The sequence below is a fragment of the Dama dama genome, chromosome 5 (assembly GCF_033118175.1).
Source record: "Dama dama isolate Ldn47 chromosome 5, ASM3311817v1, whole genome shotgun sequence".
Classification (NCBI taxonomy): domain Eukaryota; kingdom Metazoa; phylum Chordata; class Mammalia; order Artiodactyla; family Cervidae; genus Dama; species Dama dama.
In genome coordinates, this window is record NC_083685.1 from 111,273,949 (window position 1) to 111,343,227 (window position 69,279).

A 69,279-nucleotide genomic window follows, 5' to 3' on the forward strand; every position below is an offset into this window, starting at 1 on the left:
AGATACTCCTACCCTCCTCTGAACTCTGTTCCTTCCCCAAGACCTTCACTCCTGGGATGCTAGGATTACATTGATCAGAGGAACATTTGTTTAAAACAAGAACTGCTGAGAGAACGGGAGGAGGGAAATAAAACTCACTTGAGCCTGAAGTCGTCAGCAGCCAGCCGGGCGTTGTCAATCTCCAGGATGATCCGGTTGTTGTCAATGGTGGCTGCCAAGATCTGCAAAATACAGAAGGTGACCAATGGAGGGTCCACGAACTCGGGGAGGAGGACTGAGAAAACATGAGCTGGACGGGTGGCCGTCCAGCTCTGCCTGCTCCCTGCCCCTGCGAGCTGGGACAAGGCACTTCTCGCTGGGCCTCGGGTCCTCTCTGTAAAGTGAGGGATGAGATAGGTCCCCCTAGCATGTTCTATCACTCCAGCGTTCTGCGTCTGGTCACGGTGATCTATATGTGCACTGCAGGGGAGCGACCCCACCAAGGATGTCTGTGGTTAGTCATGTCTCCACAGCCTCAGACCATCAATCTCATAAGGTCACTGTCTTGAGCACCTTCCTTCTCCTTAAGATCAGGAGAGGGGACTTCCCTGGTGGCCCAGTGGTTAGGACTCCGAGCTCCCAGGGGGAGTTGGGTTCAATCCCTGGTCGGGGAATTGAATCCCATAAGTCACAATTTAAAAATCCCCTGTGCTGCAACTGGGACCTGCATAGCCTAATTAATTAACTAATTTTAAAAGATCAGGAAAGAATCAGCCTCGCTTCCTACAGTTCATAACTTCACTGGAGCTGGCCTCCCCACTGAGAAGAGTGGAATGTCAATAAATATCCCCATCCATTTGAATTTCCTGTCTCAACTTTTGTGTTCCAAAGCACTTAAAATCCACCCTACATAGCTGGGACCCAGCCCAGGCAGGTGGATTTCTGTTCCAACAAGCTGGCCTCACAAAGGGAGAGAATCTCAGCTTAGCACTGCCTGCATCTCTCCCATCTGGTTGAGGCCAGTTGAGAACACCAATTTAAAGGGAGCCCCTACAAAACAAACCAGTGTTCCCAGACCAATGAATGAACATGTATTTCTTTCTCTGTTGATTTTATCCAATCTTAGTGGCTTTTAAAGCTGTCACGGTTTCCAAATAACCCAGTGAGTTAGGATTATAGAGATCAAGTCGTTAACAACATAACTGTTTGGAAAGCAGTTAAAAAAAAAATGTTGCCATGAGTAAGAACAATAAAAATGAATAATGAGAGAAAATACGTAGCATGAGAAAGATCATCCAGAGTAGACACGCTTGATAGGCAGTTAAAAGCCTAGATTTTCACCGGAAGGAAGGATAAGAACTCCATCCATGCTGCATCTGCTGGTCCCTGGGGACCCTTCATGGATATGAAGGCCATCGAGTCTCTGCCCTCCTCACAGGAAAACCCTGCTCAACCTGCAAGGGCTCACCTTGTCCCGGAGTTCATTGATGGTCTTGAAGTAGGGACTGTAGTCACGCTCCGGGCTGGTCGGGGCCTGTTTTAGGTGCCAGTCTCGGATCTTCACCTCCAGGTCGGCATTGGCCTCCTCCAGGGCACGCACCTTCTCCAGGTAGGAGGCCAGGCGGTCGTTGAGATTCTGCATGGTGATCTTCTCGTTGCCGGAGAGGAGGCCGCCATCTCCACCGCCGAAGTCACCGAAGCCTCCACCAAAACCCCCACCAAAGCCACCTCCGAAGCCACCTCCGAAGCTGCCTCCAAAGCCAGCCCCATAGCCACTACCGGCCCCTCCACCGAAGCCGCAGCTCACACCACCCCCAAAGCCCCCAGCAGATCCCCCGGAGACAAACCGGGTTGAGCAGGTAGAGATACTGCGACCTCCTCCGAGCTGGCAGGAGCCACCCCCGAAGCCACCTCCATAGCTGGCGGAGGAACTCTGCAGGCGACAGCTCATGGTGAGACTGAGATGGGCAGAGAGCAGGAGAGGCAGGAGCTTGGCTTGGTTTGGCCAAGGACTGTGGCTCTCCTCCGGAGAGGATGCCTTTTATACACCTTCCAAGGGGTTGGACAGTGGCCCTATCTTCTCTCCTCCCTTCCCCACCCTCTGACTGGTGCCAACTGCACGTATGTTTCCCACAAGCTCAGTTACCTCCGTTCTCCAGGGTGGGTTGTGCCTCTGGGGGAAGGGGCCTTTTTTTTTTTTTAATCCTCAACAAAAGGGATGATTCAGAGGGAACAGTGTTCTCCTTGAGACTACCCTTTGACAGCTGAATTCTGTCTCACCTCTCCACTTGGGGAACTCACTCCCATCGGCCCCACCCAATGTTAGAATGGGGACTGAGCTGCACCTGCCTGCCAGGGAGCCTCAGCAGAGGGAAGGAGGCTGCAAAGTGGCCCTCTGCCTCCCTTCTTCCTATCTCTAAAAAGTCTTACTGAGATGCTCTGTGTGCGTCTCGGCACTTCATCTACTCCATTGCTCCCAGCAGCAGTGATCAACTTTGCTTGGTCCTGTAGAACCAATGGTCTTGAAGGCGTTTAGGCTGAGAAAAAAAGTGGCTCCAAGACCATCAGATAAAGTCATGGTGGCAAGGGACCTTAGGGACCATCTGACACAGCTGGGGAAAGGGAGTCATAGAAAGAGCAGGCGGACCCACACGTGCTAATAGCTAACACTCTCAGATCCTTCACCATATGCAGGCACCAGGCTAAGAATTTTATAGTGACTGCCTTGTTTAAGGGGCTTCCCTGGTGGCTCAGTGGTAAAGGATCCATTCTCCTGCCAATGCAGGAGATGCAGATTCCATCCCTGGGTGGGGAAGATCCCCTGGAGAAGGAGATGGCAACCCACTCCAGGATTCTTGCCTGGAAAATCCCATGGACAGAGGAACCTCCTTGGCTACAGCCCATGGGTTCTCAAAGAATCAGACATGACTTAGCAACTAAGCATGCACACCTTATTTAATCTTTGCAGTGGCCCAGGAAGGTTGACCCTACTATTATCCCCATTTTACAGAGAAGAAAACTAAGCCTTAAGGGCAAAGTCAGGACTGAAACCTAAGTCTGGATTTGTCTGACACTGGGCTCGTTCTTTTTTTTTCCCCCATTTTTTTAATTTAATTAATTTATTTATTTTAATTGGAGGCTAATTATTTTACAATACTGTAGTGGTTTTTGCCATACATTGACCTGAATCAGACTAGGCTCATTCTTTAGGCATATTTTTTTCCTACAGCAAAATAGACAAATTATAAGCATCTGGCTTAAAGTAGGATCTAGTTGTGGGGATCTTAATGTGGGATCCCCAGCTATGAAAATTTAAGCCACCACTCAGAACATTTCCAACTCCCTATAAATCTCAGTGTACCTTTTCCTGGTCAATTGCCCTACATATCCCCCATCCCCCTAACATAACAATAATTCCAACTCTGTCACCACAGATCAATTTAGAGGTCCTCAGCCAGGAGCTATTTTGCTTCCCAAGGGACATTTCATAGTGTCTGGAGACATTTTGTTCTTCACACCAAAGGGATACTACTGGTATCTGGAGGACAGAGACCAGAGATACCACTGAATACCCTACAGTGCCCAGGACAGCCCCTGCCACCAAGAATCCTCCAGCCCAGAAGGTCCGTTGTGTCCAGGTTGAGAAGCCCTAGGTCAGCCTGACCCATGGATTTAATGGTTTCATTACAGCAGCAGCCTCAGAGGCATAGCCAGTTCCAAAAAGGAAGTCTTGTAATACTGAGCTCTTTCTAGTCCCACAACCACGTGATGCCTGACTCAGCTTGTGCATGTTTAACCAAGAGGCCACGTAGAGGATATGACCTAGGGCCTGGGGCCAGGGTCCCTGTTGAGGAGCCTGGGATGTGCCTGAGACTCAGGGTCCACTTAGGAAGCCCACCAGGGGAGGCCTCACCTTCATGCCTAGTCACTCAGTCGTGTCCGACTCTTTGCCACCCCATGGACTGCAGCCCGACAGGCTCCTCTGTCCACGGGATTCTCCGGGCAAGAATACGGGAGTGGGTTGCCATTTCCTTCTTGAGCCAAAGGTAATGGGCCTCGAGCTGGTCTCTCAGAAGCCCAGAATAGAGAGAGAGTTTCCAGGGTTGAGAATGGCAGACCCAGGACTCAGTCTTCTAGGCCCCACTTACCAAGGAGGCCATGGTGGCCATGAATGGCCCCCTGGGAGCTGCCCTCTGCCCACAACAGCCTGAGGGGCTTGGTGGGATAGGCCAGGGGCTGGGGTGAGGTGACTTGAGGTTGTCCTGGAAACCCTTTTGCTGATTCTGCAATACCAGAAAGGAAGGTTCTGAGTCAGGGCTTTCTTGGCCTTTGTTTTCTTCAGGTGGGGAAGTGGGCCTGCATCTCCCTTCACAGGTGTCAGCATCAGGGAAAGAGCCAGGATGGGCCGTGGTGCTCCAAAACCTGGTGAGACCAGGGATTTAGCCTTACCCCTAACCCTGCCCAGCTCTCCTGCCCCAAACTGATGGCTCAGCTCTCTCACTGAAAAGGTGTGATTCAGCCCAAAGCAGAAGCCCTCTCTCTCTCAGTGGGGATCAAAACAGAAAAGAAGGTGATTAATGGAACCTGCCAGGCCTGGAATGACGATCCTCCCGGGGCTGAAGAGCAGGTTCAGCCAACGCCCCTCAGAGGAACAATAATCACAGATCCTCTGGAGGCCCATGGTGGCCAGGACATGCCTCTCTCACAGGGTCAGGGCACAGCCCCTCCCCACCCCTCCCGAGGAGGGTATGCGATGCCTTGACACAGGAATGCCTTCCTCTGACCACGAAGTGAACCCCAGGACCCACAGAGCCGGGGACACCTGCCAGCCCTCCTAGAGGGACCTGGGCAGAGAGCCATACGGGGGACCCTGTTTCTCCTCTCTCAGCCCTGGGTCAGATGGGACAGGACCCAGTGATGGGGCTGAGGCCCTGCTCACAGGTCTAAAGCTCCCTTCTTTGCTTTCTGGCAAAACTACAGATTTAGTCCCCTCCTCTATAACGTTTCCAGGGAGGGAGAGCGAAAGCCCCATGTATGAGTAACCCTGCAGAAGAGGCTCGTCTTGACAGGTTGTCACTGAGTCTGCACAACAACAGGTGAGGGGTTTTACATGGCCCCATTTTATAGATGAAGCAGCTGAGGGAGAGTAAGTCACTAGTCCAAGGTCGCTGTGAAGTCAAAATTTAAGCTGGCATCTGGCTCTCGCTACCCCACCGGTTGGTGTCTCTGAGCCTTGCTGCAAACTCAGTGTCTGATCTCTGAGTAACCCATTCTGTATGTGTTAAAAAATAATAAAATAACACTAGCTAACATTTTGAACACTCTGTGAAACACTTTACATGCATGACTTTATTTGGTCCTTTTAACAACTTTATTTTTATCATATCCTTTTTGCAGATGAGGAAATGAAGGCCCAGAGAGGCTGACGGCATTGACCAAACCTGACTATGTTGAAGCCAAGATTCAAACCTCTGGCTCTAGGGTCTGCACACTTAACCACTGCCTGGTTAATCCCTTTCGGGCCAGTGTTAGCACCGTCCCATCCAGAGACCGGCCTCTGTTGCCTCGCCATTCCCAGGCCTCCTGTCACCCAAGACCCACCTGGTGGATGGTCCTGCAGCCCACAGAGGTTAGGCCTGTGTGCTGACGGCCGGGTGGTCAGCCTGTCTGCTGTCTGACCTGATTTTGGTACTTCAGGGGATATCTCAGGTACTCACTAAGTGCAGAATGTCAAAGCCTAAATGGTTGTAGAAAATTTCCCATTCAACCACCTCATTTCACAGGTGGGGGAAACTGAGACCCTGAATGCAGAGGCCCAGGGCAATGGGAAAGGAAGAGAAATACGTGGATTTCTAGGTCGACCGCTGATTCATTGGGGGCCATCCATTGAGATGACTTCCAAGTTTCCTTCAGCAATGCCCTCTGAGGCTCTGGTTCTCAAAGATTTATCCAGAGTCACCAGATTGTTCATCTGCAGAGCTGAGGCCTAAACCCCGCTTCCAGCTCCTAACCAGAGTTCCTTGCTTGAATCTTGGATCAGGCTCCTGCCTCCTTCTCTCTCTCCCTGGACCACAGTGGGTCTGGAGGCCAGGCTGGCTGTGCATGAGTGCTCATGCTCAGCCACTTCAGTCATGTCCGACTCTTTGCGACCCCATGGACTGTAGCCTGCCAAGCTCCTCTGTCCATAGGATTCTCAAAGCAAGAATATTGGAGTGCGTTGCCATGCCCTCCTCCAGGATATCTTCCTGACCCAGGGATCAAACCCGTATCTCCCGTGTCTCCTGCACTGCAGGCAGATTCTTTACTCACTGAGCCACCTGGAAAGCTCCCAGGTTGGCTGACCACCTCCCAAAGGGTCTTAAGGCTCCCCCACAAGAGAGAGTCACCTTGTAAAAGGCAGACCCTGCCCAGATGGTGGACCCAGGCCTTCTGGGCACCCTGCACCCTCAGAGACACCTGCTTGACACAGCAGTCCTCAGGAGCCTTCTTCAGATTAGCCTCGAGGTCTCAAGGGCTTTATATTCCTACACACTCAGCTTTCTAAAATCCCTATTGTTACCACCCGGGTTCCCCAGAAACCCACAGAGGCCAGTACAGGCTTTGAATTAAGTGGACCTGAGTTCCAACCCTACGTCTGCCATAGACTGGCTGTGTGACCTTGGGAAAGTTACTCAACCTTTCAGTGCCTCAGTGGCCATAACAGAAAAACAGACATCAGACGAGTGAGTATCTGAGAAACACCTGACACCCAGGAGCTCCCAGGCTGAAGGTTCCTCTCCCCTCCCTGTTACAAACAAGGAAACGCGAGCTTCTCCTTGTCAGGTGACTCATCAGAAAATTCTTTGGTCCTCCGTCCTGTGCCAGCTCATTGCTTCACCTCCCTCTCTGGGTCCTGCAGCTAGCATCGCACCTGCAGCAACCAGACAGGTGACAGCTGGTGGCATTCTGGTCTTATTTCCCCCACTCAGTCTTACATTCCCTGAAGACAGGGGCTTTGTCAAATATACCTCCGAATACCTTTCCTGGCAGAGGGCAGCGCTGGCTAACTGCCTGAAAGGCTGTTTCAGAGACACATTGTCTGCTGGCTTTAAGTGAGAAGGAATATCTAGCAGAAATGGTATCCAGTGAGATCGCCCCAGCTCCAAATCTCATGGGAAAAGCTGGCATCGTTTTATTTTCCTTCATGCAGCCAGTTGCCCATGGAGGGACAGGGGACCCCTAGGTGGGCACACGCCCAAGACACCAGTGAATATCCAGAGCCATGCCTAAGGCAGGAAGGAGCAAAAGAGAAAAAAGTTCATGCACTCATGCAATAAATATTTACTGAGAGGCCCCGCTGAGGACTCAGCCGTGCATGGAGCAGACACCACCCCTGCTGCCACAGGTCCCCCAGGTCAGGCTCCCCCCTGAGGTCTCAGGATGTAAAGCCGCTCATCGAGAACCTCAAAATCATCTCGTCCAATCAGAATCTTCCATGTAAAGATGGGGAGACTGAGACCCAGAGCGGGAAAGGGACTCAGAGTCCTCAGTGAGAAAGGTGGGCATGCCCCATGCCTGCTCTGGGAAGGCCAGTCTGAACCCAGGACACGCCCAGAGCCCTAATCCGTAGTCCCAAAGCTGCCCTCTCAGCAGCGGAGGGAGGCCTGCTGCCTGCTTCCCGGATTGGCTGGAAACTCAACACCACCTCCATCCACGGACGGGGCAGGAGGTGGCTGTCTATGCCCGGAGACAATTTAAGGGCTCAGCCAGGCATGCACTCTCCCTGGGAGTGGGCATCTCACTTCAGGGTCAGGCAGGGGACAGAACTTGGCAAATTGCAAGGGCCTCTCTGATAGCCCATCCCTGAATCCCAGCAGAGCAGGCCAGCAGCGCTGGCAGGGGTGCTCCAAGGAGAAGCACCCTCCTTCCCCCCAGCTCAGGGTCTGGCCTCTAGAGGAGGCTCACTGGATAATGGACGGCTGAGCCCCATGCTGCCCAGCACTTTTGCAGACGTGGTTATTTTTGCAAACAAAGTAGACTCCACTCTGCCTATTTAGGGCTAAGACCTCTCAGTAGAGGCCTGGATGTCAGTGATGCAGGAGGAGTAGCCCAGGTACCATCGTCAACAGTGGGGTGGGAGAGTGTCCCAAAGGAGCCTGGCTGAGCCCCAGGATGTCGGGGACATGGCACCTGGTGCTCTGGGCTTGAACCGCAGCGTGAGAAACCAAGGTTCCTTGTGAGGACTATCTTTCTGACCATATTGGCTGTGTGACACTTGAACAGTTTGCCCCTAGAGGTCAAGAAATGAGTTTCAGACCAGCACACTCTCTAATGAAGGTGTCACCAGCTTCTGACACCCCGCCCGCCCCCCACCCCCGCTACCCTGGCATCAAGGAAAAAGCAAGGGTCTAGAATCGGAGAGACAGTCCCAGACCCAGTTTCATTATTCCCTAGCTTATGGCTTCATGAATGTGATCTAGCTTCCCTGGGCCTCAGTTTCCTCTGAAAACTGCTCAAGTTTCAGGCTCAAGTCTAGCCTCGATTTCAAAAGGTTTTGGGAGAGGAAATGAGACACCATCCATTGAATGCCTTGTCCAGAGCCTGGCAGGGTGCAGTGATAGTTGCTCAGTTGTGTCCGACTCTGCCACCGCATGGACTGCAGCCCGTCAGGCTCCTCTGTCCATAGAATTCGCCAGGCAAGAATACTGGAGTGGGTAGCCATTCCCTTCTCCAGGGGATCTTCCCGACCCAGGGATCCAACCCAGGTTTCCTTCATTGCAAGCAGATTCTTTACTATGGGAGTGTACAGACACTAATAAAATCCCTTTCCTCCCCATCAGCCCCAGGGAAATCTGGCCTTGAAGTGTGCATTCAGGAGACACATTCTAGATTAAATCCACCTCAGAAAGAACGGATGCCACCTTCTTTCCAGCTAGGGTTGCTGGAAGAGGAGTTTCACCCAGTGAGACCCACGGGGTGCCTCTCAGAAGGCCTGGCCCTCCCCACAAATGATCTGATTCTTAGGAGAACAGCAGCACCTCCTTTGTGATCTTCCCAGCAGGACAAAGAAACCGGTTCTCCCTCTCCTTCTCCCTCTCCCCTCAATCCTCTCCTGAGCCCAGCCCAACCAGGGCCCAGAGTTCTCTACTTCCTCATCCCCTGCCCTCTATCAGGGGCTATGGGCTTCCCTGGTAGCTCAGCTGGTAAAGAATTCATCTGCAATGCAGGAGACCCCGCTTCAATTCCTGGGTCGGGAAGATCCCCTGGAGAAGGGATGGGCTACCCACTCCAGTATTCTTGGGCTTCCCTGGTGGCTCAGATGGTAAAGAATCTGCTGCAATGTGGGAGACCAGAGTTTGATTCCTGGGTTGGGAAGATCCCCTGGAGGAGGAGATGGCAACCCACTCTAGTATTCTCGCCTGGAGAGTCCCCATGGACAGAGAAGCCTGGCGGGTTGCAGTCCATGGGGTTGCAAAGAGTCAAACACAACTGAGTGACCAAGCACAGGCACATCAGGGGCTGTGGATTCCAGAGGAGCCAGCCCCAGAGCTGAGGCAGCAGATCAGGTGTGTGTGGATGCCACTGCTCTAATGAGCCCTCAGGTAGAAACTGGGGACAGGGGAGCAGGATTTGGATGAAGAAGCGCAGTAAGGGCTGGAGTTGCTTTGGACTTGGAATTAGAGAAATCAGGGAGGGCTTCCTGGAGCTGGTGTCTTTCCCTCTTGGCATTTTCAGTGCCTTGTAGGGAGATGGCATCTTTGGGGGGATGGGGGCCAGGTTTGCAGGGGTTCAGAGATGGGAAGTGGCTCAGTCACTCTAGAGGTCAGGTGTACCCGGCTGGAAAAGAGGGGAAATTAGGGAGCATGTGCGTTGAGAGCTGGAAGCAAGGGGGAAGGTCCTGGCAATTGGCTGTGAAGAACCAGGGCCCGGGATCCCAGAATAAGCCGTGAACTTGGAGTCATGCAGGTGTGGGGCCCAGCCCCAGCCCTGCTACTTACTGTCCAGCCATGAGGCCACTGGACTAATCATCAGCCTGACCACCTCATTTGTAAGTTTCCCATCTCAACTCTAAGTTCCCTCATCTCTAAGACGGCATAACAAAGCCTGACCACCAGCAGTTGTATTAAATGAGACCCGTTAGTGGGTGTACCTAGCCCAGTGCCACCCATACTGTGGTGAACCAGAGCCGTCTACGCAGTCAGTCATCCAGTGAGTGATTAGTCAACGTTTCAATGTGTTTACTCTGTGTTAAGTACACCACACCACTCTAAGGAACCCTGTTTCCTGATTCCATGATCACTAAATGGGGTCAGCCAGACAGCAAGTCATTCGATCAGCCTGGCTTGTCCGAGGTGACCCAGACACCCCAAAGAGTGACTGTGCAGGGAAGAAGTCAAAGTCAGGGAGAGATGGCAACAGGTGGGCCTTGGCCTTTCCCAGAGGCCACCAACCAGAAAAACTGGACATACTACTGAGAGACATTTGCAAAAGGAAAAGCAAGTCTTTATTGCATGGACATGGCACAGACCATGAGCTTGTTACACAATACAGCTGTTTCTTGCACCTCCCTGGTCTATCGGAGGCAGGAAAGCTGGAGGGGGCAGAGGAGAGCACAGGAAGCACCCAACTAAGAGACGAGGGACCCCTTGGACCAGACCCTCTGAAAGCAGAGCCTGGAATTTGCTTTTCCAGTCCCTCTGACCAGCCTGGGGAGGGCAGGGGTGGCAGGGGCGAGTCCCCTGCACTGGGCTGTTAGATTTCTCTCTTCCTGGAAGAAACCACCTTCCCGTCCACAGACTCCTCAACATTGATGCGGACCTTGCCGCCACCGCCACCTCCCAGGGAGGCTGTAGAAAGAAGGGGCAAGTTTGAGAGTGGGAGATGCTCCCTGTACTCCCTCCCAAGGGGGCCAGGGTCTTGGCTGAGCTCTGAGAAGACTGGACAGCACCCCTGAGAATGGCCATCGGCCAATCCTTCCAGAGCTGCCCGGACGACTGGTGCTGAATTACTCATCAAAGAGATGGGCGGGAGCAGCGGCAGGTATGCCCTGCAGTGAGCAAGAATGTGTGAACTTTTAAGCTGCACATAAACAGGAAGTAATCATGGGCATCTATCCATAAGTACGGGGCTTCCCAGGTGGCACTAGTGGTAAAGAACCCGCCTGCCAGTGCAGGAGACAGAAAAGATATGGGTTTAATTCCTGGGTCATGAAGATCCCTTGGAGGAGGGCATGGGAACCCACTCCAGTATTCTTGCCTATGGACAAGAAAAGCCTGGCAGGCTACAGTCCATAGGGTCGCAAAGAGACGTACACAACTGACATGACTTAGCATGCATGCATCCAAAAGTACATGAAGGTGGGGCCTAGGCAGGAGCTATGCCCTGGACAAAGTTTGCTATCCTGGAAGGTTCTCCATAAGTCTTCAACCCCAGCCCTACCAGGGACTGACAGAGGTCCCACTGGAGGAGGAGGTACCTATTGGAATGTGCATCTCCCCACCCTACTTGGATGCTTGGCCTCTTTCTCCTTCCTCCCCATTCCAAGGTTAATTGTTACTTCAACAGTTCCTCTCCCCCTTCAACTCAGGAAGAGTTAAGCCTCTTACCTTCTCTGGTACCAATGCCAGCCATCCTGCAAGAGAGAGGGAAGCAGATGTAAGCAAAGGACAGAAGCTCAGGTCTGCCTACAGGGAGACAGCTAAGCAGTCTTCTCCACCCCTACCCCCATATCTGACTTCTCTAAAGGCTGGGACATCCTGCAAGCCCTCCAGACCTGCCACCCCCAAGCAGATAGATTCTAATCTTTAATAACACCCATCTATTTCCTGTAGGAAATGGAACCAGCATCAAATCTAAGACCACTAGCCCAATTCTGTCATTTACAGAAGGCACACAGGACCAGAGAGGTGACGTGACCTGCCCAAAGTAATAGCCGATGACCAGAACACAGAGTCCAGAACCTCTGACTCCATGTTCCGCTCTCTTTTCACTGTACATACTGCTGTGCCCTTAAGATGACTCTCCACCCTAACCCCTCACTCCCCCTCTGCACCCCAGCCCCTGCCTGGCATCCTGGCCCTCCAGCAGGCTGCGGTAGGTGGCAATCTCCTGTTCCAGCCGCGTCTTGATGTCCAGCAGCATCTTGTACTCCTGGTTCTGGCACTCCATCTCACTGCGGAGCTCGCTCAGCTGGGCCTCGATGCTGCCGATGAGGCCCTGGATCTGCTGCAGCTGCGCGGCATAGCGGCACTCCGTCTCCGCCAGGGTACTCTCCAGCCCAGCTTTCTAGTGGGGCAGCAGACCAGAGACACCACATCAGACTAGACAGGAAGCCATCGAGGGCTTGGGGAGACAAGCCAAATGGGTTACATGGAACCTCCCCCGGAGGAGCTTGGGAACTCTAATGCTTAAAGCAGCCATAAAGGGTGGCAGAGGTGGGGAGGGGGAGGCTTGGCAGGAGGAAGAGGGGTTTAGCAGGGAGCCAGACCATGCTGAGCTGGGACTGCAGCTCAATCTCCAGCCCCTGTATCGTGCGTCTCAGGTCTGTGATCTCCGTCTTGCTGGTCTGGATCATCTCTGTGTTGGAGGCCACCTCCTTATTCAGCTCCTCCGTCTATAGGTCACACACAAGAGAAGTGAGCTCCATGGGCCTCCCAGGGGCTCAGGAAGCTGGGGAGAGGCCCACCAGTCAGACACACCTTGCTAAAGAACCAGGCCTCGGCATCCCGGCGGTTCTTCTCCGCCATGGCCTCGTACTGCTCCCTCATTTCTGACAGCACGCGGGTCAGGTCCACGCCTGGTGCTGCATCCATCTCCACATTGACTTGGCCAGCGAGCTGGTTGCTAAACTCCTTCATCTCCTTCAGGGTGGGGAGGGTGAGCATTCAGAGACAGAGGGTGGAAGCCAGAGCCAAGTCTGGGGTCCCACGTGCCAATCCTGGCTCCATCACTAATCACTAATGCACCACATGACCTCAGCTCTGCCCTGTACCCACCCTAGCCTCTGTTTCCCATGCCACATGAAGAGGTTTGATCACACAGGTCCCTCAGCTCTGAGGGTCTCTCCTCCTCTCTAGTCTCTGGTCCTGCCAAGGGAGAACCTCAGACAGAAGGGCCCTTCTATGAGCTCATGAAACAGACCAGGACAGCAGTGCCCACTGGCCACCTGGCCTGGCGATGCATCGGAGAGGAAAAGGAGCCTGGGTCACCAGTGTCCCTTCCCTCCATGAGGACCTCTGTGTTGGCGGGTGCATATCTGAACCACTCAGCCCTTCAGCCAACTAAGAAGAGTCCCCAGTGGCCCCACTCTGCCTCCCACCAGCCCCTAGCCCCTGCCTGATCCTCACCTCCTCATGGTTCTTCTTCAGGTAGGCCAGCTCCTCATTCAAGCTCTCGATCTGCATCTCCAGGTCGGTCTTAGTCAGGGTCAGCTCGTCCAGCACCCTGCGCAGGCCATTGATGTCGGCCTCCACACTCTGGCGCAGGGCCATCTCGTTCTCATACCTGGAAAGGATGAGGAAACCCAAGTGAGGAGGGGTGAGGGTCTGGACCACTTGAGCTGGGGGACAATGTGGAAGGAGCGTACTTGAGTCTGAAGTCGTCCGCAGCCAGCCTGGCATTGTCAATCTCCAGAATGACCCGGGAGTTGTCAATGGCAGCTGCCAGGATCTGCAGGATACAGGGAGTTGGTGTTAAGAGGGCCCCTCCCTCTTCCCTGCTGCTTTCCCTGCCCTGCACCTCATGTGGGACCCCTCACTGACCATCTCCCCTCTGACACCAGCAAGAGTAGGCTGTAGGGTGCCCAGGCAGAATCCAGCCACCCTCCTGGTCTCTGGGACAGGAAAGACCAAGGAGCCAAGGTAGCAGGGAATGCCCTATGGGAACTGCCTGGCCAGGAGCAGGGTGACCTCTTGGGCTGCTCTACCAGCCTCCCCTGTGGACAACTCATGGTCGCTGGCCTCCTGCACACCTTAACGCAGCCATGCGTCTATGGAACATTCCAGTCAGTGGGAACCTGGAGGGCAGCTACGGAGACAGGTGCAGGTGAGTGAAGGGTGAGTGAGGAGCTGGCAGTGTCCATATCCAGTCCCAGGTCTCCTAAGGCTTTTGCCACCCAAGACATTCAGAGGGTGAGGCAGGCGGTCCTGGCGCTCAGGACTCCTAGGATCTGAGGTTCATCTCTGCACCCTTATTCTTGCAAAAGAAGCAAAGGAGTGCTCTAGGTAGAGCCCCACAGGTGTGAGCACTGCCCCCATCTCGGCCCCTACTGGTCCAGACCAGATTCGCAGGATCCCCAGCTCTGCCAGGTTGAGCAAGGTGTGTTCCCACCGCATCTGGAACGCATTCCCCGCACTTGGCAAGGTTATATATCATTGCCTGGGCAGAAAAGGATTTCCCCCGGGGCAGCTGGTACCACCCACCTGCTCCCCTCTCCCTAACACTGGAGGCCTTACCTTGTCCCGAAGTTCATCGATGGTCTTGAAGTAGTGGCTGTAGTCACGCTCCGGGCTGGTTGGGCTCTGTCTCTGGTACCAGTCTCGGATCTTCACCTCCAGGTCGGCGTTGGCCTCCTCCAGGGCACGCACCTTCTCCAGGTAGGAGGCCAAGCGGTCGTTGAGATTCTGCATAGTGATCTTCTCGTTGCCGGAGAGGAGGCCGCCATCTCCACCGCCGAAGTCACCGAAGCCACTGCCAAAACCCCCACCAAAGCCACCTCCGAAGCCACCCCCATAACCACTACTGGCCCCTCCACCAAAGCCACCCCCGTAGCCCCCTGCTGACCCAGAGGAGACAAACCTGGCAGAAGAAGCTGAGATAGTACGGCTCCCACCGCCCCCGTAGAGACTCCCCCCACCAAAGCCTCCTCCCCCGGCCAGGAGGGAACCCCCCCGAGTAGAGCCACCCCCAAAAGTGGAGGAAGTCTGCAGAAACGTGGTGGCCATGGCCAAGCAGCAGTGCCGAGCTCTCAGCAGCACGAGAGGAGCTGGCAGGAGGCGCGGGCTGGGCTGGAACCTGAGGGCTGTGCCTGTCACCCCCAGCCCCGGGGCTCCTTATATACCCCTCCCAGGGGGGTGTGGGATTGCACCTCCTCCCCCAAAGGGAAGCCAACTCCTTCTGCGTTCCTGACAAACACAGCTGCCTGCACACCTCAGCATGGCTGGTGTGGGGTTTTTCTTTCCTTCCTTTTTTTTTTTTTAATGCAACAAAGGAGATGATTCAGAATGAATGGTGTTTTGCCCCGGGCCATGATTTTAACACTTGGATTACAGGTTCATCTCTACACTCCAAGAGAAAACCCTGAACATAGGAACCTCGCCACACGTCTGCCAGCCCTCCGCCAGCACTGTTAGTGGCTCAGGCCAACTCTGCCCTCGCCTGGATTTCTCTGCTGCTTCCAGCCCAGGACCCTCGCCTCCAGGCAGCTGGCTCTCAGTTTGGGAGTTCACTTCGCAGGGCGGCTCCACGTGATCCCTTGCACAAATCCCGTGTCTAAGCCTGCCAGGCTCTGGGAGTTGGTGGGCAAGGTGCATGGAAGAAGGCAGGGGCCGTGGGCATAAACTGAGGACAGGAGAGGGAGCCTGAGTCTGGTACCAGCTGAGGTGACCAGAGGGGCCAGCATCTGTCACTTCCCTGACCCTACAAATGAACTCTTCTCCTCCACCCTTCTCCTCCTCTCCTCCCCGATCCAAAGACCCCCTCCTACTTCTCCAGCTCCCCCCAGCCCCCTGTCCCAATGCACTGGCACTCCCACAAAAGCCAGCCGGCTCAGGGCTGACAAGGAGCTGATTGATAATCCCACCACCTGCCAACTACATGTCACTGAACCTTTACTTGCTCCTGGGACGAGTTGGGGCAAACCTCTGCAGATAAGATGGGAGCAAGTTCCAGAAAGCCCCTGCCTTCGCCAGCGAGAGGCATGTCGCTGCACAGCGGGCCCAGATTAACCCTGTTTGTCTTGTGAAGTGCGGCGGGGCTGGGGAGGGGCTCGACCCGAGGGCTATACGTGCCTGAGCACTGCAGGGAGGGCGGGGACGGGGAAGCCTGGCAGGCGGACTGGAGGCCCCTCTGAGATCTAGAAGGTCAAAGCACCACCTCAAAGAGCAGGCTGCTGAAGCCGAAGAGGGGAGTCCAGCACTCAGGAGAGCCCTCTCATCTGCCACCAGCTCGGGGGCCTGGTGTGAGCAGAGACCTATGGGCCACTGGAAGCGTGGCCTGGCCCTCTGGCCTTGGCTCTGGGGTTTAGAGAGAGACAGTGGTGGGGAAGTGGGCCAGATCAGGCTGGAGCACCAGGAGGAGAATTCCTGGCCCAGAGCTGCGGCATCATGAAGCAGACGGCGCTCTGGAACCCCTCAAACCCAGGTTCAAGCCAGGCTCTATGTGTCACTGCTTGGGAACCTTGGACTTGGAAATTTTCAAGTCTCAGTTTCCTTCTGGCAACAGGTCCTCTCAACTCCCACTAACGGAGAAGCCCTGAGGCCCAAGAGCCTCCATCCTGCTCCCCATCTCCTGAGGGGCCAGATAGGGGCGTGCACGTCCGATACATAGGACTCCCAAGTACCCCTCACCTGGGGGGACTTTTTTTTTTTTTTTTGCCCTTTGGCATTAGATCTGCCCTGTGAGTGAGCATCTCACTCTTCCATATTCTTCCATAAACATCACCTGTGGGGCAATGCAGATCATTGTCATTATTGCTCTAATAACAGTCATCGCATGCTTCCACTGCACACTCGATAATTTACAAAGCACTTCTACACCCATGCCTCCTCTAATCCTTATGACTCAGAAGGTATTCCCTGCCCCTATTTCAGAAGGAATGAAAATGGGGCTCAGAGAGGGGAAGCTATTTGATGGCACAGCTAGCAAGGGGGTATCAATAGGACTCAGGGGACCCTCTGACATGCCAATCAAACAGGGGACAGGAAAAGAAGGTGCTCCCCTCCTCTGCCAGACCCCAGAATCCTGCACCTGGGCTGGGGTGATGGAGGGGGATATCGTCCTCGTGGGGATGGGGAGGGGTTCTCCTCCCTCAGCATCATACTGAGCCAGCTGCTGAGTGCTGGGCCCGGACAGTGAGATATTGTCTCGTGGCTGAGAGGATACTGTCTTTTCCTCTGAAAGAAAAATAATCAAACTCAGATCAGCCATAGCTCATTAAAGCCTCTGCAGACATGACGGCCCCAGCAATTACCACGGGAACAATTACGTGCCATCACCCCCGAGGTGAGGGAGGGCTGGACCCCAGCCACCTTCTCTCTGCACCCTGACTCACCTCCAGCAGCCCCAGGCCGAGCGGCAGCTGCCCCGGTCACAAATCCCTGGTTTCGGTCCAAATGGTTCCTATGAGCTCAAGGTCCGGGCAGCCAGGACCCCCTCATTAGCACCAGGAGGGGATGGGTGGGAGAGGGCGGAGATCAAACTCATTTGGCTCCAGCGCAGACTGCAGCCCCGGGCCCTGGAGGCTGTGCCAGTTTCTGTCCTTGGCCCACTGCAGACAGACAGGCGGTCCCCAGAACCAGCTTTCTTCCCTCCTCGGAATGGGACAGGGCAGCCCAGTGGAAAGAGCCTGAGCTGGACTCCACCTGGGTGTGACTAAACAGCTCCGAGCCAGGTTCACAACTTAAAATTGGGTCATTTTCCCACTTACATGAGGTACAGGGAATCGTCAAAATCATGAAGACAGTGTAATGGTGGTTGCCAGGGGTGGGGAGGGAGAATGGAGCGTTACTGTTTAATAGGTATAAAGTCTCATGTTTACAAGACGGAAAGAGTTATGAGGATGGAGGGTGGTGATGGTTGTACAACAATGTGAGTGTGTTTAATGCCACAGAACTGTACACTGAGAAATGGCTGAGATGGCGAAATTTGTTATGTGTATTTTGCAACAATAAAAAAAAAGAAAGGGAAAAAAAAACACCATTGACCGCATTAACACCGGCCCCGGCTACAGGTCCACAAGGAGCATTTGAGGCACAGGGGGAGTGGGGGGGTCTCCATGGACGTTAGAATCCTCCCTCGCCTCCTGCCCGTCCCCAGGGAGATGCTTGGGACAGAGAGAGTGCATGCCCTGGGGCCTGGAGAATGCCTCATTTCTCTTTTATTAGTTATGTGGCTGTGGATAATCAAGTCTCCTCACTCCGAGCCTCAGTCTACCAGTCGGAAAAATGGAAATAGCTCCTGCCCAGCCTGACTCGTTATAGAGTGAGATGACGGACCGGAAATGCTTGCAAACTGAAGTGACTGTGATGACCAGCAGGCTGGGAAGACCCTCCCCTCCCCCAAATCCCCTCCTCCTTCCTCTCTCTCCCTCTCCTCTACCCCAACTGCTTCTGTCAACACAGTACCTGTAGTTTCAGCTCCCAGACTGAGATGGGAAAGTGCCCCCCACCCCACCCCACCCCCACACACAAAGGAAGGCTTTATTCCTGTCACCCAGACCTGAGACCCAGTCACCAGCCCCACCTGCGTGGGCCCCGACCCCACCCCACAGCCACATTCCTGGAGCCTCTGGGGCATAGGGGAGGGTTTCAGCTCTGACAACAGAGGCTTTCATGACAGGGGACAAATATCTCCAGGCAGTCCCAGCCTCGGGGTGCAGCCAGGGCTCTGGTCTCTAGCTGCGAGGCCTCCACAGCGAGGTGGGAGGAGGGGACCGTAGGTGCCCATATCCAGGATGTCCAAAGCGGGAAAGGCTGGGGAGGTGGCAGAAGGGGCTCCTGTCCACCGGCTGCTGCAGGGGAGGCGGGAAGTGCTGGTCTGGGGTCACCAATCTGTGATCTGAAGCAAGCTAATGAGCCTACCAAGTCCCATGAGAAATGGCGAGAAAAGCACCTCCTTCCGGATGAACACCCAGTGTGGCGGGGTCCGAGGTCTCCTCAGGGCAGCACTGGGCACAGGCAGCAGCAAGCGTCACTGTGTCCAGAGGAGAGTTTCTGCCTCACTTGACCCCTCCCTCACAGGGTCAGTCTGCTGTTACGGACAGACCCACGGGCCTGAAGAGACCCGCTAAGCTTAAACTTCTCGGCTGGGGAAAGTGGGACTTATTTACCTTTAATTGGCCTCTGTTCTTGGCAGCTGAGCCATAAACCACAGGGGCAGGACTATATCCACCCAAGGGCAGAGTTGTACCAGGAAGCTGGGACATGTGGGCCCAGGACCAGCCCCAGGCAAGCCAGTTTGGAGGTCTGTGTGGGAGGTCCGGGTCACAGCTGGGTCCTATTCCAGGCTCTGGGCCCAGGTATGGGCCGGTGGCCGTAAGAGGTTTATACGGGCTGCCAGGGGATGGATGGTGTCATTATATGTGCACGTACACGCCTTGACGGGGCAGCCTCTCCAGCCTGGCTCTGAGCTGAAGCCTGCCCTCTGACCCAAAGTCCCAGTTTGTTTCTCCTTGCATGTCAGGAGGAACTGCCTCAGGGGATCCCAGTCCTCGGCCTTCACACAGAGCACAACTGGAATGTATTGAGGAAATGGCACAGGGATTATCATCCTAGGAATCAGGGGCACAGGGGTGGCACCTGGGTTAAGAATCAGGAAATGTGGATTCTGGTCCTAGCTCTGCCATTAGCTGTTGTGTGGCTTTGGTCAAGTTATTTAACCTCTCTGGGCCTATTTCCTGCTCTATATAGGATATAACTTGTTAAGTCGCTTCAGTCATGTCTGACTCTTTGCAACCCTATGGACTTTGATTAAATGGCCCTTAGTAGGTGCTCAGTAAACATTAATTACAGATAAACACACACCAATCCTTGGGGGGGAGTTCAGTGGGGGAAAAAAAACACTAAATCTGGAAGCAAAAACCACAGTTTCAAATCCCACCCTTGCAACGCTTTAGAACAGTATATATACACAACAAACCACCTCAGTCCGACCCTGTGACCCCATGGACTATAGCCCTCCCAGCTCCTCTGTCCATGGAATTCTCCAGGCAAGAAAACTGCAGTAGGTAGCCATCCCCTTCTCCAGGAGATCGCCCCAACCCAGGCATCGAACCTGGATCTCCTTCATTGCAGGCGGATTCTTTACCATCTGAGTCACCAAGGAAGCCCTATCTCTCCATAAAATGGTAGCAATGCTTATTTCTCAAGTTTGTTTTAGGGAACTGGTGAGATAAGTGAAGACCTCTGGAAAGAGGAATTATGGTAATAGCTACAGTTTGTGAGAGCCCTCCCTTCCCTTTCCTGGGACAGGGTGGACTCTGGTTTAAATGAAACCCAAACAATAAAATCTAAACAGTGCCAAGGCCAGACCCACCTCCGTGGACTGAAATAAGAAACCCAACATCCATCTTCCCTTGGCCCATAAAGTTTTATTGGCAGGTCAGGGGGAGAGGCAAGGGTAAGGATCCCTCCCCTCCCATGCCTCTACCCAGGGGAATTCCTTCTGCAGCAGAGCAGGAAGGCCAGGAGGCCGCCGGACTCAGAGGGCCTTCGCGAGGGACAGGTCATTGTAGTAGGCGTCCTGGCCCTCCAGCAGGTTTCGGTAGGTGGCAATCTCCTGCTCCAGCCGGGTCTTGATGTCCATGAGGTGTTGGTACTCCTGGTTCTGCCGCTCCGTGTCAGCTCGCACGTCACTCAGCTGGGCTTCGATACCACTGATCAGCGCCTGGATCTGCGCCAGCTGAGCTCCAAAGCGAGCCTCCGTTTCCGCCAGCGTGCCTTCCAGGGCGGCTTTCTGAAGGCAGAGAGAGGGAAGAAGGCTCAGCAGAGCCTAGTGCCCAGAAAGGGTCCAGGCAGAGCCACCACCCAGGTTGCCCAAGGCTGCAAGGACATAAGTGTGAATCCCACAGGGCAGAGGGCACCTACCATGCTGAGCTGAGACTGCAGCTCAATCTCCAGACCCTGGAGGGTGCGCCGCAGGTCAGTGACCTCCGTCTTGCTGATCTGCAGCTGCTCCGTGTGGCCAGCGACCTCCCTGTTCAGCTCCTCGGTCTGCAGTGAAAGGAGGCAGCGGGAATAGCACTGAATCAGACCCTTGCCCAGGAGCATTAAGCCTGCTCTCCTTGCCACCTCTCCAGGGAGCACCTGCCTCCCCCTCCATACCTGGCTGGTGAACCAGGCCTCAGCATCCTTCCGGTTCTTCTCAGCCATGACCTCATATTGGCTTCTCATGTCACTCAGGATCTTGGCTAGGTCGATGCCTGGAGCAGAATCCACCTCCACACTGACCTGGCCACCCACCTGGCCCTTCAGCGCACTGATTTCCTGGAAAGATACAGCATAGATGGGCATGTCAGGGCCCAGAGCCTGCTGGGCCTGAACCAGGTCACTCCCCAATACCCCAGGCCATGGAGGGAGGGGCTAGTTTTCAGGTGCAGACCTAGGACCCAGCACTGGGAAACAGACGGAGTCACCACCATCTGCTGTTAGAACCCATGAGAGCCACAATCCACACTCAGGGTCAGGTCAAGGGGGCCACAAATGTGGCCACAGTCAGAGACTACAGGCTAAAAATGTCCTCATCAGGGGAACTGGGCTAGGGTGGATGGGATGCCCAGCATGAAACCCACCTCCTCGTGGTTCTTCTTCAGGTAGGCCAGCTCCTCCTTCAGGCCTTCAATCTGCATCTCCAGGTCAGTCCTGGCCAGGGTCAGCTCATCCAGCACCCGGCGCAGGCCATTGATGTCGGCCTCCACGCTCATGCGCAAAGCTTGCTCCGTCTCAAACCTTTCAGAGGAAATAGTTGTACTCCGGCCAGCATTTCCCCCGAACCTCTGAAGATTTCCCCACCTCCCCGGGCTCAAGGCCCCATGGGAGATGGAGAGTGCTTTAGACCAGCTGGGGCAGGTGAGGGGAGCATCCATTCCCCCCACGGCACTGAGTCACCTAAGGGACTGCCCCCTCCCCTGCTCTGGCTTCCGCAGCCCCCAAGCAGAGACACTCACTTGGTACGAAAGTCATCTGCAGCCAGACGGGCATTGTCGATCTGCAGGACTATCTTGGAGTTCTCAATGGTGGCACCGAGAATCTGGGAGGCAGAATGCAGGAGGTTGGCACCAGTTCGGCATACGGGCAATGCCCACCCACTTTCTTCCCAGAGGAGCAAAGGAGTACGTGTACCCCCAGGCCCCTGGAGACCAAAGCTCCAGCCACCCTAGGCTGCCTGCTCTCTGGGCGGCCTTGAAATCAGTCCAGGCCTGAGAGCTGGAACAGGAGAAAATTACTGCCAAGGAGGCTGACCCAGGAGGTAGGAGATGGGAAGGGACAGGGGAGAATGGTAAGGCTCAGAGAGAAAAGTCTCCAAGACCTGTACCCAGGGAAACTCTTAATGGTCTTAGGGAAGCAGCCTCTAGTGATCTGCAGACCAGACGCAGCAAGAATAGGGGTTACCCCATTGTCCCACCCCTACTCAAAGCACATTCTGCCTTCAGGGAAGGGAATTTCTTTTGTTGAGCATCTGTTAAGTGTCGGCACTTTGCATCTCCTCTTTCAGGTAAACTGTATTTCCTAGTGTAGGTCAGTGTTTTACAAGTGTGAAAGCACTATCCTAGATGTTTACATCTCTAGCTCTCCTCATCTGAGGGACTGGTCTAGACACCTGGCACCCATCACACAAGGCCAGGCACAAGGTGGGTCCTGGGCTATGTTGTGGGGGCTGTGTGTTTGGAGATCCAACACGTCCGCCTGCCAATGCAGGAGACATAAGAGACGGGGGTTCCATCCCTGGGTGGGGAAGATCCCCTGGAGAAGGAAATGGCAACCGGCTCCAGTAAACTCGCCTGGAAAATTCTATTGACAGAGGAGCCTGGTGGGCTACAGTCCATGAGGTCGCAAAGAGTCGGACACGACTGAGCACACTCGCAAGCATGCATGGCATGTGAGTCTGTTAAACGTCCCACTGGCTCCTGAAACATTTCTTCTGGAAGAGCTCCCAGCTCCTGCTCTTCCCCGTAGGGTGGGCGGAGACCAAGCCCCACCCTGAAGGACCCTGAGCACCGCCCAGGAAGAGGCTGGAGCTGGGACCTGTCTCCACCCACAGAGCATTGGGCCTTCGCACACTGGGAGCTTGCATCCGCCCCTCTTTCACTCGGTCCAGCGGCCACAGCGAATGGCCCTCCTTGACCAGGGCCCAGAGTCGGCCTCTCCCATTCTTCCTAGAGCTCCTCTGAGTCCTGAGTGGCCCTCAGGGAGGAGGAGGCCTTCAGCCTGAGCGTGAGGGAATCCAGACCCCCCCGCCCCCGCCCGGAATAAAGGAATGCAGAGGGCCCCAACCGCGGGCAGCAGGAGACAGGGCTGACCTGGTGTGGACCGAATTCCTCTCTGGCCAAACTCTTGCATATTCCTGTTGTCACGGCGACTCGGGCCCAGACCTCAGGGCAGCCCACATTGTGCCCCAGCTCCTTCTGCTACTTCTGACCCACTTTCCCAGGCCTAGCGGACCGGAGCGCCTTCTTCCTCCCGCCCCACAACACTAACCCGCCCCGCCCTCCAGGCCTCACTTCCTGGCCCATCGTCCTGCCCCTCCTCACCTGCCCGCTCCGCTCAGCCCCACCCTGTGGGCCTCCCACATCCTAACGGGCTCGCTCCCGCCCCGCCGGGAGGTGGCTCGGGCACCCGTCGCCCCGCCTCGGGCCTCGCCCGGCCCGCGGGGCTGGGTTTCCGCGGCAGGTGCACTTCCCCCGGCCGGGCCACCGCCCACCTGGTCCCGCAGGTCCTCGATGGTCTTGAAGTAGTGGCTGTAGTCGCGGGCGGGCCCGGGCCCCTGCTTTTGGTACCAGTCGCGGATTTTCATCTCCAGGTCGCCGTTGGCCTCCTCCAGGGCGCGCACCTTCTCCAGGTAGGAGGCCAGGCGGTCGTTGAGGTTCTGCATGGTGAGCTTCTCGTTGCCCGCCAGCAGCCCGTCGGAGGTGGCCAGGGCGCCCGCATAGCCGCCGCCGTAGCCCCCGGAGGACGAGGACACGAAGCGGGCGGAGGACACCGACACGCCGCGGCCACCTGAGCCCCCATGGATGCTGGGCGCGCGGAAGGCGCTTCCCGACCCGAAGCGCACGGAGCCGCCGCCCATACCCCCGAAGGACGAGGTGGACGACGACTGGCGATAGCTGTAGGAAGTCATGGCGAAGGAGAACGAGGCGGCACCGGTCCGAGTGGCTGCGGTCGGCAGGAGGAGTGGCGAGAGGCCCTCACCTGGCGCCTTTTATGCCCGGGGCGGGCGGGGGAGGGGGAGGGGGGACGGTGTCAGGCGGCTATCTGAGCGCCCTGGAATTTGCAGACTCCTGATTGCAAATAAGGGCGCTCTCCCCATTGGTCAGTTCCTGGCGGCTCAGCTTCCTCCTCTCCCCTCCCAGGGGCCAGAGGCTCCTGCCCTCCTGAGAGCTGCCCCACTCCGAGCCCCGGCCCCACGCCCCGCTAGCACACTCACACTTGGACATACCCGCAGTTCACATGCTGCCCCCGCCATTAAGATCACCGAGAGTTTGACACCCCCCAGGAATTACAGTCCTTCTGAGAGTACGGAGCAGTCACTCAGAGTCCCCCTCCCCATCATGCTCCAAGCCCCTTCCTTATGAGCAAAATTACGCCCCCCCCCACCCCCAGAAGTACATTCACCTGATTCCTACATCCCGCTGGGAATTACCACCTCTCTGAAGCTGTCCCTTGGGGCTTGCCCACACCTGCCCCCCGCCCCCACCCGGTCAAATACCGCAGATGGAGATACTCTGAGCTGCAACCTCCCAGGCCTCCTGAGACAAAGCCACCCCACCCTGTTATGGCTGGACCGGGCCCCAGGGTGACAGTAGGCTCCTGGGAACAGCTGTAGGGAGGGTTTCTGCAACTGGACTGTAAAAAGCACAATTACCCTGACCCCCAACCTGAGGGCTGATCCCCCAATTCAGCGCCTCTCACTTCCTACCCACCCCTCTACCAGGACAACCCTTTACCTCCAACTCCAAAGGCATACATTCTGAGCCTAAGTGAGTCAAGTAACAAACTCATGAGACTTTTAGCACCTGCTGCCCAGAGACAGGATAGAATCCCTCTGTCCTTGTGAGCATCTCCTAGGAGGGTGTCAAAGGCTGAATCCTCTTGTGTCTATTTGTCCTGTCCTAGTACCCGGATGGGTAGATGGATTGCCCGGAAGGGCACTCACGCTCACCGCGGAGAGTTTGGGTAATAGAGGAAGGTGCCCCTCCACTCCACACACAGCCCCAAGCCCGCTCTTCACCCAGTTCAGTAGTTCCACCCACCTTTTTGATCGCCTTGGAGGCCCCCGTGCCAGACTCTGCAAGGTCCTGAGGCAACCTCACCCCAATTCCTGTCCCCAGGGACCTCACTCCTCCTCACAATTGTCCCCACAGTTCCTTCCCATCCTTATGTCAGAGTAGCCACCCAGTCTCAGGACAGAGGCCCCATGCCCTTTGGACAGGGTGGTAGGGACATGGGCCAGTCACTCTCATTTTCCAGTGAAATCTTAGCCCTCCTCTCTGCATATTATCTCCTGGGTCACTTGTGAGTAAATGAAGACTTGTCCCCTGCCTCTAAAACCTGTCCCCAATAAACTATCTTCTGGCCACCAATTTATTCAAGAACAGGGGTAGCAACAACATACACACACACATACACATGCACGCACGTACATACACACCCTCGCCCACCAGGAGCAGCCCCAGGAAATCCAGTCTGAGGCTGTTTAAACCAGTGAATCAGACCTGCAAAGTGGGTCCTGGGGCTCCCAGGGGAAAAAGACTCAAGGCCGGCCCTGAAAGCAGGGTGTGGCTGGACCTTTACAAAGGTTGTAGCCGCCAGGGTTGATCTGATGTGAGTCACTATTTGGCCCTAAGGAGGAGGCCTGCTCCTGGTGGGGGAGGGGGAAATTGACCAGATAGTTGCTAGGACACCAAGCCCCAGCTGAAGTCTCTGCTTCTGAGCCTGATAGGAAGGTTTGGGAAGGGACTTTGCATTAGGAAACAAAGAATGAGACCAAGAGTTCTCCAGAGATTAAGTTCACTATACTTCAGAAGCGGAGAAGGCAGTGGCAACCCACTCCAGCGTTCTTGCCTGGAGAATCCCAGGGATGGAGGAGCCCGGTGGGCTGCCATCTATGGGGTCGCAGAGTCAGACACGACTGAAGCGACTTAGCAGCAGCAGCAGCATACTTCAGAAGAGCTTCAGGTCCCAGCCCCCTAGGCCAGAGCCATAAGAACAATTGACTGCAGGGTAGTACCTTTTATAAAGCCTTTTCAGATCTCATTGGATCCCCACAGCCACCCAGTGGAAAAGGTATTCTGATCCCCATTTTACAGATGAGGAAACAGAAGCTTCGAGAGGAACAGTAACTTGCAGGAGGTCCACAGCCAAGAGTGTCAGATTCTGGCTTCTGGCCTCTTAACCCTCCTCGGCCCCACAGCCTGAGTTCCTGGGTGCAATAGAGGCTGTGCTCTCCCTTCCAAGGAAGTCCCACCTCCAAAACAACATACTCAGATCTCTTTCCCCCAAAATCCTAGGTTAACTCCAAGGATAGTCAGGCCCAGACTGAGCTGAACGGTGGAGTCTTGGAGAATCCCCTGCTCCCACTCTCTGGCCAGTACAGTGCCCAGCACCTTCCCCTGAGCTGTGTGACTTTTAAACACTTCTCTGGCACATCCAAAACTCAAGAGAACAATCTGTTAAGGCTGCCCTCCCAAGGGATGGAACTGAGGAATCAAGCTGCGGTTCCCATTGGGTTAACAGACTGCCCACGAGCAAAGTCCATGATCTGCCTCTGGCTGTGCAAGGGCAAGAACCTGCAGAACCTGATTGGACGAACTCCCTTCCCAAGCCCTGGTCTAGGGCCCTGGTCTAAGAAAAGATGATCTAGTCCTAGGAAGCTCAGAGAAGTAAAGTGATTCACCTGAGGTCATATGGCTAACTTGTGTCCAAATACTGAGGCCAGCGATTCTCTACCTGGACCTACCCTAGATGCTTCTCGCATGCTAAGTTGCTTTCAGTTCAGTTGAGTTCAGTCACTCAGTCGTGTTCAACTCTTTGCAACCCCCCTGGACAACAGCACTCCAGGCTTCCCTGTCCATCACCAACTCCCGGAACTTGCTCAAACTCATGTCCATCGAGTCGGTGATGCCATCCAATCATCTCACCCTCTGTCGACCCCTTCTCCTCCTGTCTTCAATCTTGCCCAACATCAGGGTCTTTTCCAGTCAGTTCTTCACATCAGGTGGCCAAAGTATTGGAGTTTCAGCTTCAGTTCTTCCAAGGAATATTCAGGACTGATTTCCTTCAGGATTGACTGGTTTGATCTCCTTGCAGTCCAAGGGACTCTCAAGAGTCTTCCCCAACACCACAGTTCAAAAGCATTAATTCTTCGGCACTCAGCTTTCTTTATATAAGTTGCTTTAGTCATGTCCAACTCTATAAGTCCATGGACTGTAGCCTGCCAGGCTCCTCTGTCCATGTAATTCTCCAGGTAAGAATACTGGAGTGGGTATCCATTCCCTACTCCATGGGATCGCCTCCTGCATTCCAGGCAGATTCTTTACCATCTGAGCCACCAGGGAAGCTTCCCAGATGGTGCTAGTAGTAAAGAACCCACCTGCCAATGCAGGAGACAGAAGAGACAAAGGTTCAATCCCTGGGTCGGGAAGATCCCCTGGAGAAGGGAATGGCAACCCACTCCAGTATTCTTACCTGGAGAATTCCATTGACAGAGGAGCCTGGCGGGCTACAGTCCATGGGGTCGCAAAGAGTCAAACACAACTGAGCAACTAACACAGAAGCTTCTAACACTGGAGCAAATGCAGATTTCAGTTCCCAGAGGGGAGAAATTATATGTAGGGGAGTTTTCATCATCTCTGAGGAAATCAAATAGTGTCTGGGACCACTGGGGAGAAGTGAGAATCCTAAGTCCTTGGGTAGAAAGAAATGGTGTGACAACGATGACTGTAATGCCAACAGGGATAATGATGAAGGTGATAATGATGACAGCTAGTGTCTACTGTGCCAGCCACTAGGTTAAACACTTTGTATACATTGATTCAACTAGTCCTGTGAATTAAAGTGTTATCATCCCCATTTTACAGACCAAGAAAACTGAGGCTCAAAAAATGTTAGTACCTTGACCAGCCACACAAGTAATGGACCTAATCTCGGTGAGGCAGCAGTGCGTGGTGGCATGAAATGAGATCTTAATTCCCTGCCCAGGAATTGAACCCGTGTATCCTGGATAAAAATCAGTAATCTTAGCCACCAGACCAGCAAGGGCTAGAGGCTAGAAGTTATTTTTCCCTGGATCTTTGCCCCCAGTGAAAAATATATTTATCATGGAGGCAGAAACTGTAAATGCAGGTATTAAAATTTATTATTAGAGATGTAGCATAACAAGTTGGAGAACACTGTTGTTTAGTTTGTTTAGTTAAGACAGAAGCAAGGCAGAGATGCACACCCAGAGAGAAAGGGTGTAAGCGTCCCCCCTCTGAAGAGGTGCACAGTAAAAAGGTAGCTAAGTCATTTATATAGGGCAGTTCTTCCGGGTCTTTGTCTTCCTTCAAGCCAATTATCTGGTTTCTTCTCCACGCCTGACCTATCCTCGAACTGTCCTCTGGGTGCACCTCACCCTAGATGGATCTCGAAGTGAAGGTTTCTGGGAAGACTCATTATAGCCTGGGGTTATCCCTTGACTTTTGACTCACAAGGAGCCTTTCTCAGCATGTGTAGTTTCTCCCTTGTCCCCAAAGAGGGGAGAGTTGGAGACCCCTTAATCCTTTACTCAAAGAGGGTTTTGCCCTTCTTTATCCTTGCCATGACTATTGCCTCAAAGTGTTTACCGGCTATTTACCGTTTCTGTTGTTACTTCCATTTCAGAGGGCAAACAGGGGGCTGATTGTAAATGCCTTAACTGGAGCCCACCTATCTCTTGTCTCAAGAAATGCTAACAGTTTTAAGTATCCAGCCTGAAGCCCACTTCTTCATACCCCATGAAATGCAAACAGGAGGCCAGTTGTCAATGTCTAACCTGGAGCCCATCTAGCTCTTACATGGGACGCAGGATTTAAGCCCAAGTCTTTAACTCTGTAAAGCTACAGTCCCAAGCACAAACACTGTCCCCCGTCTCATGGGTTGGGGGTCAAGGTGCTTTCTTCCACGGGTCTGGAGAAAGGGTCATCAGGTTGGGAAAGACATAGTATCACCTGCCAAGGTCCTAACTTGTCCTCCCTGCTTGGATACACAAGTATCTATTTGGTCAGTCAATGGGTCATACAAGCAAGTTTCAAAGTTCAGCCTCAAAAGAGGAGATGGGGCATCTGTTTGTGAATAGAGCAGGAGTCGTAAGCTGAAGGAAAGAAAGGAAAAGGATGCAAGACTTCAATGAACTTGCCTATCATGAATTGTTGCCTTGCCTCTATAAATTGTTAACCCTTCCCTAAGCACCATCCCATTCCCAAGGACCATCATCACGAGATATTCAGGTACTTTCTCACTGGCTCCTCTGAAAGTGTATCAAGTATCCCCACCTACATTTTCCAGGCAAGATGCTAGGATACAAAAGTAAACACAAGCCTTTGCTGCCTCTAAGAGGCTGACAGTCTGGCAGGGGATTATAGAGACATTCGTTCTGATGAAATATGGTAGACTGAATACCCACATTAGTTTTTGCTCCTTCTTAAAACCCTGTTAAGCTGACCATAAAGAAATCGTTTTTTAAAATAGAAGAGATGGAGAAGGAAATGGCAAACCACTCTGTCCTGGGAAATTCCATGGACAGAGGAGGCTGGCGGGCTACAGTCCACGGGGTTGCAAAGAGTCAGACATGACTGAGCGACTAACACTTTCCATTAAAAAAAAAATCCACTGCAAGCCCCAGTTCCACTCTTCCATATATATTCCTAAAGAACCCCTTGTTCATATCTTCAGGAAGGTATATAGAAAAATACGCACTGAAGCATTGCTTATAATAAAGGAAAGCCAGAAAAAAACACAGGTGGGGGGACATTGAGTAAACCATGTACCATTCACATTGTGTGAGAAGAAATCACCCCACAAAAGGTTTCCAGGCTCCTGCCCCTACCCCAGGTCCTTTGCTTTGATTTTCCTTCTTTATGAGGCAAGGGGGTGAAAAGGGAAGAGAAGGCATCAGAACTTTTCCTTCTTTCTTTTTTTGGCTACAATGGGAGGCATGTGGGATCTTAGTTCCCTGAGCAGGAATCGAACCCCTGCCCCCTGCAGTGAAAGCTGGGTGTCTTATCCACTGGACCATCTGGGAAGTCCTAAGACAGAACTTTTTAAAAGGGACTTGGAAAGAGTCTGGGTGCAGGAAGGCTTCTTCAGCTGGGATGACTTAGACCTGGAGGGAGGTCCTCCTGTTTTGGGTACCAGAGGATGGGAAGCCTTAGGGACACCCTGGTGTCATCCTCTGGCAGGGATCTAGGGATTCTCACGATGAGCAGGCAGCCTCCCTGAGTGTTGCACGTGATGTGGACAGGTGGGCTGGACCTGGAGTGACCGCCCCCACCTGGGCCTGCAACCAACAGCCACCTTGAGAGCACATGGGAGGCATTTTGGGGGAACTTTCTGAAACAACTGGGGGGTTTCTAGGTGTGCTGGAGCGAGCAGCCACTATGTGCCACCATTCTAGAACTTTTGAGCCAGTAGGCATGTGGATCTCAAACAAATCAGTATAATCAAGTGTGTGGGTACTGAGAATTGTTCTGGAGAAGGGGCAGTTGGGAGCAAAGGGAGGGAGCCCTCATGTCTGCCTGGGAGTGAGATGCTTCACAGAGGGCACCCCCCTCAAGCAAGAAGCTGAAACACCTGTTGGTGTTTGTCAGGCAGGAGGTCCTGGGAAAGTGAGATCACTGGGGCCAGTGGTCATTTGGTTTGTGGGGACATGCAGAAGAGGGGAAGACCAAGGAAGAGGTCCCAGGTGCTGTAAGCTCAGCCAAGGAGTTGATTTATCCTGAAGATAGTGGAAAGTCACCTTAACCAGGGATGTGATGTGGTCAAATTCATATTTTAGAAATTGCCAAGGGTTCCACATGTTGAATGGGTTGGTGGGATGAGCAAGGCATGGCCAAGGGTAGGGAGACCAGGTTAGGGCCTGTTGAAATAGTCCCCGTTAGAGACAAAGAAGATCCATCATCCTGGAATGATGATGGAGAGTAACGCAGAGACAAGAAATGACTGGCCGTGCTACAAGGAACTCAAGGCCTTGCTCAGGCCAGGTAGCTGATGTCATGGGGACCGAGGCCAACAGTGGGGGCGGGAGCTTCCCCCCAGTCCAGGTCCAGCTCCATCTGCAGCAGCTCATCACTGTCACTTCCCCCAAGTGGGAACCCAGGGAAGGTGGGTCACGGCTGTCTGGGCCAGCATGACCCCTTGGTGTTCCTCTTGGAGTCCCCAGGGGAAGAAAAACCAGCCTGACGGGAACCAGGGCCAAGCATGGGGGAAGGCAGGGAGCACTGAGTCTTAGGGAACTGTCTGAGGTCCAGGCCAGTGGGGGAGGGAAAGGGTCAGCCTCCCCCCAGGTGCCACATTCCACACTCAGGAAGACAGGACTGGCCTCTCCCTCCCTGTCATCCCCCACAGGGCTGAGTGTACGTGACCAGGTTCAGCTCCTCTCCACACAGGGAGGGCACTGGCTGGTCACTTAGCCAGCAGTGCTGCTCTCTGCCTCCTCCCTGACCTTGGGCTGCCTGGCCCCCATTTGGAGCCCTGTACCAAACCTCAGCCCGTACCACATGGACTGGGGCCTGGGGAGGGCCAGACACAGGGCAGAGAGAAAGAAAAATGTCCCACGTCTCCTCTGATTTCCCAGAGCCCACCGTGGTCTCCTGGGTGGGTCATCTGCTAAATTCCCTGGGACCAGCATCCTCAAGGGAATCGGTGCTGCCTCCAAAGGGGCAGAGACTCTGGGAGGTGGGATTCTTTCATTTCAGAATCCCTCGGTGAACCCTACATAGCCCTAACTGAGCGTCTCACGGCAAGACTCTTGTACAAGAACTGAAACTGTCTTCCTCAAAATCAGCTGTGGTTCAGGACACCAGCTATCTCGGCATTTTCAGTGAAAAACTGCCGTGCACCAGAGGCTGACACGTGGGGGCCACATCCCTGCCCTCCAGGAGGGGAGTGGGCCCTTCCTCGGGCCTGGAGCATCCTCCCTTCTCACTGGCCTCCTCACTTTACCTGGATGCCAGTAACTCTGGTTCCTCTTTCAGCGCTCAGCCTGGGCATTATCTCCCCTGGGACGTCCACCTGATGCACTCAGGCCAGACCAGTTTTTCTCAGCCATCCCTACTCCTGGCCTCCAGACTCACCCCCGGACTCACCCCTGGACTCAACCCCATTACATGTCCCAGCTCTGTCTCCGCAGCTAGACAGAGCCTGCTGGCTGCATCTAGCCCCAGGCCGACGCCAGCACAAGTAAATGCTTAATGATTGTTTGCTGGAAAAGATGAAGAAAAGGGAGACCTCTTTTTTTAATTCAACCAATAATTACGGACTACCCTGTAGACTGTGCTTCTAGAACAAAACGGTCAAAAGCTCCCTCCTCTCCTGAACTTTCATTCTGGTTGGGGCAGACAGTGTGATTCTAGGAGCGAGGGCCTCGTGGGAAGAAGCAGAGAAGGGAAGGGGTGAAGGGTGATGGGGGGAGCCATTCGAGGTCGGGAGAGAAGGTCCCCGAGGAGATGGCATGTGGACAGAGACCTGAGGGAGGCAAAGAAGCCACCAGATCCCTGGGGACCAGGCAGAATGTACAGCAAGGCCAGGGCCCCTGAGGAAGAATGCCCAGGGTGGAGAGGTGCATGCTGTGTGCCAAGGGCTGGCATGCAGGAGGCAAGGCCTGGAAGAGGCCAGCAGACAGGCCAGCAGTCTTATCAGAGAGAGGGCTTAATTCTGAACCTAGAGAAGAAAATGGCAACCCACTCCAGTATTCTTGCCTGGAGAATCCCATGGACAGAGGAGGCTGGCGGGCTGCAGTCCATGGGGTCTCAAACATTTGCACAGGACTAGCACTTTCACTGTTTTCTTTTTTTGTTTGTTTTAATTGGAGGCTAATTACTTTATAATATTGTGGTGGGTTTTGCCATACATTCACATGAATCAGCCATGGGTGTACATGTGTTCCCCATCCTGACCCTCCCTCCCACCTCCCTCCCCATCCCACCCCTCAGGGTCATCCCAGTGCACCAGCCCTGAGCACCCTGCTTCATGCACTGTTTTCTTTTATTCTGACAGTAAAGGAGTTCTGTTGAGAGGAAACCTGGGATTCCTCTGGCTTTCCAGACCAGGAGTCAAGGAAGGGAGCTGGAGATCTGATAAGAGATTCTTACAAAGGCCAGGCAGAGAAGCTGGGGGCTGGTTCCAAGGAAATGTGCAAGGTTGCCGAGAAGTGGTCTGACCTGGGGCGTATCCTGAGGGCAGAGGCGGGAGGTGGGGCTAATGGAGTCACATGGAGAGGGAAGGGAAACCGGGAGGGCGCCTAGCTTGGGGCCTGAGCCTGGGATTTCACCGCAGTTGGGGGACTGGTCTGGAGCCTGACTTATCTGATCCCCTCTCCAGAAGGTCAGTGGTCACTCACCACCCCCAGGGTGATCCCTGGATCTGCTTTGGAAGAAGTCCTGGTAGAATGAGTTTCTGGTTAGGTTCTACTCACCAAGTACCCACTGTGCCCATGTCTACCAGTGCTGATACCCACTGTCGGAAGGGGAAAGACAGGCTGTGTCCACGCTGGTTCTGGCCCCACAAAGCCCACAGTCAGGGTTGGGAGTAGAGACATTCCGGGAAAACCAGAATATGCATTTCCCAAAATTTCAACAGAGCAATAAAGATCGTGTATCAACTCTATAATCGGGGGTGGAGGGTGTTTCTATTTTTTAATTCTGACTTGCTCCAGGCTCCACCAGTCCCAAGTTGGCAAGTGGGAAACCCAGTAGATTGAGGGAGGGTTGGCCAGGTTAGCCGAGTTCCCGGAAAAACTGCTTCTTACCCAGGGAGGAGGGGTGGTGGAAGGGTGTGTGTTGGGGGTGGGGAGGTACATTCTTGTGAGCAGCTGAATTCAGAGCCACTCTGGAGAAAGAATGCTGAGCCTTGACCCCCTCCTGGCTCCTCTGGACTCTTCCTGGCTCTTCCTGGCTCCAGCCGGCTACAGGATAAACATTCATTAAACAGAAACCACAAAGAATCCCATAACAAGGTGGGCTGCCAGACAGAAGCTGGGAACGAAGGAGTGCTGGGTTAGCTGGGGGAGAGGCCCTTTGCCCAAAGAGAACACACCTGAGGCCCCATCCACATACACAGACCAGTAACAGAGGACAAAACCTCACTGGCTCTCTTGGGCGCCTCACTACCATTCTAGGCAGCACTATGGGGTGCCAGCCTCAGCCCTTACCAGGGCGCCAGAACACCAGCCTGAGGCCTCCCAACCACCACCAGGGAAGGCTGGGGATCAGCCCTGGAGTCACAGGGCCAGGAAGCCCTCCCAGCACCCCTGCCTGATCCCCAGCCCCCTCCAGTGGAATGTGCTCGGGTTGGGAAGGCGGTGGGGGCTTCCTTGGCAGGCTTGGTCCAGGATCAGGGCAGGGGCCCATAGAGACCAGAACATCCAGGGAAGATATGAGTCCCAGCTCAGTGAACTGAGGCCCCCAGCACACTGAAATCAAGACCTTCAGGCACAGAGATCCGTATCTGGGGTTTCAGAAGGAAGGGTTTGAGTCAGGGATGGGGAGGAGTCAGGAGGCTCCGGAATCCGGAACTTACCATTCCTGCCAGGCCTGCCGTTACCTGCTTCTTCCCGTAATCTTGACCTCTGAGAAATACAGTCAATCTCTGCTACAGGCCTAGTGAAACCCCTACACCAGTGGTACGGAGGGCAGAAATCTCGTTTCCAAGTCTGACCTGAGAGGTGTCAGCTGAGCAGACCTGCCGCTGACCACACACACTCACACACTCACAATCACACACATACATGCACCATCATTCACTTACTGTCACACAGGTGTGTATACACTGGCTCACTCACACACCCATACATATGCACACATGTACACACTCGAACATGCTCTCATACACTCTCCACACTCAATCACGTGTTCACACATACACTCACACACGCACACTCACATGCTCACTATCACACTCATTCACTCACTCACCCACATATGGACACACCTTCACACATGCACACATGTACATATACTCTTTAACTCATATAGTCACATACTCACGTGCTCACACATACAGACACAGTTACACACATGCTCCTCCACCCAAAGCAGCTCTGCTCTCGCTGGTTTTGCACACCCAGCTTCCCATAAAGGTTTGCAGAGGGTTCACCCTCTTCTAAAGCTCAACAATGGGCACTTTCGCCCAACTCTGACTGTTTGCAGGTCAGGAGAGAAGACAGGAGACGGACTGGGCCTGCCTGAGTTTTCCCAAACGGAGACCAGCAAGCAGTTACCCGGGATCCAGGCTGCCTGCCCCCAGGGAAGAGCTGAGCTCCCAGAAGAGAAAGGGGTAAACACTGCAGGCTCCTGACAAGAGCAGGTGGCAGGCTGGGGACAGAGGAGGGACATGTATGAAGGGCTGATGGAGCTCGGGGAAGGAGAGCAGCCTGAGTGAGACCTGGGATGAGAAGACCCCTGGGTAAATAGAGTGAGGACACCAAAGTGGCAGATGGGTGGAAAGTCCCAGAAACGAGCCCTGTAAAAACAGCCCAAATGTACTGAGTCCTTACTGCATGCCTGGTTCTGTTCAAATATGTAGCAAACACTGACTTTTTTAAGCCATCAGAGCTCTGCTGGGCTGCAGAAACTGTTGCAAACAGCAGTATCCCCATTTTACCCACCAGGAAACTGAGAGCAACTTGCTTAAGCTTCAAGGTTGGTAAGCGGCAGAACTGTGATTTGAACCCAGGAGGTCTGGACTTGTGCCTCCTGGTCTAACTTCTGTGCCAAAAGAGAATCAGAGGCTGAAGAGCTGGCTAAATTCAGACAAGGAAAAGCCTTTGCAGCTCAGGCTACTAGATTTGATTTTTTCTTTTTTTTCCCTGCAGAAGCCAACAATGGTTTTTGAGTCCGGAGGTGACACATGCGGTGTTGGATGAGTCAGACCACTGGGAGCCAGGTCCCTGAAGCTGGGAACACAGGGCTGTCATTCCATGTGAGTGTCCCAGCCCCTCCTTTACTCCTTCAGTCTGCTGCCCCCATCACCCTAGCCTCATCCTCATCCTCAGGCCAGCTTTGATCAAGTCACACTGCTCACAAACCTTCAGCTGTTCACAAACAAAAGCTGTGACTCTCAGAGTAGCTCTCAGATCCCCTGGGACAGCATCACCTGGGAAGCTTGTTTAAAGTACTGATTCCTGGCTTCCGCCCCAGGGTTACTGAATCCAATCTCTACAGGTGAGCCTACATTTTTTTAAATTTTGTTTATTTATTCATCTATCTGGCTGCATCAGGTCTTCGTTGTGGCACACAAGATCTTTGCTGCAGGATCTTTCTTTGCAGTGCATAGACTCTCTAGTTGTGGCGTGAGAGCTCAGTCGTTGTGGCCAGCAGATTTAGTTGCTTGGGAATGTGGGATCTTAGTTCCCCAATCAGGGATTGAACCCATGTCCTCCAAATTACAAGGCAGATTCTTAACCACTGAACCACCCGGAAAGTCCATACATTTTTTTAATAAGTTTCCTTTTTCAGTATGCTCCTCCAGGTGATTCTAAGTCTTGCTGAAGTTTGAGAACCATTAGCCCAAGAGTGAGATCCCTCAAACTCCTGTTTTGAAACCACCTGGGAGATGCAGGAGAGACAAAAATAAATCAGCCCAGAAAAGCCTAGCCATAGGCAATTTACCTGCCAGCAGGGGAAGGCTCTGCTAGCATGACCACAGCTTGGGGTGTGGAGTAAGAGACCCAGTTCCAGGCCTAGTTTTGCTGCTCTCTAACTGGATGACCTTGGGAGGCTCTGATGATCAAAGCCTCATTTTGCCCAGCTGTCAAACTGTCAAGAACTATAAGAATCTGAGATTTACTCTTTTTTGCAATCTAACAAGATAGCCTGCCACAGTTTTGTGAACTCTGGCAGAAGACATGAGATTCCCAGGTCAGAGACAAAGGACCTCATAACTCACAGTACAACAAGCCACTCAAGCTTCATATTTGCATTGATTCCTCTCGCCCTGCCCCCAACCTCAAGTTCCACGGGAACAACACAAAGCTTAATCCAGCCAGCTGCTTCGTATGCAATGGGTTTGCATCACAGCTGAGAAACCCCAAGCTTTGGGAAACCAAGCCTCTCACAATGAACTACAAACAAACCTGTCTGATCTTTCCTCCAACAGAACTAGCATCATTTATACAGAGCAGTTAAATTAAAAAAAAAAAAAAAAAAACTTGCCTCTGCTCAAGAGGGAAGTGCTATCTCTATCTTCCAAGAAAGTTTACTACTTTTTTAAAAAATTGAAGTATAGTAGATTTACAATATTGAGTTAGTTTCAGAGGCACAGCAAAGTGATTCCATTATACATATTTTGTCAGTTTTTTTCCATTATAAGTTATCACAAGATGTCGAATATAGTTCCCTCTGGGGATGGGGGTGGGGGTGGGGGGGTTGTTCAGTCTATCAGTCATGTCTGACTCTTTGCAACCCCAGCCAGCCTCCTCTATCTGTGGATTTTCCCGGCAAGAACACTGGAATGGGTTGCAATTTCCTCCTCCAGGGGATCTTCCAGGCCCAGGGATTGAACCCGTATTTCCTGCATCTCCTGCATTGGCAGCCAGATTCTTTGATCACTGAGCGACCCGGGAAACCCAATAGTTCCCTGTACTAGTCAGTAAATCCTTACTATTTATCTATTTTATATATAGTGGTATGTATCTATTAATCCCATCCTCCTAATTTATCTCTCCCTACTCCTGCCCTTTGATAAACATGTTTGTTTTCTTTGAGTCTATTTCTGCTTCATATTTGACATATAAGTGATATCATATAATATTCATCTTTGTATGACTTATTTCACTCAGTATGATGTTCTCTAGGTCTATCCATGTTGCCACAAATGGCAATATTTCACTCTTTTTTTTCTACCTATATATATTCATATCTATATTATCCATTCATCTTCTTTACCCATTCATCCATTGATAGATACCTAGGTTGCTTCCATGTTTTGACCATGATAAATAATGCTGCTATGAACATTGGGGTGCATATATCTTTTCAAATTAGAGTTTTTGTCTTTCCAGATATATACCCAGGAGTGGGATTGCTGGATCATATGGCCATTTTATTTTTAGTTTTTCAGGGAACCTCCATACTGTTTTCCTCAGTGACTGCATCAATTTACATTCCCACCAAAGGTGCAGGAGGGTTCCCTTTTCTCCACACCCTCTCCAGCATTTATTGTTTATAGACTTTTTGATGATGGCCATTCTAACAGACGTGAGGTGTAGTTTTGATTTGCATTTTTCTAGTAATTAGCAATATTGAGCATCTTCTCATTAAAAGAAGTTTGGTTTCCCAGAGCTTGGGGTTTCACAGCTGTGTGCCTGTTGGCCATCTGTATGTCTTCTTTGGAGAAATGTCTATATAGATCTTCTGCCCATTTTTTGATTGGGTTGTTGGTTTGTTTGATATTGAGTTGTATGAGCTTAATTTGGAAATTAAGCCTTTGTTGGCCACACTGTTTACAAATATTTTCTCCCAGTCCATAAGCTGTCTTTCTGACTTGTTTATGGCTTCCTTTGCTGTGCAAAAGCCTTTAAGTTTGATTAGGTCCCATTTGTTTCTTTTTGTTTTTGTGTCTTTTGCCTTGGGAGCCTGACCTAAGGAAACATTACTACAATTTATGTCAGAGAACATTTTGCCCATGTCTTCTAAGGGTTTTATGTGTCTTGTCTTATATTTAGGCCTTTAAACCATTTTGAGTTTATTTTTGTTTGTGGTGTGAGGGGGTGTTCTAACTTCATTGGTTTAAGTGTGGCTATCCAGCTTTCATTGGAAGGACTGATGCTGAAGCTGAAACTCCAATACTTTGGCCACCTCATGTGAAGAGTTGACTCATTGGAAAAGACCCTGATGCTGGGAGGGATTGGGGGCAGGAGGAGAAGGGGACGACAGAGGATGAGATGGCCGGATGGCATCACCGACTCGATGGACATGTGTTTGAGTAAACTCCAGGAGTTTGTGATGGACAGGGAGGCCTGGCGTGCTGCAATTCATAGGGTCCCAAAGAGTCGGACACGACTGAGCGACTGAACTGAACTGAACTGAACTGATCCAGCTTTCCAAGCACCACTGGCTGAAGAGACTGTCTTTTCTCCACAGTATATTCTTGCTTCCTTTGTCAAAGATTAATTGACCATAGGTGTGTGGATGAAAGTTCGTGACTAAAATATCCTTGAAAAAACAGACCAGAACAAAAACTGTCAGTGCCTCCCCATTGCAGATGAGCACAAATGCAGATGAGATCCATGGAGAACTGTCTGTCAATACTAATGAAAAAATCAAACTTCATTTTGCATGGAAATTATAAACTTTAAATCTGATCATGTAAGTGAAAGTTTCTTGGAAAATGAGGGATAATTATGGAGGAGATAAAATAAGGAGGCAATAACTGGAGTCAAAGGTGTAAACTGATAAGCAGGAAGCCTTTCACTACAGAACTTGTGGGAACAACCAAGGGGAAGTATTTGCAAGCTGTAGCATGAACCCATGCCAACAGCCTGAAGACATTTAAAGAGTTCATACAAATAACCAACTAAGAGATCAGCAACCCAGGAAGAAAAATGGAGCCAAGTATGTGAGCAAACAGTTCCCAGAAAAGGATACACAAATTGCATTTAGACATATGAAAATATTCAACCTCACTCCTATAAGACAAATACAAATTTAGATTATCATGATTTCTCATTTTTACATGTCAGATTGGTAAAGATGAAAAGAATTGATAAGTTCCTATTTGTTAGGCATATGTGTCTGTGTGTGTGTGCGTGTTTTCACATGCACACACTAGTCGCTCAGGTCAACTCTTTGCAACCCCATGGACTGTAGCCCACCAGGCTGCTCTGTCTACAGGATTCTCCAGGCAAGAATACTGGAGTGGGTTGGCAGTTCCTTCTTCAGGAGATCTTCCCAAACCAGGGACTGAACCCAAGTCTCCCACACTGCAGGCAGATTCTTTACTGTCTGGGCCACCAGGGAAGCCCTGTTAGGCATATGGGGAACTGAAAAATCCACCCATTGTTAGTAGGAGAAAAATCAGTATAAACTCTATAAACGGTGATTTCCAACTTCCATCAAAATTTTAAATATAATCCTTTGACCTGTCAACTTCTCTTACAGGTACTTACCTTTTGAGTATATTTTTGCACACATGCAAAATGACATGACATCCTAGCATATTCATTAGTGTTATTTATAATAGTAAAAGGTGGAAACCACTAAATGCCCATTATGTGATACCTTGATACAATAGAAACATGTGCAACCGTCAGTAAGAATGAGGTAGCTCTATATGGTACTGATAGAAAGATTTCCCAAATACTTTGTTAGATGAAAAATTAAGATAGCAGAGCAAAGAATATTATTTGCTACCCTTGATATATGTGCTCCAGGGAAGAACTTGGACACACGTCTATTTGTATATGCACAGGACAGCTCCAGAAAAATACACGTGAAAGTGACAGCAAGAGAGGCTTCCTGGGAGGGGATCTGGGAGGCTGAAGTCAAAGAATGCAGGAGGACTAACATTTTTCTTGTCTATCTTTCATACTTTTAAGTTTTGTACTGTAAGGGGTTTCCCTGGATAAAACTCTCTGCTCCCAATGCAGGAGGCCCAGGTTCCATCCCTGGTTAGGAAACTGGATCCCACACGCTACAACTAAGACCTGACGCTGGGCCAAATAAAATAAGTAAATATTTTAAAAATTAAAAATAAATTGTGTACTATATTTTGCAGGTAGTACTATGGGGTTGCAAAGTTGGACACAACTTAGTGACTGAGCATGTACACACCTCTTCCAAAAACTGCATATAAAGTACATTTGTTTAAAAAAAAATATTAGGCTTTCAGATCTGCTAAGAAATTTGGATGACCTGAGGCCCAAGCCTGGGCCCGGTAGGGCCTCAAGACTGCAGCGCCTCTGGACCTCGGTGGCTGCAGGTGGCCACCCTGACCTGTGTCCAGAGCCATGCCCAGAAAGCATCATTCATTGCCTTATCCGTCTGCTGCATGTGTGCTCTGAGCCAGGCCCTGCACCAGCTGCAGAATACAGAGATGAAAGAGACCCAGGGCCATTCCCTGGCCAGCTCCCCATATAGTGGGCGAGGTAGAGGTGGGGGGAGGGAAGCTCTGTACAAATACTCCAGGGCAGAGGCTAAGCAGTGCCGTGCAGCAGTTAAAATTAATCAATGACTGGCAGGACAAAGACAAGCTGCCTTTGAAACGAGACACACCTTGATTTAAGCACTACTTATTAGCCCGGTCCAGTTGTTCCACCTCTCCAAGCTTCAGTTTCCTCCCCCATAAAATGTGGCCTGGGTTTGATTTACAGATCCACTATTTAAGGCCACATCATCCAAGGCCAGTTACTTGACCTCAGTTTCCTCATCTCTGAAATGGGGTTAACAGCACCCAACTCAGAGTTTGTGGGAGATAAATAAAAATCATATGTAATATAATGAACAGTGCCTGGCACATGCAGAGCCTTCTACAGTTGATGGGATGTAACACCAGTAAGAGAATGGAAAGGGATATGACCCCCAGCTCTGCGTGGGAGGCTGCTCAGCAGACACGGATTTTTGTCAATGAATGCAGGGTGTTCTGGAGCTGGGAGCAGTTAGGTGCAGCTGGGGAGTACAGCTGGAGGAGAGAAGGAGGGAATCAGTGGTGTGGAGGCTGGGAAGGCCACGTAGGGGAGACAAGCCCAGACCTGCACTTCTGCAGGGGAAAGAGTAGTGCTGATTCTAAAGCTCTCAGCCGTGGGGCTGAGAACAGCCACTGAAGGACAATTATAAAGGCCAAATTGGCCATGACTGGTCCCTCAATAAAGCATGGTGCGTGTGTGCGTGCTGTGTCACTTCAGTCGTGTCCAACTCTGTGTGACCCTATGGACCTGACTCCTGCCAGACTCCTCTGTCCATGGGATTCTCCAGGCACGAAAAATGGAGTGGGTTGCCATGCCCTCCTCCAGGGAATCTCCTGACCCAGGGACTGAACCTCCATCTCCTGCATTGCAGACAGATTCTTTACTGTCTGAGCCACTAGGGAAGCAGTGGAATGAAGGCTTAACAGTGATGCTAACCAGCCCCCAAAGGGCCCACCCCAGCCCCTCCACCCCTCAGGGGCAATCTTTGCCCCTTCAAATCAGAGGTCATCTATGTTTATTTGGAAATGGAGCAGGCACTGGCCTTTCAGCTTTTCCAGGCCTGTTCGCCCTGTTTCTGCGATCAGGCACAAGGCACTGGCAGCAGCTGCTTTTGTCCTCATGCCCCTGCCCCTGCTGGGCCGTTCTCTCCACTTGCAGTGTCCTCACCCTCTGCCATCAGAGATCTAACCCTACCCCTGCTCCAGTGTCCACTATGACCCTCCAAAGATGTGCAAGTCCTGACCCCCAGGAGCTATGACTATGCATCTCACATGGCAAAGGGGGGCCGTGCAGATGTCATTAAGTTAAAGATCTTGAGATGGACAGGGTATCCTGGATCATCTAAATGGGCTCAGTGCAATCACAAGGGTTCTTATAAGAGGGAAGCAAGATGGTCAAAATCAGAGACAGAAGAGGTAACCATGGAAACAGAGGTTGGAGAGATGCACCCTGAAGGAGATAGGGGCCATGAGCCTAGGAACACAGGCAGCCTCTAAGCTAGAAAAGATAAGGAAACAGATTCTCCCCTAAAACCTCCAGAATGAACACAGTTCTGGTAACACCTTGACTTTAGCCCATAAGACCCATTTCAGACTTCCCACCTTTAGAACTATAAGATATTGAGTTTGTATTAAGATACTAAGTTGTTTTTTTTTTTTTTTTTTTTATTAGTTGGAGGCCAATCACTTCACAACATTTCAGTGGGTTTTGTCATACATTGATACTAAGCTTGAGGTAACTTTTTCAATAGGAAACCAAAATACCACTTCTTTCAAGCATCTGGGACCCCTGGCATCCTCCCCACCCCAACTCCTTCCCTCCTCTGAGCCTGTCTGGGGCTTTATCTGACCCTCCCCTGGGCTGTCTTCTCCCCACCTGGTGAGAGGTTGTTGTTGTTCAGTCACTCAATCATGTCCAACTCTTTATGACCCTGTGGACTGCTGCATGCCAGGCTTCCCTGTCCTTCACCATCTCCAAGAGTTTGCTCAAACTCATGTCCATTAAGTCAGTGATGCCATCCAACCATCTCATCCTCTGTCATCCCCCTCTCCTCCTGCCTTCAATCTTTCCCAGCATCAGGGTCTTTTCCAGTGAGTCAGCTCTTCACATCAGCTGGCCAAAGTCTTGGAGCTTCAGCTTCAGCATTAGTCCTTCTAATGACTTTTCAGGGTTGACTTCCTTTAGGACTGACTGGTTTGATCTCCTTGCAGTCCAAGGGACTCTCAAGAGTCTTCTCTAGCACCACAACATGAAGGCATCAATTCTTCGGTGCTCAGCCTTTTTTATTGTCCAGCTCTCATATCCGTACATGACTACTGGAAAAACCATATCTTTGACTAGATGGACCTTTGTAGGCAAAGTAATGTCTCTGCTTTTTAATATGCTGTCTAGGTTAGTCATAGCTTTTCTTTCAAGGAGCAAGCGTCTTTTAATTTCATGGCTGCAGGGACTGTCCACAGTGATTTTGGAGCCCAAAAAAATAAAGTCTGTTACTGTTTCCATTGTTTCGCCATCTATTTGCCATGAAGTGATGGGACCAGATGCCATGATCTTCATTTTTTGAATGCTGAGGTTTAAGCCAGCTTTTTCAACTCTCCTCTTTCACCTTCATCAAGAGGCTCTTCAATTCTTCATTTTCTGCCATAATGGTGGTATCATCTGCATATCTGAGGTTATTGGTATTTCTCCTGGCAATCTTGATTCCAGCTCGTACGTCATCCAGCCTGGCATTTCACATAATGTACTCTGCATATAAGTTAAATAAGCAGGGTGACAATACACAGCCTTAATGTACTCCTTTCCCAATTTGGAACCAGTCCGTTGTTCCAAGGAACAATAAAAAACTGTTGCTTCTTGATCTGCGTACAGGTTTCCCAGGAGGCAGGTCAGGTGGTCTGGTATTCCCATCTCTTTGAGAATTTTCCACAGTTTGTTGTGATCCATACAGTCAAGGGCTTTAGCAGAGTCAATGAAGCAGAAGTAGATGTTTTTCTGAAATTCTCTAGCTTTTTCTGTGATCCAACGGATGTTGGCAATTTGATCTTTGGTTCCTCTGCCTTTTCAAAATCCAGCTTGTACATACTGTTGAAGTCTAGCTTGAAGGATTTTAAGCATTACTTGGCTAGCATGTGAAATGAGTGCAATTGTGTGATAGTTTGAACATTCTTTGGCATTGCCTTTCTTTGGAATTGGAATGAAAACTGACCTTTTCCAGACCTGTGGCCACTGCTGAGTTTTCCAAATTTGCTGGCATATTGAGTGCAGCACTTTCACAGCATCATCTTTTAGGATTTGAAAGAGCTCAGCTGGAATTCCATCACTTCCACTAGCTTAGTTTGTAGTGATGTTTCCTAAGGACCACTCAGCTTCACTCTCCAGGATATCTGACTCTAGGTGAGTGATCACACTATCATGGTTATCTGGGCCATTAAGATCTTTTTTATATAGTTCTTCTGGTGAGAGGTAGTTGGGTTCTTATCCCCTCTATTAGATGGTGAGCTCCTTGAGGGCGGGGCCTGGCTATTAATATTTTTGCCCCCATCATCCTGATGATTCTCCATCCTTCCTTCCATCCTTCCAGATCTGCCCCGAAGGCTGATGTCTGGCTGCTCGGTTGGATCAGCCAATGGGAGGCAGCTGCAGGAGGTGGACAGGAGGGAAGAGAGTGGCCAGGCATGCACTCTCCCCACCGGGCAACTGTGGCACTGTCTCTGCAGAGCAGCCCTCCGGGCCGCAGCCCCACCAGCTCCCGTCACACTGCCCCCTCCTCCACTTGTCCCTCCAGCTCCCATGCTGCCGTCTGGTTGCTATGCCATCCCTGCTCCTGTCCAGACCTCCCGAAATAGTTCTTTCTGGAAAATCTATTCAGCTGACCTCAAGAGCCATAATATCCTGTGGGCATCTTGACCTGTGCAGGTGAGGCTGAAGCCCAAGAGGAAAGTCAGTTGCAAGGGGCCTGGTGCTCTTGTGGACACTGACTCTGTCTGTCTGTCTTAGATGGTGACCCCACCTGGGAGGAGAGGCCCACAGAGCATCTTCCTCCACCCTCAGCCATACAGGCAGGAAGAAAAGCTTTAGCCAGGGGGGATAGCAGAAGGGGGTGGGCAGCCGGGGGAGGAAAGCAGCCTGACCCTCACCCCCGTCGGGTTTCCAGACCCCACTCCCCCCATCCTCCCACACTTCAAGAGGTCCCAGGCCACATTTCTCCTTGTGCTCCAGCCCTGCTCTGGGGAGCTGGTGGTGTGGGGCAGGCGTGGTGCCATGGCCCAGCCTCCTTCCGCAGGGTGGCCTTGTACCTGGTGCCCCCAGGCCTGGCTGGCCCCAGCACTCCTGCCCCTTCACTGCCCAGCATCTGAACTGCTAAGTGACTCACCCCACATCCCTCACACCCTGCCCGGCCCTGACCCCTCCTGCCCTGGCCTTTCTCAGCTCCATCTCTGCACTGGCTCCAGCAGTCAGAGTGACACTGGCCCACGCTCTGCACCCCCAGAGTCCAGGGAAGGTTGCTCCTGCCTCACAGAAACAATAGGGCTCTGATGTCCCAGCCTGGGCAATCCCTCAGCCCCTGTTTCCCAGTCTGTGTACCAGAGACAGTGATCCTACCTACCGCGGCAACCCCCCCCCCCCCCCCCCCCCGCCCCACCGACCCCAGGCTACGCAGAGGTTCAAATAGAAGAGGGGACTGCAAGGCGAAGCAGAGTATGGCATCTGAGCCGCCGGAAAAGGAGGAGGTGTCCACCCTGGAGCCAGCCATTGGTTTCCTACCGAGCAGGCTGCCTGCCACCGGGCTGACTTAACAAACTCCGGGGGAGAACAGCATGTATATTATCTATAGTGAAACAGATCACCAGCCCAGGTGGGATGCATAAGACAAGTGCTCGGGCCTGGTGCACTGGGAAGACCCAGAGGAACCGGGTGGAGAGGGAGGTGGGAGGGGGGATCAGGATGGGGAATACATGTAACTCCATGGCTGATTCATGTCAATGTATGACAAAACCCACTGCAATGTTGTGAAGTAATTAGCCTCCAACTAATAAAAATAAATGAAAAACAAACAAACAAACAACAACAAAAAAAAAACTCCGGGGGCCTGCCGCTCTCTTTGTCCTCAGGAGGCTGAGCTGGCTCCGCCTGCGCCGACGCCCAGGACCAGGCCAAGTCGGTGTCACAGCGCCCCCTGGAGGCCGCATGGGGACTCGCCGCCCCGTCACCAGATAAGGCCCTCCCCTTTCTGCATCCCTGCGCTTGGTTCGGAGAGGGGAGGGAAGGTCTGTCTGAGCAAGGGCAGGCCCGACTCTCCAGGCTACTCCCTGGCCTCCCTATGGAGAGCAAACGGGCACTGAGCTGAGAATAGCACAGGAAGAAGAGCCGCAGAAGGGCTGGAAATCCGAAGACCACGGTTTTAGCTGTGGGACCCTGGGCTTGTGTCTATGCCTCTCTGGACAACGAAGGAGTCGGAGAGGCCATCTAAGGAAAGGTACCTGTCCTCCCAGTTCTGAAGCTGTAATTTGTCTGACGCTCAGTTTCCTCGGCTTCCCTGGTGGCTCAGACGGTAGAGTCTTCCTGCGATGCCGGAGACCCCGGTTCGATCCCTGGGTCGGGAAGATCCCCTGGAGAAGGAAATGGCAACCCACGCCAGTATTCTTGCCCGGAAAATCCCATAGACGGAGGAGCGTGGTAGGCTACAGTCCATGGGGTCACAAAGAGTCGGACACGACTGAGTGACTTCACTTTCTTTCCTTTCCTTTCGGTTTCCTCAAGAACAAAATGGCCACAAGGGGCCGCTACAGCCTCGGCTGTAAAGGAAGGTGGCGCTGATGACGCCGCCTGCACTTTCGCAGGTGAACTACACGCCCCACCACGCCCCGGTGGGCGGTCAACCCCGCCATCCTCCTCCCAGTACCACCCCTGATGGAGTCACGTGTGTGTGCTCAGTCGTGTCTGACTCTTTGCGGCCCCATGGACTGTAGCCGGCCACGCTCCTCTATCCATGAAATTTTCCAGGCAAGAATACTGGAGATTTCCTACTGCAGGGAATCTACTCAACCCAGGGATCGAACCCGCGGTCTCTTGAGTCTGCTTCGTCTCCTGCATTGCAGGCGGATTGTTTTACAGCCGAGCCACCTAGAAAACCCAGCTGAAATCACAGTGTAACCCAAATATTTACAACCTTACCAGAATACGACCGTCCCCTCGATTCCTAGTTCTATTGGGTGTGGAGCTTAGTAGGACTCTTAGGAGATGAAACTACAGAAAGCTGGGCAAACTAGAAGCGTATCTTCAGTGGGACTGGATTCCTTGCAAGGGGCTGAGACAAATTCCCAAAAGGAAATCCTATCAGCGACGGAATCCCATGTATGTGGGCTCAAATCCAGGAGGGCAGAGAGTCCCCAAGTAGCTGTTGGTCCTTAGACAAGCCACTAAACGTCTCTGAACTTTGATCTCCTCCCACAACCACCTGATAGGAGGAAACACTGTAGGTGTGGGGGTTTAATATTTGAAGGGGGGCACCACCAAGCTCCCCTTACCCCCAGCAGTTGCCCTGCACAAATAGAAAATGTGGGTGTAGGCAAGGGGTTCAGAGCAGCCTCAGAGCAGCCCCTGAGATCACTCTAGTAATCTAACATCAGAACGTTCCTCAGCCTAAATGTCCTGCACTGTCGGTGGGAATGTAAATTGATGCAACCACTATGGAGACCATAGTATGGAAATTACTCAAAAATCTTGAAGTAGAGTTGCCATATGAGCCAGTAGTCCTACTTCTGGGCGTATATCTGGACAAGCTGTAACTGAAAAGACACACGCGCCCCAGTTTTCTCTTCAGCACTGTTTACAATAGCCGAAACATGCAAACAACCCAAATGGCCATTGACAGAGCGATGGATAAAGAAGATGTGGTACACTGGAATACCACTCAACCTTAAAAATGAACAAAATCATGCCATTTGCAACAACATGAATGGACCTAGACATTATTATACTAAGTGAAGTTGTACAAAGAGTTATATGATACCACATATACGGAATCTAAAATAGGGCACAAATGAACTACGAAATAGAAACAAACTCACAGACATTGAGAACAGACTTGTGGTTACCAAGGAGGAAGGGGCAGGGGAGAGCTGAAATGGGAGTTTTGGATTAGCCAATGCAAATGGTTATATATAGAACAGATACACAATGATGTATATATGGATATATTGTATAGCTCAGGAAACTATATTCAGTATCCCATAATAAACCATAATAGAAAAGAATTTGTTTTAATGTTTCCACAGGCTAAACCCAGGAGTCTTCATGGATCACCCTTCCCTAGCATGGCTTTCAAAATCCTCTGTGATCCAGCCCAGCCTACTTCTCCACCTTCATCCCTCATCACTCTCTCCCTCCCACCATTCCAATCTTCTTCTGGCTTCTTGAATGTGCCAGGCTGGCCCTTCTCTCCAGGCCTCTATCTGTGCCCTCCCCTCCACCCATTCCACCACCACCAGCACTTCCACTTTGCCCTCTCTCACCCGTGTCTCCCTCATCCTCTCCCTGATCATTCCCTACATCTACATCGAGAGCCCCTGCTCTGAGTTCCCCAGACTGTATTCTTCCCCATCACAGGTTTCTGTTTACCTGTGTGTCCCCAGTGGATGGTGAGGCCCATGGGATTGGGCTCAGTACTCGTAGAAATTTGCATGGGTGCATGGGTGACCTAGGGCGGAGATTGAGGGCACAGTGTGGATTTACCAGTGGGAGCAGCTTTGGACACAGCCTCTCGTGTTTTCCTTTACCCTTAGTCCCAAAAGCTTCACTCCACCTCACTGGGTCTTGGAGGCTCTGAATACTCCTTGTTCATTCCCATAAAGTCTTCCCTGGGCCTCCCAACCTCTCCTCTGAAAATTCTGAGGCATCTCAGACATAACCAAGAGGAGAAGGGAAAAGGAAGAAAGCCAAGAGAAGAGAAAAGATGTTTTTTTGTTCATGTTTGGACGTAGGAGAAAACTTAGAACAAGTTTCCCCTGCAGCTGACTGGGAAACTTGACACTGGAGAGAGAGAGATGAGAGGCCCCCACAGGGAGGCGAAAGCTTGAGGAATGCAGATTTTCTTTGAGACTGATGAGTTTCAGAATCATAAATCAGTGGAGCCAGAGGGTCCCCTGCCCTGGCCCCCATTTTTCCATCAGTCACACTTCCACATGTGTTCAGCAAGCACAGACCTCAGCCTCTCCACAGAGAGGGGGCTGGTTTAGAAGTCAGCACAGCTGGTTCTCACCTATATGAACCACTCTCATGTGAGAATTGGTGGAAAGTCTTCCCTGCCACTTTGGAGCCAGGCCAGATCTTGTTACTTATATGCTAAGTGACCGTGGGCAAGTTGGTGAACCTCTAAGACTCAGGATCTTGAGACAGCAAAACCTTCCTCAAATCGTGGTGGGAATTCATGAAATAACATACTTAACCTGCCTGGGAGACTGCTGGGACCTAGCAGAAGCTCAACCAATGAGTGTCACTTCATTTTGTTTGTCTGTTTTTATCAATAGTAGTACTATGATTCTTGTAGCACATGTTGCAAGAGAGAAGGTCCCCAGCTCGGGAGCTTACTTTGTGTGATGGTGAATACATCAGTGAAAAGAAGGAAAACAGGGTGTGATGAACTGACACAGACATCTGTTGGAACAATGACAAGGCTCTGCCTTGACAGTTGCTGGAAGGAGAGATATTCTGGGAGGTGGTGGTGGAGACAGGGAATCTTCGGACCATTCCCCAGGCTCCTCATCTGCAGACTGAAGTGGAGATACAACTGTTCTCCCTCATCCCGTCTGCCATAGGGCTGGACTTTCTCAGAAACTCTGAGATGACTTGTGTCCCTCTTCAGTGTGGGCCCCTCCTAGAAGCTCTCTGCCCAGTTGAGGAAGGTGGCTTGGAGGACCCCAACCACCCCATCAGCATTCTTTAGAGATCACCTGCTTTTCCTACCCTGGACTCAGCAAATTGATCAGGGAGTTCTGGATACTGTCACCTCCTCTTGGAAACTCACAAAGCACTCTAAGAAAGCAAAGACTTTATTTTTTATTTATTTATTTATTTTTTTAGAAAGCAAAGACTTTATTTTTTTTGTTTTTTGTTTTTTGTTTTTATTATTATTATTTTTTTTCCAGTGGGTTTTGTCATACATTGATATGAATCAGCCATGGATTTACATGTATTCCCAATCCCGATCCCCCCTCCCACCTCCCTCTCCACCCGATTCCTCTGGGTCTTCCCAGTGCACCAGGCTGGAGCACTTGTCTCATGCATCCCACCTGGGCTGGTGATCTGTTTCACCATAGATAGTATACATGCTGTTCTTTTGAAATATCCCACCCTCACATTCTCCCACAAAGTTCAAAAGTCTGTTCTGTATTTCTGTGTCTCTTTTTCTGTTTTGCATATAGGGTTATCGTTACCATCTTTCTAAATTCCATATATATGTGTTAGTATGCTGTAATGTTCTTTATCTTTCTGGCTTACTTCACTCTGTATAATGGGCTCCAGCTTCATCCATCTCATGAGGACTGGTTCAAATGAATTCTTTTTAATGGCTGAGTAATATTCCATGGTGTATATGTACCACAGCTTCCTTATCCATTCATCTGCTGATGGGCATCTAGGTTGCTTCCATGTCCTGGCTATTATAAACAGTGCTGCGATGAACATTGGGGTGCACGTGTCTCTTTCAGATCTGGTTTCCTCAGTGTGTATGCCCAGAAGTGGGATTGCTGGGTCATATGGCAGTTCTAGTTCCAGTTTTTTAAGAAATCTCCACACTGTTTTCCATAGCGGCTGTACTAGTTTGCATTCCCACCAACAGTGTAAGAGGGTTCCCTTTTCTCCAGAAAGCAAAGACTTTAAAAAGTCCTGCAAATACAGAAAACCATTTGACTTGTTTACTTACATGTTTCCCACTGGATTTGATCTCAAGAGTTTTGGTTGGGGGGGCATATTTTATATTTGTTAACACCCCGGGGGGAAAATACATTAGACAATAGAGAGGCCCAAAGAATTTAGGAAGGGACTCCTATTAGGAATCATTATGAAGCAGATGCTTTGAGCAAGCTCACCCCAACACACATACATACTTTTTGCACTTCAAACAAGGCTATCTGCAATGGATTTTGAATTGTCTTTGTTTCCTTTGTATTTATCTAAGGTATCTGCCAGGGCTGACAGAAGTTCCCTTGGAAAACCCCAGCATGTCATGTCAAAGGGAACCGAAGGAAGGGATTTGGTTTGGTTCATGTTTAGACCTAAAAGAAAGAAGATGGTATGGCCCTGAGGCTGACAGAGTGGCAGCAAAGCAGATGGATATAAGACCCCAGGAGCATAGAAAATTCAGAGAGATTATGAATCATGGGTTTCCCTGGTTCAGAAAGTCCATGGAGACCACTCACCCAGTGCCCTCATTCCTTCCTTGTCACTCTGTTACCAAAATGCAAGTCCATGTGACCAACACACACTGAGGTCAAACAATGCCAAAAACGTCAGAGTTTGGAACAGAGAAAGGTTTATTACCGGTCCTTGCAAGGAGATGGATGGCTAATGCCTTAAAAACCCCAAAATCCCCGAAAGTTTTTAGAAAAGCCCTTTTATAGGAAAGATGAGGAGGGGTGTGGTTAGTTATTGTAGACTTCTTGGTGTCAGATCCTTTGTTGTTGAAGTCAGGTCACAGTCAGGCAACAGTGTCCCCGTAAGTCTCTGCCAAGCAAATGTTTTTCTCTGTCCTCACAAGAAAGGGCAAGGTCCCATGGCACAACTCTTTCCCTCTGAGGTCAAGGTTCTGGCTAAGAGGAAGTAGATCTCTGTAGGCAACTCCCTCAGGACCAGGTCCCCAGACCCTGCCCAGCTGTCATCACCGAGGGAGCCAGGCGCCCAGCTCACCCAACACTCAGGCTCCTCAGGCTGCCCAAACAAGGGTGGAGCAGGTCCCACAGACTGTGATCCAGAGCGACAGCCACTGCTCCTGGGTCACAGAGACACGGAAGGAGAAGAGGTTCACCGCTGCCTCAAAGCCTGAGCTAAGGCCAGTGGGTGGCCTTGGTGAGGACTCTGGAGCCTGCGGGACAGAGCCCTCAGCCAATTCCCTGGGCCCCCCGGCTCACCCGCTGGCCCAGGACTCAGTGAGCTGGAGGGCCCCAGGGAGAAGGCCGGGATCTGCCTCTCACCTCACTCTCCCCCTGATGACCACTATTCCGTGGACCTTTGGCTGAATCCCCTACTAAGGTGTCCTTCATTAATCGTTGCTCACTTGGGGGCAGGACCTACTGCAGGCCCAACCAATAGCTGAGCAGGACCACTAGTGGTCCTGTGGTAACCGTTGCCTAGGAGGGGGCTTGGGGGAGTTGGGGGTGATAACCATCGCCTGGTAAGGGGAGGTGGTAATGGAACACAGCAATGGCCATGTGCAAAAGGCTACACCCAGCTACACTCTATTACACCTCCAATTGTTCCACACACTGAGGGCCTGTAGTGAGGAAACAGAGGCCCAGAGACAAGAAATAGCTGAGACAAGGACTCACTGTTCTTTTGTGGATGCTTGCTTCCTAAGACGAGGATTTCCAAAGCTTTCCTGCTCATGGGAGGTGTCCATCTCTGCACTTAGTAGGTGCCTTGAGATCATTTTAGGCAGCATGAGATTGTAATAGGGCACAGCTATGGGCAACTTTTAGCACACAACCTTTGCTGACTACTGTAACCACTCCCACCCCATTACCAACCCAGATCCTTATGTCATCTCTCTACACTTCAGCTTCCCATCTGTGATGTTGAGCGGCTGTGGGAAATAAAATAGATGATGCACATAAAGGCCTACCACAGAAGAGGTCCAGCTGCAATCAAGATGAGGATATGAGGATATGAGGATGGGGTGGAGAAAGAGGACGACAAAGACCAGGAGAATTATAGTTGTTACCAATGGTGCACAAGCTTGGAGAGAGAGGAAGGGACCCAACTCAGGCACGGCTGTAAGCTGGGGGTGGGTTCTCACCAATGATGGATGTAACAGGTGCACATATGGGGCAGTTGAAGCCATGACACAACACAGCTGGAGTGTTCACTCAGAGAAAGCAGATGCCAAGGTTTGAAGCGTGATGCTCCCCAACTCTAGTTCAGCTTTTGAGCAGATTGGAGAGCACTTATCTTCTTGTTAGATTGATTCTCTACTAGGAGGACTTTATTTGGAACAAATATGGTGGGCAGCATCAAAGATGGCAGCAGTTCTTAGCCAATAGGGCCTCAACCCCCACACAGGACTAGTGAAAGGTGAGTGCAGAGAGGGCATGGGCTTCTCTGGGGCCCTCAGGATACAGTTCAGCCTCCTCCCCTTCACCAAACAAGCCATCTTCCTCTCCCACCCCTGTGTATGTGTGCTAAGTCACTTCAGTCCTGTCTGACTCTTTGCCACACTGTGGACTATAGCTGCCAGGTTCCTCTGCCCATGGGATTCTCCAGGAAAGAACACTGGACTGAGTTGCCATGCCCTCCTCCAGGGGATCTTCCCAACCCAGGGATCAAACCGTCATCTCCTATGTATTCTGCATTGACAGACGGGTTCTTTACCCCTAGCACCACCTGAGAAGCCCACCTCTATCTTCCACCAGCCCGCCCCTCTCTCTCTCTCTCTAGCCCCAGAAAGCAGGTTCCATTTCCTCCATCAAACCACACTCAGTGTCACCTCCGGGCCTTGACACATGCAGTTGCCCCTAGCCAGAAGACTGGCCTCCCCTCAGTAAACGTACACACACACGCACATGCACACACACACACACCACCCCCATCAACTTTAACCTGGATAAATCCAACCAGTCCTGCAGGTCTTGGCCCAGCAATTGCTCCATGCAATGTTCTCTGACTGCTGAGACTGGGTTAGGACTCCTGCTGTGTGTCCCAACGCCCCCAGGCTTCCCAGAGTGGGGTTCAGCACCCCAGGTTGTGCTTCTGTTACTTGTTGATCTCCCCTGAAAGACTCTGGGGCAGAGCCTGTGTCCCTATTGCAGCCCCAGCAACTGACACATGCCTGGCACAGCCCTGGATGAGTGCATGTTGTGAATGAAGGGGTCAATGACTTGGTAAAGGTAGACAGGGGCTCCGCATGAGCAGGAGGCTTGGAGGAGCCAGCTTCCTCTCCACGTCTACCCCACTTTGATTCTCAGACTTGACTCTTTCTTACAGGTTTTGTGTTTTCTTGATTCACCTTCCTGAGGTTCCTCTCTCTCTCTTGATGCAAGTTCCTCTGGCAATACTCCATGTGTCTCTTTCATGCTTAAAGGGAACAGATGAGAGAGGTCATGGTTGACTGGGTCTGGCCTGAGTTAAGATGAGAAGGGCAGGTCCCTGGGACTGGGTGTGCTGGTGACAGCAAAGATGGACAGATGGAGAGACTCCTGGATGAGAGATTCCCCAAAGCTCAGGAAGATCAAAGCCACCTGAAGAGGTATGAGTATCAGAACCAGACAGCTTTGGGACAGAGGGGTCCTTAGGAATCTGGTCCAAAGCCTTCATCTTCCTTTAGTGCCGTTCACTCATTCATTCCTTCAACAAGCTCAGACAAAGTGCCTTCTGGGTGAAATTGAGGCCAGACATCACAGAGCTTGCTTAACTAAGTATTTGCACAATCATCTCAACATAGCTTTTTTCCACTCTTCAAAAGCCCATCTCTGGGATGTGAGGGCGATCTGGTTGCGCCATCTGTCACCCCATTGATCGCCAGGGTTGACTCGGCTCATCTGGCTGGCTAGGCGGGTGTCCCCTTCCTCCCTCATTGCTCCATGTGCGTCCCTCCCGAAGCTGCGCGCTCGGTCAAAGAGGACGACCATCCCCTAGAGAGGAGGACCGGTCTTCGGTCAAGGGTATACAAGTAGCTGCGTTCCCCTGCTAGAACCTCCAAACAAGCTCTCAAAAGCCCACCTCTGACCTTAGAAAGTGCTAGAATAAACCATAATGGAAAAGAATATCATAAAGAATATATGTATGTATAACAGAATCACTTTGCTGTACAGCAGAAATTAACCTTGTAAATCAACTGTACTTCAATAAAATTAAAAAAAAAATTTTAAGTGCTGGAAATTGTTAGAGGCCACATAGGCTAGGAGGGCAGCATTTGGAGCCAGGCCAACATTGGTGTGTGTGATTCGGGCTACTTACTTCCCTCTCTGAACCTGTTTCGAGACTTCCCTGCTGGTGCAATAGTTAAGACGCCATGCTCCCAACGCAGTGGGCACTGGTTCAACCCCTGGTTTGGGAACTAAACTCCTGTGTGCCACACAGTGCAACCAAAATAAATAAGTAAAATAGATATTATGAACCTCAGTTTCCTTATCTGTACTTGGAAGCAGCAATATCTACCTCTCACAGCTGTCGTGAGAAATAATGAGATGAGACAGACCTTCTCTGTCCACGCCTGCCAAAGGAACCCTCTCTGTCTGCCATTGTCGGATCAGGGGGCCTGCATGCTTTCTCAACCCCTGTCCCCTCCCATCACAGACTATACTCACCACATTGTTCAGCAATGACCAATCTGCTTATCTGCCCCAGCACTAGACTGCGAGCCCCAGGGGGAAACAGACCTTATCTTTTTTGTTCACAATTTTATTGACTTCCAATCCCTGACACAGAAAAGGCACCAATAAATATTTGTTGAATGAATGAACAGGTGAATGAATGATCTGAAGAAGGGATTAAAACAGATGGAGGCTCCAGCTAGAGATTTTCAGAGGTGGAACCTCCCCATTCACACACCTTTCCTCTCTGTCTTTTAACCTCACACTGTACTGTTTTTGCTGAGTTTTATTTATTGCTGATGGCTCATTGCCTTGAAAATTTTTTTGGCCATGCCATGAAGCTTGTGGGATCTTAGTTCCCCCACCAGGGATCAAATCCCGACCCTCAGCCGTGATGTGCAGAGTCCTAGCCACTGGACCACCAGGGAATTTCCTGAACTCTGCTTTTGGTTTCAAGAGAATCCCCTCAGATAGCCCCAGTGGTTCTTGATCTAGTAGGAGTTACCGAGAAGGGAACTGATTTTGCTCCTGTTGGGGCCTGAGATAGAGAGAGAGCCTCAGGGCCACAAGAGGGCCAGCGGCAGCCTCAACACGTTGGAGAGACCCAAAAGGGAGGGAAACTCAGGAAGATCAAAGCGCTCGGTGTTTATGAGTGTTGGGTAATAGATGTTGGAGCCAAAATGATTCTCAGAGACAATCCAGCTGTCACTCTCATTCCTCCACTATCAGCTCAGTTACCCACACCTCCCATTAGCTGGCACAGAGGCAGGGCCTTCCAGGGGCTAGGGGGAAAACTGAGAAACCAGGAAAGAATCCACATGAGTGAAGTGACCCATCTTCTTCCCAGCTCTTTGTAGAGTCACTGATTCCTACACAGGGCGGTTCTTTTTTATTGGTTGAACAGGATTTTTATTACTGCACTTGGGGTTTCTATAGTCAAGGTGAGCAGGAGCTATTCTTCGTTGCGATGCACAGACTCTGCACTCACGGGCTTCAGTAGTTGCAGCTCATGGTGCGGCATGTGGGATCTTCCCAGACCAGGGATCAAACTCATGTCCCCTGCATTGGCAGACAGATTCTTATCCACTGTACCACCAGGGAGGTCGATACACAGGGCACTTCTGACAAGCCTCTGCCTAGGTAGTTGTCTCTGTATTCAGTGCAAGTTCAGTCCCTCAGTCGTGTCTGACTCTTTGCAACCCCATGGACAGGCTCCTCTGTTCATAGGAGTTTCCAGACAAGAATACCAGAGTGAGTTGCATTTCCTCCTCCAGGGGATCTTCCCAACCCAGGGGTCAAGCCTGTGTCCCCTGCACTGGAAGGTGAATTCTTTATCACTGAGCCACCAGGGAAGCCCCTATATTCATTGAGGACTCAGTAATTGTTTGAGGACAGAGGAGGTAGGAAAAAGAGCACCTGTTTTGAAGCCAGGCCAAACTGAATTCCAGTCTTTACTGGGTCACTGATAAGGTGTGTTACCTCAGACATGTTACTTAACCTCTCTTCATCTGTAAAATAGACATGATCGTCTCCACTTTGTTGGATCACATCTTCTGTATTCAAACCCTGTCTCCATCATTAAGAAGCTGTGTTATCTTTCAGGCACATCATTTAATCCCTCTCAGCAAGTCTGTTCATGTATGGAATAAAATGTGAGCAGCAATGTGAGGATTGAATAAGGAAGTATATATAAACGGTTTACCATAGTGCCTAGCAATAGGAAGTTCTCAGTGAATGTTCATCCCTGCCCCTTCCTCTTGTGGACAACTGTTCTTGCTCTTGGTCACTCAGCTCCTCTGAAAGGGCATTCTCCGGCTAGTGGCTGAGCCCCCCATTGTGCGTGAGTGCTAAGTCACTTCAGTCATGTCTGACTCTTCTCAACCTCAGGGACTGTAGCCCCTCAGGCTCTTCTGTTCATGGAATTCTCCAGGCAAGAATACTGGAGTGGGTTACCATGCCCTCCTCCAAGGGATTTTCCCAACCCAGGGATTAAACTCAGGTCTCCCACATTGCAGCAGATTCTTTACCATCTGTGCCACCAGGGAAGCCCAAGAATACTGGAGTGGTTAGCCTATCCCTTCTCCAGGGGATCTTCCCAACCCGGGAATCAAACTGGGGTCTCCTGCATTGCAGACAATTTCTTTACCAGCTGAGCTACCAGGGAAGCCCATAGCCCCTGATAGAGGGCAGGGGATGAGGAAGTAGAGAGCTCTGGGCCCTGGTTGGACTGGGCTTAGGAGAGGACTGAGGGGAGAGGGAGAAGGGAGAGGGAGAACCAGTTTATTTGTCCTGCTGGGAAGATCACGAAGGAGGTGCTGCTATTCTCCTGAGAATCAGATCATTTGTGGGGAGGGCTAGGCCTTCTGAGAGGCACCCTGTGGGTCTCACTGGGTGAAACTCCTCTTCCAGCAACCCTAGCTGGAAAGAAGGTGGCATCTGTTCTTTCTGAGGGGGATTTAAGAATGTGTCTCCTGAATGCACACTTCAAGGCCAGATTTCCCTGGGGCTGGGGAGGAGCAAAGGGATTTTATCAGCGTCTGCACCTTGCCATGGCAAAGAATCCACCCAAAATGCAGGAGACCTGGGTTGGACCCCTGGGTCGGGAAGACCCCCCTGGAGAAGGGAATGGCACCCACTCCAGTATTCTTGCCTGGGAAATCCCATGGACAGAGGAGCCTGGAGGGCTACAGTCCATGGGGTATGGCAAAGAGTTGGACACGACTGAGCGACTAACACTGAGGGATCGAACCTGCATCTCTTGTGCCTCCTGCATTGGCAGGTGGGTTCTTTACCACTAGCACCACCTGGGAAACCCCGCTCCTCATTGTAGAAGAAATTAGCCTTCCATCCTGCCTCGCTGATGGAGCACAGACGTGACATGACCGGGATCTCCCAACCAAACACATCACAAAAGCCTGCAGCTGGGAGTTCATGTCCTAAGGCAGCGGTGCTCCATGGAACCTCTCTGGCAGGAGTGGCTACAGAAACATCCAGCTTCCAGAAGCAGCAACACCAGGAATGTAGCGGTAGCATCAAGTGGAATGTACTGCCAAGTCTTTGCCTGAAATTGGTGGCAGGAGTGGGATTCCTCCAGCTGTGCAGCCTTCAAGACTTGTTCTCTGGGAGTTCCTCCTGAAGATGCTATAACTTACCTAACATCCCTTAACAAACTGGCTTCAATGGGAGCATTTCAGTCTTTGCTGGTAAAAGCACTGATTGATACAGAATTTAGTAAAAGGGGTGATTGTGGGCCAAAGACACCTAAGAAATCTCTACTTGGGGGGCCTTTCTTAGCCTGCTTGGGCTGCCACAAAATACCACAGAATGGGTAGTGTAAACAACAGAAATTTATTTTCTCACAGTTCTGGAGGATAGAAGAAGTGCAGATTTGGTGTTGCACCTTGCAACAGGTGTCGCAGGTTTGGTTTCTCCTGAGTCCTCTCTCCTTGGCTTGAAGATAGCTGCCTTCTTGCTGTATCCACACACAGTCTTTCTCTGAGGAAGAATAACCCTGGTGTCTCTCTGTGTATTCAAATTTCCTCTTCTTATAAGCACACCAATCCTTCTAAGACTGACTGGATTCGGGCCACCCTAATGGTCCCACCTTAACTTACTCATGTCCTCAAAGGCCTTATCTCCAGATACACTCATGTTCTGAAGTACTAGGGTTTAAGGCTTCAACCTATGAACGTGTTGTTGTTTGGTTGCTCAATCGTATCCGACTCCTTGTGACTCCATGGACTCTTTGTGACTCCATGGACTATAGCCCTCCTCTGTCCATGGGATTTCCCAAACAAGAATACTGGAGGGGGTTGCCAGTTCCTACTCCAGGGGATCTTCCCGACCCAGGGATAGAACCTGTGTCTCCCACACTGTAGGCGAATTCTTTACTGCTGAGCCACCTGAGAAGCTCATGTATGAACTTGGGGGGACACAATTCAGCTGATAATATTGTCTAAGAGACCTTGTAAATCCAGCATGTCCAAAACTGACTCATCTTTCACATCCACAGTCTCCACTCACAGCCTTCCCATCTCAGTGGGTGACAATCCCTCTCCTACAGTTCTTTGGACAACAGACTCAGAAACTTCCTTGATGCCCCTCTTTCTACAAGAATCCTGATGGTATTACTTCAATGACCCCCAGAGCCAACTGCCTCTGACCATCTCTACTCCAAGTACTTTGGTCTCTCACTAGGATTACCTCCCTCCAAACCAGTCTCTCTGTTTCTACACCTGGTGCCTCAGCCTCTTACTAAACAATAACCAAAGGGATCCTTTTAAAATTTAACTTAGATGGGGCTGTTTCTCTGGTGAAAGTCCTGTGTGCTAGACATCCATGTCAATGCTAGCTGCTGTAACAACCTTAAAAATCTCTCTAGATTGGGACTTCCCTGGTGGTCCAGTGGTGAAGACTCCGAGTTTCCACTGCAGGTGGCACAGTTTCAATCCCTGATTGGGGAACAAAGATCCCACCAATAAAATCTTTCTAATAAAAAATTAAATTAAAAAAATCTCCCCGGCTTAACATAATGAAATTTTTTAATGTGCTCATATAAGGACTGGTGTGATGGTTCCTGGTTGGGGATGGGAAGGATCCCCCTCCAGGCAGTGAACTCGGGCATGCAGGCTCCCTCCATCCTCTGTCACCTGCCATCTGGGAGTCCTTCACTCCCAGCTGTGCCTTCAGTGGCTCCCTAACGTCACTGGGCATAAAAGCCAGGTTCCTTAGAGGGCCCCACAGAGCTCTAAGTGATGCAGCCACTTCTTACTTACCTCTCTATCCTCATCTTCTACCACTTATTTCCTCGCTCACCCTGCTCTAACTGCATTGGCCTCCTTCGTCATCTTTGAACATATGAAACACCTTCCCAACCTTAGGGTCTTTACACACCCAAGCCCTGTGCCTAGATTGATCTCCCACCACGTACTTATCTGACTGCCTCCCTCACTTCGCCAAGTCATTGCTTACATTCCACCTGCTCGATGGGCCTGACTTTGGCCACCCTATTTAAGGTTGCAACCCTCCTCACTCCACCACAACCCTCCAATCCCGAAACCATTCCTAACTTCTATTTGCATTTATCATCTTAAAATATATTATGACAATTTATTTATGACAGTATTTTCCCTCCCTCATCTGTATTGTAAGTTCCATGTTGGAAGAAATTTTTGTCTCTTTTTTCATTGAACAGTGTCTCACATGTAAGGAATTTAATATCTATTTACCCAATAAATGTGGTTGCGTGAATGATATGAGAATCAGATGGTTATATGGCTTAGACATGCCTGAGAGCAGCAAAAATCCAACTATTGTTAAAACATGGGACTCTAGAAGCCCATGTGTTCAATGATAAAGTGGGGGTTGTCAAGCTTCTTCTAACTGTACTGGAGAACTTATAGAAAGAGTAATATACTCAGATTCCTAACATCCAAACTATATGGATGGTCAGGAACTGGAGATTTCCATGAATATACTGAATAGATCTCTTATTTCTTGTACTTACAAGACTGAAGTAGCTAATAGTTCACCTTAAGGTTGGTTTCTCCAAGTTGCCAAACCACAGCATCAACTGAAAATCACAGTCTTATCAAGACTCTTATGTAAACTTTAGGCCATTAATCAGTAAAGAAGGGCACCCACAGACTTGGAAATCTGGAGATTCAAAATCATTAGAAGCCTGGAGGCACAGACTCTAGACTGAGCCTCTAGGAATGGCTCCCACATTAACACCACGTAATCAGCCCCCAAAGGAACTCTTGGTCTGCTACAATAAGTGCCCTAGAACCATAATGTAATGGGTAGATCTATGCCAACAAAAAAATACTTCCTCCAGATCTCTCTCCACTCAACTCATGTCCTACAGAATAGCATCTGATCATAAAAACTCAAATTACACCTAGATTCATACCTTTAAGGGATTCTGGGAAAGGTAGGTTAAAGATTGTTGTGATGCTCGGGCTTCTCATTGTGGTGTCTTGTTTTGGAGCATGGGCTGTAGGTGTGTGGGCTTCAGTAGTTTCAGCACATGGGCTACAGAGTGCAGGCTCAGTAGTTGTGGCGCATGGACTTAGTTGCTCAGCGGCTTGTAGAATCTTCCCAGACCAGGAATCAAATCTGTCCCCTGCATCAGCAGGCAGATTCTCATCTATTATGCCACCAGCAGATAAGAATTCCAAACTCTCTGCTTTTTAAGAGCTTATATGATTACGTCTGGGGCTTCCCCGCTTGCTCAGCAGGTAAAGAATCTACCTGCAGTGCAGGAGATGTGGATTTGATCCCTGGGTTGGGAAGATTCCCTGGAGGAGAGCATGGCAACCCACTCCAGTATTCTTACCTGGAGAATCCATGGACAGAGGAACCTGGTGGGCTACAGCCCACAGGGTCACTAAGAGTTAGACACAACTGAATCAACTTAGCTCACATGCATGCACGTGACTATGTCCAGCTGTGTCTAATCTCTCTATCTTAAGACCAAAATAGTAGAGACTTCTCCAAAATCCCTTCACAGCAGCCCTTAGGTTTGAATTGTTGGTTGAATAGCTGGGATCATCTTTGAATTCAGCCAACTGTAAGGTCGATGCTTCCTCCCCTTGAATCTAGGCAAGACTGTGAGTACAGCGGACGTGACACTACGTGACTTTCTATGCTGTGCTCCGTCACTCAGTCCTGTCTGACTCTTTGCGACCCCATGGACTATAGCCCACCAGGCTCCTCTGCCCATGGGATTTTCCAGGCAAGATACTGGAGATGGTAGCCATTTCCTACTCCAGAGGATCTTCCCAAGCCAGTTTCTAACCCTCATCTCTTGCATCTCCTGCATTGGCAGGCAGATTCTTTACAACTACCACCACCTGGGAAGCCCAGTCTAAGCGATGAAGCAAAACAGCTTCTTCCTGGTTCTTTCTTGCTTAGGACATATATCTTGGGAGCTCCAAGCCAGCGTGCAAGAAGTCTGTCTCCTCTGAGGCTGCTCTGCTCCAGGGATCACACTAGGAGTCTCCATACAGAGATGTCGAGGAGCCTCTGCAGGGGCAGCCCCCAGGTTTGAGTCTTTCCAGCTCAGGGGCCAAACATGAGTGAGCAGGACTTCAGATGCTTCTAGCCCAAACCTATGAGCCAGGATAACACCCAGCGAAGCAGAAGTGTGCTGTTCGCACCAAGCCCCAAATCAACATTGTTCTTTTAAGGCTCTAAGCTTCAGGGAGGTTTGATACACAGCTGTGGCATCTGGAACACAGGCTGAGGGCTCTGTCTGTCCCTAGTTGGAATCCCTGGAGAACATTGCCAGTTGCTGTCTTATGGAATAGTCCTCACTTTGCCTTGGAGCACTTGGTCTGTGCCTTTATGTTTCACCATCTGTGAAATCTTCCAAAGCAAAATCCATCTCATTTTTGTCTTGTTTCCCTCTGTAGCTAATTTATGATCTGCTGAGAGACTGTGGCAGATGGTTTGCAAAAACTTGCCCCAAGGACTTCCTTGGTAGTCCAGTGGGTAAGACTCCACATTCCCAAAAGAGGTTCGATCCCTGGTCAGAGAGCTAGACCCCACATGCTGCAACTAAAGATCCTGCATGCTGCAACAAAAATCGAAAATCCTGCATGCCACCATTAAGACCCGGTGAGGCCAAAAAAATTAATTAATAAACATTTTTAAAAACTGGCCCACTATTGCCCTCCTCTACCCATACTCTTGCCATGTGATTTTCCAGCTTCTCTCATCAAGAGGAGTCTATTTCCCCTGCTTTTGAATCTGTGACTTGCTTTGGCCAATAGGATGAAGCCTAAGTGACCACTCAGAGCCTAAGCCTCAAGAGGCCTTGCACATCTCTGTGCATTCCCTTGGAACACTTGCTTGAGCCAGCTGGCTGGAAGAAGAGAATCATGTGACCCTTTCACTCCCAACCAGCATGCAGCCAAGCCCCAGAGGCAGAGCTACCTAGCTGACTTGGGGCTGACCACAGATGCTTAAAGGAAAACAGAATTCCCAGTCCAAACTGTCAACTGGAAAAGCACGGGCTGAGTAAATGATTGTGATTTTAAGCCACCAGATTATGGGTTGCTTTGTTGCAAGTAGAAGTTAGCTGATAGAAAAGCTAACCAATACTCTACAGACAGATTCCATTGATTCTCCCTTCATCTCCTTTCTGCCCCTTATCAATCCCAAGGAACAAATGAGTCAAAGTCCAGGTTTGATTTGCAACAGGAAAGCTTTATTAGGAAATTGAGATAAGGCAGGGAGTGGGGTCATCCCCAAACCAGACAGAGGGAGAGAGGTCTCCCCAACCCTCCCAGAGGAGGGAGCCAATGGACAGCCAGAGGCACACATGCCCAGTGAGCCCCGTCCCAAATGGGTCTCAGGGCTTGTTGCCAGCTATTCCCAGTGTTGCAATGCAATGAGCAGGCTTTATCCAGAGTCTGCCCATCTGGGGGATGCTCAGCTGGGGTGGGGCTGGGAAGGTTTGCAGGGGCTCTAGTATCGTGTCTGGTGGCCTGTGGAGAGACAGAAGAGCAGTGAGAGTGAGAAGAAAGGACTTAGAACAAGAGACAGAGAGACTTGGACTTGGAGGAAAATGGGCAAATGGGGAGCAAGGAGACTGGAGCTCAAAGAGCTGGAGAACCCTGAGATGGAAGGACCCTCCAGTCCTAGTGGCCCCCATCCACTTCCCAAAGCTCTGCTGTAACAACTGGCAGGTGCTCCCCCATTTCTGAGGATGGGGGCCCAGGAGGCAGTCCCGCCCTCCATGCAGCAGCTTTTGTTAGCAAACCCCTTGCATGACGAGGGGAAGATGGCCCCAGCCTCTGCCCGTAGATGCACATCCATGGCCCTGCAGTGCCACCCAACACACAAAACCACCCTCCAGAGAAGGGCAGATCCCAGGTACCTCTGAGCTGAGCATTGCCAGTCATGTTACCCAGCCTTTTGCCGTAGTTTCATACTAGATTTTTGTTTTACAAGATTCAACATGTACAAGGGGAATCTCTCTGACCTAGAGACCACTTCATCTGCTTGACTCTTTCTTGCCCTTAGACTATTATCTTTGATAATATGCTCCTTTGGACAGTTTTGTCGTATAACTGGATTGTACAACCCAACCACTGACTACAACCCTTGAGGCTCTTTTCTGCCTGAACTGTTGCTGACCCAGGTGTCTGCATCCTCGTGATGATGAAAAGTACTGGCCATGGAGCCCCACAGAGCTGATCCCTCATTTATGGGTTGTTTGACCTTGAGCAAGAGATAAGGAACCTCATTTTCCTTATCTCTAAAATGGGGATAATAACAATACCCACCTCATAGGGTATGGAGAGAAATAGACAAAATAATACTCTACTTCCAGCTCATCTCCTAGGCTATTGAGACTTAAGTCACATGTAGATGTGATCCCAACCTCACTTAAGACTCTGTCCAAAATAGTGATCAGATCAGAAACAAGGGCAAGTCTATGGCACTCACTGGAGATCTCCCTAAAGTCTCGCTCTGTTTAGAATATGTGTTCCCCAGAGAGGCTCAAAGATATTTTAAAAGGGTGGTACCTTGGCAGCTGACACCTGTGCCTCCCCCACCCCACAACCTTAGAATTATCCTTCACCTTGTGGGTCACAGCCGCCAGATTTTGAGGAATAGGACTGGGACTGGGATGTCCTTCCACTTCCTCCTCCAGATCCACTTCCTTCTTCACAGCTGCCCCCACTTCCTCCTCCAGAGCTACTTCCTCCACCAGAGCTGCCCCCACTTCCTCCTCCACAACTGCCTCCACTTCCTCCCCTGGATCCTCTTCCATAACTGCTTCCACTTCCACCTTGACATCCACTTCTTTTGCCATCTCCAAAGCCAGTCTGTCCACCTCCGTGAGATTCACTGAGAAGCAAAGAAAGCACAGAGATAAAACAGGTGACCCCACATATTTATATACACAAGGATGAACCTGGAGAGAAGACCTAAATGTGAGTCCTCCTAAGTCTCCCTCCAGCAAGGCAGAGGACAGAGGCTGGGCTGGCATCACACCTAGGAGGGGAGGGACTTCCTCTCCCTGGAGCAGGGAGCGGTCCCTTCTCTCATTGTTAACCATCCTCCTTTCTCAAAGCCCAAAGGCCCTGAGCTTCCCCCCTTGGGATGAAGAAATCCTCAGCCCATCAGACCTTTGTGTACAAGAACTTTCCCAGCTGCTCTATCCAGAAGAACAGAAATAGCATCAGGGATTTAGAACTTCCTAGGAGTGCCACAAAACCCCGGGACACATACAAATCCGCCTGGCCACCCTCAAGGAGGCTGCAGTAGGTCTTGATTTCCTGCTCCAGCCGCATCTTGGTGCTGAGTAGAAGGCTGTATTCCTGATTCTGGCACTCAATCTCTGCCCGAATGTCAGTGAGCTGGCCCTCCAGGATACTGATCTGCCCCTGGATCTGCTGCAATTGGCCAGAGTAGCGGTTCTCCGTTTCTTCCAAGGACTTCTCCAGGGCTGATTTCTAGGGGCAGAGGAGGCACTGAGAAGGCTGCTACCTCATAGCTGGGCTCCCCTTCCTGTCCCTGAGGATCATGTGCAGCTCCCTGTGGACCCCCTCCCCCCAAGGCAGAGGATCCAGAGGCTGGCTACCAACCATGCTGAGCTGAGACTGCAGCTCGATCTCCAACTCTTGCACGGTGTGCCGAAGCTTGGTCACCTCCTTGTTGCTGGACTCCACCTCCTGGCTACAGGTCGTCACTTCTTGCTCAATCTGTCTCATCTGAAACACAAACGCTCATTGAGCAGCTGCCTGAATGGGGAAGGTTCTTCCCCACCGGTCAGCACCTTCACCTTCAGGACCAAGACTGAGCCAAAGCCAAAAACAAGTCATCTTGAGTTCCGGGCCCCTCCAGCCAGCCACATTGTCAGTTTCTCTCAATGTTCTGTTTCTGTTTCTCTGTCAGTATGTCTCAGCAGGCTTTAAGACTCTTCACACTTTGTCCTTAAACCACCTTTTAACTTCATTTCAAAGTGCCACCCAAACACATGCATACATATGTACACACTACAAATCATGTCCTCGTGTGTCCACCTCTACACTAGGGGCTGGAGACCCAGGAGGAAGGGAGTCATCAAGGAGCTCAGTGGAGCGCTGGGAGCACACTGGATACCTCCACTAGAGCCTGGAAGCACACGGCCTTATGTAAGCTCCTCATGCTCTGCCTTTGTTCACACACGTCACAAACTCTGAGCTTCTCCAGGGCAGTGATCCTGCATGGCTCATCTCTGTGACATCAGCACTTCCCATGAAACCTGGCCCTGGGAAACTACTCGATAATTACACTTGTGGGCAGTGAATGCATGGGAAGGAGGATGACTGAGAAGCCCAAGTAGACTCAGAGATGGAGGGGTGGGTGGAAAGGACCTGTAGATGGAGGGAGAGAAGGTTGAATCAGTGTCCCGCACTGCTCACCTGAGTCTCGTATTGCTGCTCAATGTCGCTTCGGTTCTTGGCACTGAGCTTCTCATAGTCCTCTCGCATTTCATTGAGGATCTTAGTGAGATCCACACCAGGAGTAGCATTCATCTCCACACTGACATCCCCAGTGCTCTGCCCACACAACTGGCTCATCTCCTACCGGGAAGAAGGGGATATGAGGTCAGGGTGGGATGGGATCCTCTCCATCACCTTTCAGCCCTCTCCCTCTGCTCCTCCTGGGGTGCAAAAATGGGATGGGACACAGTTGAGAAGTCAAACCCAACCACCACCATAGGTTGGGCATGCATGTCCTCTTCGAGAGTAACGGAGGGGGTGTCTTCCATGCAATGGCCCAAAGCTCCCATGCATCCCCAATTATCCCTGAACTTCTATTTCCCCATCTCCACAACAAGCCACAAGTAGCCAAGACCCTACTTCCTCATGATTCTTCTTGAGGGCCACCAGCTCCTCCTGCAGAGATTCATACTGCATCTCCAGGTCAGACTTCTGCATGGTTAGATCATCCAGCACCTTTCGCAGGCCATTGATATCAGCCTCCACTGCTTGTCGCAGGCTCTGCTCCACCTCAAACCTGCAGACCAGTCAGGGGTAGGGCATGAGCCAGAGGTCACCAGCCCCCACAGGGACCTCCAGAGTACCAGGGGCTGGAGGAAGGATGGATGACAGGAGAAGTAGGACTCACTTCATCCTGAAGTCATCCATGGTCATGCGACTGTTGTCAATGTCCACTAAAATCTTGTTGTTTTCCACCGTGATCTTTACAATCTAAAAAAGAGGAGACAGCACAGAACCCAGGCACCCCTGCTATGACCCTCTTCTGGGAGGCAAAAGCCTAGGCAAAGCCATAGGAGATGAGGAGCCCATCCAGGAAGATGCCCAAGAGGCAGGAGGGGCTTCCAAAAGCTGGTATGTGGCACAGACTCCTCACAGCCTTCGGCAAGGATGTTCAGTGTAGCCTTCATTCATTCATTTAACAAATATCTTAATATCTACTGCAAAGAACACTGTGAGAGAGATCAATGAGATACAGCTCCTCAAGGAGCTTGGTTGACTGCCAATACCAGAATATCCTAGAAGAGTTCAAGGAAAAGACAGTTGATTTATGGTTACAGGAGATTAAGAAATGCTTCAGGGAGAAGGTGGCAATTGAATTGATCTCTGAAGGATGACTAAGGAAGAGGTTTGGGATAGAATAAACAAGACATCCAGAGGCTGTTCATCAGAAGGTGTGAAGGCAAGGGAAACAGGTGGGAACAGCAAATTAGCTAGATTACGAGCTCCTCAAGGGCAGAGACCACACCTCAGACATTACTATGCTTGCCCAGAGCAACAGTACTCAGCCTCTAAGTTGAGTGGATAGACGGACATATGGATGGATGGATGGACGGATGGGTGGATAGATGGATTGATGGATGGATAGGTGATGTCCACCCTCAGAGTTCTAGATCCTCTCCACGTTTTGACCAGCTAGAATGCATATCTGGGTCCAACCAAACTGGAAAAATCAAGACAGCTCCCTAGAAGAGCCCAGAAAAAGTAGGAAGGGAGAGATAAGATGTCTAGTTTTCTTTACTAGAAAGCTTTGAACTCTCAGGGGCTAAGAGAAGAGACAGGCACAAATGGCCCTCTCTCATGTGCCATACGGCCTGCCTGTTTTGGACAGCAGCACTCTTATCTCTTTTGTTTCCCCCAAGATTACAGAACTTTTAAATCAACAAGTGCCTGAGAGCTAGTCTGCTCACTCTGTTTATTAAGTGGATAGGAGAATAGGCCTGGGGAGGACATCAGGCTTCCCAAGGTCACACAGTGAATTGGCGGCAGACCCAGGAACAAGTTGCCCCATTGCTATGCTCCCTCCATGCTACTTCTGCATGCCCCACATGAGACAGGTCAAGAACTGTTTCTGATAAAAATTCAAGTTTCCATGGAATCTAAAATATAATACTATGAAGCAGAAACAGGATCACAGACATAGAAAACAGACCCAGTGGTTGTCAAGGGGGAGGGGGGTGAGGGAGGGATGGAGCGGGAGGCTGGGGTTAGCAGATGTAAGCTTTTATATATAG

General features: G+C 51.1%; 4 protein-coding genes and 1 long non-coding RNA gene across 5 annotated transcripts in view; 1 reads left to right on the forward strand and 4 right to left on the reverse strand.

The window, feature by feature from the left end:
- KRT13 (keratin 13) overlaps positions 1-1,930 on the reverse strand; it is a 3,162-nt gene extending 1,232 nt beyond the window's left edge. The window contains exons 1-2 of the mRNA XM_061141206.1: positions 1,448-1,930; positions 139-221 (exon numbers count right to left, since the gene is read on the reverse strand). Coding sequence (XP_060997189.1) covers positions 139-221; positions 1,448-1,930 — 566 coding nt within the window. The remainder of the gene's footprint in view (positions 1-138; positions 222-1,447) is intronic.
- An 8,780-nt stretch (positions 1,931-10,710) lies between these two features.
- On the reverse strand, positions 10,711-15,182 carry LOC133057469 (keratin, type I cytoskeletal 15). Its single transcript, XM_061143994.1, has 8 exons — positions 14,412-15,182; positions 13,544-13,626; positions 13,305-13,461; positions 12,657-12,818; positions 12,446-12,571; positions 12,023-12,243; positions 11,565-11,590; positions 10,711-10,805 (listed from the first exon to the last, which is right to left on the reverse strand). Exons 1-8 carry the CDS (start codon positions 14,898-14,900, stop codon positions 10,711-10,713), a joined length of 1,359 nt encoding a protein of 452 aa, XP_060999977.1. The 5' UTR covers positions 14,901-15,182.
- Positions 15,183-20,243: 5,061 nt separating this feature from the next.
- On the reverse strand, positions 20,244-24,078 carry LOC133057471 (keratin, type I cytoskeletal 19). The gene is made up of 6 exons (XM_061143995.1): positions 23,593-24,078; positions 21,839-21,921; positions 21,464-21,620; positions 20,997-21,158; positions 20,760-20,885; positions 20,244-20,628 (listed from the first exon to the last, which is right to left on the reverse strand). Exons 1-6 carry the CDS (start codon positions 24,007-24,009, stop codon positions 20,374-20,376), a joined length of 1,200 nt encoding a protein of 399 aa, XP_060999978.1. The 5' UTR covers positions 24,010-24,078; the 3' UTR covers positions 20,244-20,373.
- A 9,333-nt stretch (positions 24,079-33,411) lies between these two features.
- LOC133056098 (uncharacterized) lies at positions 33,412-45,620 on the forward strand. Its single transcript, XR_009692731.1, has 3 exons — positions 33,412-33,446; positions 35,935-36,041; positions 44,825-45,620. It is a non-coding gene; the product is annotated as an uncharacterized LOC133056098 (long non-coding RNA).
- An 18,361-nt stretch (positions 45,621-63,981) lies between these two features.
- KRT9 (keratin 9) overlaps positions 63,982-69,279 on the reverse strand; it is a 6,253-nt gene continuing 955 nt past the window's right edge. The window contains exons 2-8 of the mRNA XM_061141207.1: positions 67,896-67,978; positions 67,628-67,784; positions 67,187-67,348; positions 66,368-66,493; positions 66,012-66,235; positions 65,359-65,627; positions 63,982-64,258 (exon numbers count right to left, since the gene is read on the reverse strand). Of these exons, the coding sequence (XP_060997190.1) occupies positions 64,239-64,258; positions 65,359-65,627; positions 66,012-66,235; positions 66,368-66,493; positions 67,187-67,348; positions 67,628-67,784; positions 67,896-67,978 (1,041 nt within the window). The 3' untranslated portion in view covers positions 63,982-64,238. The remainder of the gene's footprint in view (positions 64,259-65,358; positions 65,628-66,011; positions 66,236-66,367; positions 66,494-67,186; positions 67,349-67,627; positions 67,785-67,895; positions 67,979-69,279) is intronic.

What these genes read in the sequence shown, in the direction of transcription:
- LOC133057469 (XM_061143994.1), bottom strand. Translation starts at nt 14,900, where the DNA reads ATGGCCACCACGTTTCTGCAGACTTCCTCCACTTTTGGGGGTGGCTCT. An exon ending in TGCAGTCCCAGCTCAGCATG is followed by an intron (nt 12,244 to 12,445) that starts GTCTGGCTCCCT and finishes CTGCCCCACTAG; the next exon opens with AAAGCTGGGCTGGAGAGTAC. An exon ending in TGGCATTGGTACCAGAGAAG is followed by an intron (nt 10,806 to 11,564) that starts GTAAGAGGCTTA and finishes TTCTTTCTACAG; the next exon opens with CCTCCCTGGGAGGTGGCGGT.
- LOC133057471 (XM_061143995.1), bottom strand. Translation starts at nt 24,009, where the DNA reads ATGACTTCCTACAGCTATCGCCAGTCGTCGTCCACCTCGTCCTTCGGG. An exon ending in TGAAGAAGAACCACGAGGAG is followed by an intron (nt 21,159 to 21,463) that starts GTGGGTTTCATG and finishes GTATCTTTCCAG; the next exon opens with GAAATCAGTGCGCTGAAGGG. An exon ending in TGCAGTCTCAGCTCAGCATG is followed by an intron (nt 20,629 to 20,759) that starts GTAGGTGCCCTC and finishes CTCTGCCTTCAG; the next exon opens with AAAGCCGCCCTGGAAGGCAC.